The sequence below is a fragment of the Sabethes cyaneus genome, chromosome 1 (genome assembly GCF_943734655.1).
Source record: "Sabethes cyaneus chromosome 1, idSabCyanKW18_F2, whole genome shotgun sequence".
Lineage (NCBI taxonomy): Eukaryota > Metazoa > Arthropoda > Insecta > Diptera > Culicidae > Sabethes > Sabethes cyaneus.
The window spans coordinates 162104071-162159480 of NC_071353.1; the positions used below are offsets into that span (position 1 = coordinate 162104071).

The window sequence follows — 55410 nt, forward strand, 5'->3', positions numbered from 1 at the left end:
GCGTTCGTAATATTTGAACAGCATATTTTATATTTCCTAAATACATCGCACATTTTCTTTCCGCATCACATTCCTTTAGTTTTACCTTGAACGTGCGGAAGGAAAACGTGCGATGTATTCAGGAAATGTTAAAAATACTTGTCAAATATCCAGGTTTTTACGAGCCATAATGGCGGATGTGTTCGTAATATTTGAACAGCATTTTTGACATTTCCCTAATACATCGCACGTTTTTTTCCGCATATTCCTTTAGTTTTACCGTGAACGCGCGGAAAGAAAACGTGCGATGTATTAGGGAAATGTCAAAAATGCTGTTCAAATATCACGAACACGTCCGCAATTATGGCTAGTAAGGCTGTGAACCATTTCGCGAAATTTTTAACTTTTTGGTTAAAATTTGACAGTACGATGGTTGTTCGAAAATAACCCTGCTCGGGAGCATGGTTAGTTTTAACCAAGTTCTGAGAGCCAATGATATATGCTATGCACAGGTGAGGAAGAGAGCATCGATGTGTTTCACTGATTTTTCGTTGCATTTTTTTTTACATTTGTATGGATGCTTATCGCATAATAAATTTGTTCAAACAACCCGGGTTGAAATGAGATGAATTTTATCTATCAAATAAAAGCAAATGAACATCAAAAATTCATCCGATTTTAACTCGGACAGAATAAATAATATTTTCATCCTCACCTTATATGCTCTCATTGAGCAAAAAAACTATCAATCCGTCAAATATGAAATGGTTCACATTCTGAACTGATTTTAACCACTCAAGGAGAAATAACCATAGAACTGTCAAATTTTAACCAAAAAGTTAAAAATTTCGCGAAATGGTTCACAGCCTAAAAAGCTGGATTAGGGAAATGTCAAAAATGTTGTTCAAATATTACGAACATGGTCGCCATTATGGCTCGTAAAAAGCTGGATTACGAACTACCCGAGTAACAATGGTAGCTGAATTGCAAGAGCAATGGCTGTTTACGAGTTGGTGGCTGTAGTATCGTAACCATCGCAATACTAGTAGCGTCGTAACCATCGCAATATTAGCAGCATGGTATCTATCGCAACATTGTTATATTAGAAACTAACTGTTATATTACAAACTGAAAATATATCTCATTAATATATCAGAGGCCAACCGACACAGAAGCAAGAGTATTTCGTTCCTGTGTTCCTTTGCTCCCTGTGTCCTATACTACAGTGGCCATTACGGGTTTAAGGCGATCAAAGCTGCATAAAGTAAGTACTCAAATGGTGTTTAAATAAGCGATGTTCAAGCTACTTTAAGTTTTTCAAACCAGTTCTCTCCCAAAAGTCGATAAACAAGTTTAATAGCGGATTTTTCTGCTAAACAATCTGCTTCTAAACAGCCATAACCATCAAACCGTTTTACGGCTGCTTAAAGGTGTTGAAGTGTAGAGTGGAAGCTTTCATTAGACTCACAGCTTTCAAACTACTTTAAGGCTGTGGCTTTACAAACTTCTACCAAGTGAGTGCCCAGATAACACAAAATCGTAATAGAAAGTTTACATTAAATCGTTTTCATGTCAATTTCACATTGGAATTGTATAATGATTAGAGTATGTCAAATCGAAGTGAACAATAAGTTGTTTTGCAGTCGTGCGTGTCTTCATATCCAGCTTTTCACGAGGCATGATGGCGGACGTGTTCGTAATATTTGGACAGCATTTTTGACATTTCCCTAATACATCGCACATTTTCTTTCCACGCGTTCACGGTAAAACTAAAGGAATGTACGGAAAGAAAACGTGCGATGTATTAGGGAAATGTCAAAAATGCTGTTCAAATACTACGAACACGTCAGCCATTATGGCTCGTAAAAAGCTGGATACAATTCATGACTGTGAATTATAAAGCAGTATAGACGATTGCAATATTTGATTATATCTTAATCATATATTCAGGAGTATTTAGTTGCGTGTTATAAAAACTACGCAAAATAGAATTACAAATAATTGTAAAAATTTTCGCACGTATATCGCCTCCACTTTGGTACATATATGTTCTTATATGGCGTGAAATATAACTTTTTCGTTCAGATATGGTTTCGTATATCTCAGTTGCAATCGAGATATACAAACCAAATGGCACCCAGTAAGCTTATGGATCAAAAGATGGCGGGTTCAATTCCCGGAAAAAAGACATGTATTTTTAATTAGCTAGCTTACTTATACGAATTAAAGTTATTCGAAATTAAAAATATCGCGTTCGACAGTGTTCACGGCAAAATAAAAATGACGCGTTCCATTTTTTAATTTGAAAATAGATATTTTTAGCTGCATAAAGGTTGATGAGACGTTGATTACGCGGCTGGAAGAACATATTGCAAAACTATTTCTCGTTCTAAAAATAGAATTGACATCATTGCGCAAATTGGCTATTTAAAAGCGCGCAAAAAACTCTAGCTTTTTACGAGCTATAATGGTGGACGTGTTCGTAATATTTGAACAGCATTTTTGTCATTTCCCTAATACATCGCACGTTTTCTTTCCGTACATTCCTTTAGTTTCGCCGTGAACGCACGGAAAGAAAACGTTCAATGTGGAAATGTCAAAAATGCTGTTCAAATATTACGAACACGTCCGCCATTATAGCTCGTAAAAAGCTGGATACGTTCGTCATTATGGCTCACAAGATGCTGGATTTAATTTATTGCATTCATTTCAGATCTCTATCCTGCTTTTTACGAGCCATAAAGCGGATGGCGATCGCAATATTTGGACAGCATTTTTTACATTTCATAAATACGTCGCACGTTTTCTTTCCGTACATTCCTTCAGTTTTACCGTGAACGTGAGGAAGGAAAAAGGTTCTATGTATTTAGGAAATGTCAAAAATGCTGTTAAAAATTTAAACACCACAGAGAATATGTGGTCTATCATTATGGCTCGTAAAAAGCATGATTAATTGAAACGAAGGACGTGTTGTCTAAAGCGCCTGTCAATGTCAAGAAAAGCACAAAGTGCCGTCTCTTGTTATTGGAGCGTCTTTTCAATCAGCGTCAGGTAGGTAAGCATGTTGATTGCCATGCAGAGCTCCCAGTAAACCATTTGGTTTGTATATCTCGGTTGCAACTGAGATATACGAAATCATATCTGAACGAAAAAGTTATATTTCACGCCATATAAGAACATATATGTACCAAAGTGGAGGCAATATACGTGCGAAAATTTTGACAATTATTTGTAATTCTATTTTGCGTAGTTTTCATAACACGCAACTAAACACTCCTGAATATATGATTAAGATATAATCAAATATTGCAACCGTCTATACTGCTTTATAATTCACAGACATGAATTGTATATGAAGACACGCACGACTGCAAAACAACTTATTGTTCACTTCGATTTGACATACTCTAATCATTATACAATTACAATGTAAAATTCTGTTTCTGTTTCTGTTTGCAGCACAAGGTGGGGCAGTTAGAGCCAAGTCTGTCCAGGGCTGAGATAAGGTGGTTGTGATAATGTTAAAAGAATCCGTGCGGATTACGCTAGCTCCATAATGTATTGGTGATTATGGATTAATGGGCGGAAGAAGAGTGACAGAACTTGGCTTGATATAATTGTGTGCTTGGTCAATATAGCATAAGATGGCTTGTACTTATCTTGTTTTCTCCTTCCTTTGTTTGTTTCCTCATCTTGTTCGTAGTCAATCTTGATTAAACCTGAAGCAGGCTCCACGCCGGCCGTCCTCTCCATCGTTGTCACCAGTGTGGTCATCTGTGGCTGGTCTCTTGCCTCCCCTCACAGCAACATTATTGTTGCCGTGAGAAGAAGCGATAGAGATCAGGCAGAAAAGAAAAGAAAAGAAAAGAAAAGAGGAATTTTTTAGTCAACATGTTGATTGCAATTTTCAAGTTAGTAATATCACGAGAATTCTATGTCTGTCCATCACCTATGCTACTACCGACTAACTACTCGCTAGGCTGGACGCTACTCATCTCCCAAATACCCATGTCATCACGATTGACCCAGCGCTGTTCCACAACCTATGCTCATTAAAAGCCACAGCCGCCTCTTTATCTCCCATCTTTGCAGTATTGTAGCTGATGGCGTAAATTTTCGAATATTTTGTGCGGAATATTATTCAAGAGCAATATTATCGCTCAGAACTATCGAAAAACTACTTGAACTTCCGAAAAATAGAGCAGATGCGATATAATGGGGACTGGTACTCGCTCGTATTATTCCCGGTGGCATTAATTGCATATTTGTAGCGGTAGTCAACCGATTTGTCGGTATGCTCTTCAGACCGTGGTCAATTGAAATGATTCTGTAACTAAGAAGGGATGAGGTGGATCAAAAGGAACTTCACTTGGAGATATGTATATATATGCCGTGTTAGGTCTTAAGTGCAAGCTGTCACTTAAGCAAGACTTAATAAGATGTTAACGACGTTGATAATTCTGTGAGGATGGTATTGAATCGAAAAAAAAAAATCCTCATACCACGGCCATATATTATGTACTATGACCCCATTTTAGGAAGTGGAAATGATTGAGGACAGCCCTTCGCTATCGCTTGAATCAGCCAGAGAATCGAATACCTGTTTTTACTTGAAGAAGTTTTAACTCTAAAAAGATTTAGTTAGAAATGGAATTTCAGTTGAAGTCTGCCAGCATTGGGCAATGGACAGAACAAGATATATATCGAGGCTATAAATCTTTTCGAGTGATCCACTAAGTCCGACCGCGACGACAGCCGCAAGAATGGAGAGGAGCAGGCCGCCGGTGAGTTGCCACCGTTCGACTTGATGGACTCTCCGACAGAGGCTCATCAGCATTAGGAAGGCCCTTGGGAGACAAACAGCGTCATACATGATCATTTTATGTTGTTAGTTGAATACCGTTAACGCGGTTAGTCACAAGACATGCAAATCATTCTAAGAAAGAAAAAAAAAAAAAAAATAATTACATCCAAAACAATACAATAGAGGTGACAGTAACAGCAACGATAGCAATATTAGTAATAATAGTAATAGCATAGGAAACTGATACAGGAAACACAGCTACTGACTATAACTTCCTGCCCATTAATAATTGTAATTTGGCAGCATAGGTATAAGAATAATTGCCGACTCATCATAGAACACTCAAACATATATTCATTCGTACCTATACACCCATGCACACTCATACATGCATACACATGTATACATGTACGTGTGTGTATATTTTTCAGTGCTGTGCTGTCCATAATCGCATAACAGCCACAAATTCTATGGCAATCTCATAGAAAATGTCTCGATTACGCAAATAAAGATCACATCATTTTTGAACACTCATTCGTTCTAACTAGCGATACATTTTAATTTTCATGAGTAAGTCAAATCTCATGAATGGTGGGTAGGATTTGATTTCAGTTTTCTATAGAAATTTCTGTGCATACCAGCAATTCATCTAGGGAACCGAGTAAGCCCTCCCGGTGCTTCGGCCCAAACGGATTGAATTTAAAATCAAATCCGTTCGATTTCGCTCCATTCCGCTTTACGAGACACATGCTACACATAAAGCTAAATTATGCAATACTACATACTACACATATATCCAACTTAAACTATAAACATTCTACATGCGGAACTAAGAATTTTTAGGTCGTTTGGCCGAAGTACGCGTCAAACCACCTACCCATGGGAGGGCATTATACAATTACAATGTAAAATTGACATGAAAACGATTTAATGTGAACTTTCTATTATGATTTTGTGTTATCTGGGCTCCCTTCAATAACTCATTACGGACGTGATTATCCGCTATTTTTCCATCAACTTGAGAAGCTTTGATGTCAGACTCATTGGGCTGGAAGCTTTTGGCATGATTTTATCTTTTTTACCTGCTTTAGATGTGAACACCATTCTGACTTTCCGCCAGCTAGCCGGTACACGTCCGAACGTAAAGCTGGCATGAAACAGGTTTATCAGCTCGGGCATTATAATCTCGTCCGCTTTTTGTACAAAGATGCCAAAGAATGGCAACAGTCATAGGCTTCACATTGTGCAGCGCTTCCAGATCTGAGAAGGTGAAAAACTGGCATGTCTCTGACAAGCTTAGTTTATTAGACCATAGGCATATCATTTTTGATATTGAGACAAACTCTCTCAGGAGACAACAATACAGAAACCCGAAGAAAACCAATTAGTGTTCGTTCAGATAACATATGGGGAACTCTAGGAACTTTTGTCATATTAATATACGCACAACAGCTGAGCTGGACGTTGCAACTAATGGCCTACCGAGAGGGATCATTAATACTTTTACCGCTAACTGTCCGTCAATCACGCGGACAGTCTGCCGTGGCGTGTCCTGGTGGAGACGCTGGTCTAATAAGCCAGTCGTCGTATGTTCGAATCTCGGCTGGGAGAGGCTGGTAGAGTCAATAGGATCGTAGCACTGACCCCGCACTGTCCTGTATTCTAACAGCTGGTTGCGAAGTCTGTCGTATAAAAACAGGTCAAATTTGGATAACGGAATTATCACCCAGGCTTTGTTTTTTTAAGACGTCCCATTGGGAGGGCATCTTTCACCAAATACAACGCCGAGCTTTGTAAGGCCAAAAGAAAGTCCATAGTTAAGTTTTCCGAGAGCATCCAGACTACTGAGGTGGCGCGACTCCAAAAAGCGTTAGCCACGTGTCGTGAACCGAAGCGACTGGCTTACGTTCATCCACTCTTGCTATTGCTGCTGCTAAGCAGAAAGCGGAAGGGACCGCGCCGCTGGTGGGTATCAGCCACCTTTTACTGCGGCGCTTTCGAACCCTTCGGTATTGCTACCGATTGTCCTTTCTGCTGCTCCTGCTAGTGGATCTCCACTCCTGTTGCTGCGGCTGTACCTTTCAGTACGAAAGACATCCGGCTGCCCAGCTATCAGCTTAGCCACCGATTCTCCTTTCTGCCACTGCTGCTCCATGGTCCAAGGTGTGATGATCCTCCAGTTGTTGCCTCTTCGAAGTTCGTCACAAGAATGAGGATTCGTATGGATGACGTCCAAATATTTTTTTGTTCATCATGTTTATTAATTATTATTATTATTCTTATCTCCCACACCAAGGACCATAACAGTGGCCTAGGGTAGTAATGACCAAACAGCGGCCCGCAAATATGATTCTAGCAGCCCGCTGACTAGTTTGATGGATGGTGGACGGGAACTATAGGTTGCATTTATTAATATCAGAAGACATTTCGGGCCGCGGATTTATTGAGGAGATTTGATTTAGTCCGCATTATGCTTATACCGTGACCTCCACTGGCCTATAGGGCAATTGAGAAAAAAGATGGCAGGCTCACGGCAACTACTAAGGAAACGTTGGAGATTCTTATGGACACGCAATTCCAATTCCGCTATTAGGCTTGTTTATCAGCTTTTGGGAGAGAACTGGTTTGAAAAACTTAAAGTAGCTTAAACATCGCTTATTTAAACACCATTTAAGTGCTTACTTTATGCAGCTTTGATCGCCTTAAACCAACCCGTAAACAGCCATTGCTTTTGCAATTCAGCTACCGTTGTTACTTGGGTACGCATCTTTGTACAAATTGTCATTTTCAGTTTGACAGGGACGCCAACGCGTTGACCGCATTCTGTAATGAGAGAAAATTGTATTTCTTTCGTTAGCAGAATTGCAGTCCTCGGTTTGGACTGCGTGTGAGAGTAGTTTAACTTAACCTAATTTCCTGCACAGAGAACTCTCGTGTCGTGAACCCAAGGTTCTTGAATGAAGGCAGCTGTTAGCTGCTGGCTTATGAATTCCGACCAAGGACACTGGAAGCGCCCTTGACATGATGAAGGTTCGCTTGCACGCAGCAAAGGCTGCCCGCTGTTTCTGGTTTGTCGTCCTTGGTAGAGTCGTTAGACTCGGAAACTGACGGACGGCTGCCAGTGGCATGAACGCCTTGTTGTTTTGATCAGTCCGAGGGCTTCGTACTGGAAAAGTCGGGCTCTGCCGCCACGGATCCTCCACACCTTCTCGCCCTTGCGACAGATCTCCTGCAGCGCCACGATGCCAAACATTCGGGGTTCTAGCTGATCGAGCAGCACCCGGTCGCCACCAACGAAATTTAGCGATCTGCAGTTCCAGGTACCAAGTCTCCATTCCATGTCCTTATTTCGTCGCCTTGGTCCATGCCGAACATTCCGAGAAGATATTTCTTGACTCTTGTTTTAGGTTTTTTTTTGTTTAGATAGATAACCGTACTAGGGCTTACGCTACCGAGTCTCGTGATGGGGCTGCCATCTTGAAGTGTCGAGACACACTGTGCCTCCTCCCCTGTTGGTATACAACCTTAGTTTCCACCGGGGTTGGTTACCCGATCTCCGCTAAGGTTGCTCGTATTCCAGCTGGTACCACGTGGAGGTAGGGGTAGGAGTTGCTAGATAAGAGGCTAGGGACCACAATGGGATCTGTTTTACGTGTTATCCATTTACCAACCAAAAACCGTGTAAATTCCAAAATTCGCGTAAAAAAAACTTTGTGAATTTCAACACTACGCGAAAAAATAGACGTTTTGAGCACATCCGCGTGAATTCCGAAAATCGCGTAAAAAAACCGCGTAAATTCCGAAAATCGTGTAAAAAAACCGCGTAAATTCCGAAAATCGCGTAGAAAAAAACCGCGTAAATTCCGAAAACTGGGTAAATTTCGAAATTCGCGTAAAAATAGTCGCATAAAAAACCGCGTAAAAAGCGACTTCAGTGTACCACAATTGCGAAATTTTTAAGGTAAAAATTTTATCGCGAGTAGCAAAATATTATGTAACAGACGTTTTTGCAGACCAGTGTAATCATCGCACTTGTTTGCCTCTACATCAGATTTCTGTTTTCGCATCTCTGATTTTCAGAATCACACAAAACATCGCGTGAACTGTCATCTTAGTGCCGCTCTGTTTACATTTTTTTTTGTGAAACATTCCATTTACCTTGCGATTCACGCAAAGTAATACGTTAAATTTGTGAAACAAGTTACGGTTTTCTAACATTTTTGTATAAAGTTCTGTAACTGAGTGCTATGTAGCACCATTTAAAAAGTTACTAATCATGTTTACGTCAAGAAGTCTCAGTCTGGTAAAATATAAGCACTTCACAGCATCATGGACAAGATTCGTTCACCACAAGTTCAATCTTCAGCAACCAACCTACGACACGGATTATCTTCTAAACCCGGCGAACATAGCAGAGATCCAGTCCAACATCGAGCATCGGAAAGGAGTTGGTAACATCAATCTAGTCCACGAAATAAATAATCAACTGAAAACGATTTCGGCCGGCGATGAAGCTGAAAGGAGTCGGTTAAACGCTCAATTACAGTCAGAATTGCGAAGCATTCCCAATAAAACCCATCCGGACATACTGCACTACGGTACTGAACCCAAGTTGGTTAAGTACTACAATCAGAAACCCGTGTTCGATGGAACCAAAGTGTTTGAATTTTCCGAAATAGCCAGGAAAATGAACATTTTACGAACGGAAAAGTTGAGTAATTTTACCGGTCATAAATCGTACTATTTAACGGGAGAACTAGCCGAACTAGAGCAGGCATTAATTCAGTATGCTGTCACAAACCTTTTGAGGAATGGCTTCAAACTCATAACCGTACCGGATGTTTTACCAGCACGGATTATCGAGAGCTGCGGAATGAACACCCACGGCGAGCGAAATCAAGTGTACAAGCTAAACTACCCGCACGAAAGGCTGTGCCTGTCGGGAACATCCGAAATGGCACTGGCAGGATATTTCGCGGGTACGGAAACCGCCGAAGCGGATTTACCCCTGCGGCTAATGGCCGTTAGTCGGTGCTTCCGGGCCGAGACTTCGGGTCTGCAGGAGGAAAAAGGCATTTATCGGGTGCATCAATTTACCAAGGTGGAAATGTTCGCCGTTTGTGGGCAGCAGCAGTCGGCAGCGGTGCTCGAGCAGTTTCGCGATCTAGAGGTGCAGCTGTTCGAGGCACTGGGGTTGCATTTTCAACTGCTCGATATGCCGGCGTGCGAGTTGGGTGCACCGGCGTACCGAAAGTACGACATAGAAGCATGGATGCCCGGCCGGGGGATGTACGGGGAAATCTCCAGCTGTAGCGATTGTACCGACTATCAATCGAGGCGGTTAGGTAAGGTGGAATGAGATGAGTAAGTATTTTAAAGTTTAATTTAAACTGTTTTCCGAAGGTATTCGGTATCGAACAAATGACGGTGGCGATTTACGTTACGCACATACGGTAAACGGAACGGCTTGTGCCATCCCTCGCATGTTGATTGCATTGCTGGAGAATTTTCAAAATCAGGACTATACCGTCACTGTACCGGAACCGCTGCGGAAGTTTATGCGGGGGAAAACTGCGATCAGTCGAAAGAAGCTGTTGCCTGAGTTGAAACTGACGAAGCGACTGAAACAGGAGGAAATCTGCTAAAAGGGTGCTTCTAGTAGTATTATTACGCAGATTCTAGCAATAAAATTGTCTATTACAGTAGTAAATTGACGTGTTCCGAAACAGAATGCATGCAACTTTGACCGCATATGGTAAAACGATCAAGCGGTGCAAATTTTGCTTTTTCTGCGGTGGCTGGATCAGAAAATTGAATTCTTTTCTGGCTGTCTAATAGATATGTAATATGCCGGATCGGAAAGATCAGTTCCGGTTCACTGAAGCTTTGTTCTGGTTTGGTTTTTTTGTTTTGCCTTCAACCGGTTGTCAACTACTCAACAGAATGTCGCTGTGCGATCAAGCGAAACAGACTCGTACGGAACGGCACGACATCAGACAAACGCGGGAAGAATGTTATTGATATATGTAGGTACCTACCTTCGGTTGTATACGATTTCACGTTGTTTTGGGCTCTTACGTTCAATTCATGCATCTCGCGAAGGTTTCGAGTCGATAGATGTTCTTCTAAGTGGTACAAAATCCAACTCACGTGGAATGGAAACTGTTAAATGAATATGTATAACGAAATTTTAGTTTTTGATTTTCTCTTAAGATATAGGTCTTTACCGTTCGGATAACCGATAGACCATCGCTTACCTGGTTCAGATTATGCGGCTAACTTTTTCTCTAATTGGTTTTGGCGTTTGCAGAGGGCAAGCTAATGGCGAATGCAAAAGCCTACTTCGATTTTTAAATAAACCTGCATGTAATGAGAAGAATGTCAAATTTTCAATAATTAGGGTAAGGAAGTGCCGCTTAAGATGAATATTTTGAAGCTATGATTCAACATCTTTATGAAAATAGAAACATTGTTAAGTAATCGGTAAAGTAATGGTAGATCTTTTATACGCAATTAATTTTCTTAGCTGCCTAAACTTCAGAGTTCTACTACAAAGATTTGTTTTACTACAAATTTTATGGAGAAGGTGGGAAATATATCACAGTCTGGGTCAACCCGTGCACTTTGAAATTAAATGAATGAAATAGGGAGAATTACCTTTAATGTAGAAGCGTCAATTATAGCTCTGGTCCTTCCAAGCCCCCACCTAGCGCTTCATCGCAAATCTATGCAAAAATTGACGATCAATGGCCATACCTGAAAGCTGAAAAGGCCTCATGTGCATACTGGCAGGGATGACTTAATCACTTTGACTCAATTTTGATTCAGAGGCGGCTTAAACAGCATCTATCTCGGAGCGAGCGGCTGAATATGAAGTGATGTGAAGTTAGTTTTCGGCAGGTTGCGGGTTAGGCTAGCTAAGGTTCGGCCAAAAAGGACGGCTTCGACATGCCTGGTATACGATTGATAGTTTAAAGCTGCGAAGTTTATACAACGTTTGCCGTTATAGTTCGTGTCGGTGTGCAGGCTACGGAATCCTATCACCGGTCTGTACATTTCTTCCTTACCCGATGACGATTTTGATGTTCCGTTGCCAGTCGCTTTCGTACGTTGTTTCCAGCCTTGCTTAGAACGCTTCCTTTTCATCGACAGTTCTACCTTCGTGCGGGCAGCGCGCGTTCATGATGCTGTAATTGAAGAAGCGACCTTTTATCCTCAATAGACACATTCTCTCGTTGATCGTCTTCCAACATATGACGCGATCCTGTACCCTGCCCAACACTGCAAAGCCCGTTCTAAGTTCATTCGCAGTGTCTTCTTCTTCTTCTTCAGCAGCATAGAGCCGGGGTGGCTAGTGCTGTTTCAAGCACTCGTCTCCATTCAACTCGGTCTTGGGCCACTCGTCGCCAATTTCCTAGTCGTCTCAGAAGTCGCAAATCGCTTTCGACCTGGTAGAGCCATCGTGCACGTTGGGCCCCCCTGTTCCTGGTGCCGGTGGGGTTGTTGAAGAGGACTATTTTCGTCGCACTGTCGTCCGGCATCCTTACGACGTGTCCGGCCCACCGTAGCCTGCTAACTTTCGCTAGATGTACAATGGGAGTCTCCCCAAGCAGTGCCTGCAGCTCGTGATTCATACGCCTCCGCCACTCTCCGCTTTCAGTTTGTACTCCGCCAAATATCGTCCGCAGCACTTTCCGCTCAAACACGACAAGAGCGCGTATGTCCTCCGTAAGCAGCGTCACGGCTTCAAGTCCATAAAGAACTGCCGGTCTAATAATGGTTTTGTACATTGTTAGCTTCGTGCGGCGGCGTATGCTTCCTGATCGTAGCGTTTTACGAAGGGCAAAGTAGCCCCGATTCCCGCTTGGATGCGCCGCTGGATCTCCTTACTAGTGTTGTTGTCCGCGGTCACCAGCGATCCCAAATACACGAACTCCTCTACCACTTCTATTCGTCGCCGTCAACGGTTACCGTCCGTGGGAGGCGCGCATTTGTTTCCTATGAGCCTCTTTCTTTCATGTATTTGGTCTTCGACGCATTTATTTTTAGCCCAATTCTCCTAGATTCCGCTTTCAGTCTGGCGTAGATTGCCTCCGCCGTCGCAAAGTTCCTGGCAATGATATCGAAGTCATCTGCAAAGCTTAGAAGTTGGCTACTCTTGGTAAAAATCGTGCCTCTCGTTTCGATGCCCGCTCGTCGGATCACCCCCTCAAGAACGATGTTGAACAGCATGCAGGATAAACCGTCACCTTGTCTCAACCCTCGCCGTGTCTCGAAAGGACTCGAGAGTATCCCAGAGATGCGTACGAAACACATCACTCGATCCAATGTAGCTCTGATCAGTCGCATCAGTTTGTCCGGAAAACCGTATTCGTGCATTATCTGCCATAGCTTATCTCGATCTACTGTATCCTATGCTGCTTTGAAATCGATAAAGATGTGATGCGTGGGCACGTTGTACTCCCGACATTTCTGCAAGATCTGTCAAATAGTAAAAATTTGGTCCGTAGTTGCGCGAGCCCCCATGAAACCCGCCTGATAATTCCCTACGAAACCTTGTGCTATCAGTGACAGCCGGCGTAACAGGATCTGGGAGAGTACCTTGTAGGCGGCGTTTACCAGCGTAACACCACGATAGTTGCAGCAGTCTAGCCGATCACCCTTTTTGTCGATGGGACAAACCACTCCTTCCTTCCACTCCTCCGGTAGCTTTTTCTCCTCCCAAATCCTCGAAATAACCCAGTGTAGAGCCTTTGCTAGCGTTTCTCTGCCATGTTTATAAAGCTCTGCTGGTAGGCGGTCCTTCCCAGCGGCTTTATTGGTCTTCAGCAGCCTGATTTCTCGTTTGACTTCTTGGAGATCAGGTGCTAGGACATCATTATCTTCCATGGGCGCTCCTAGGCTAATTTCCGTTTCGCCTCCTTCTGCAACTTCGCCATTGAGGTGTTCATCGAAGAACTGCTTCCACCTGTCGACCACCTCGCGCTCGTTTGTAATTAGATTCCCTCCCTCGTCCCTACACATGTCAGGTTTCGGTGTGTAGCCCTTCAGAGTTTGGTTCACCTTCTCATAAAACTTGCGCGTGTCATTAGCTCGGAATAGTTGCTCTAATTCTTCACGATCTCTGTCCTCCTTTTGGCGCTTTTTTCTCCTCAGGATCGTGGTCAACTGGTTCCTAGCTCGTCGGTACTTGGCCAGGTTTTCTCTAGTGGCAATACTTAGATAATTTTCCAAGCATTTTTTTTCTCCTCCACCGCTTGTTGGCATTCCCCATCAAACCAATCATTTTGTGTACTCCGAGGCTTAATAACTAGTGCCGCGGTAGCGGCCTCTCCGATGGCCGAGCGTATTCTGCCCCAACCGTCTTCGAGGTTTGAAGCACCTAACTCCTCGGAAGAAGGCAGTGCCTCATTCAGTACTCGCGCGTGGTTCTGGGCAGCTTGTGGGTTATCTAGCTGCCTGATGTTCAGCCGAGGAGGGCGGCTTTGACGTGTCCGGTATACGGTGGACAGCTTTGAGCGCACATGTACTGCTACTAGGTAATGGTCAGAATCAATATCCGCACCCCGACGGGAGTGTACGTTCGTGATGTTAGAGAAAAATCGGCCCTCTATGAGAACGTGGTCAATTTGGTTCATTGTACGTTGGTCAGGTGATCTCCAGGTGGCTTTGTGGATATCCTTGCGCGGGAAAAAGGTGCTTCGGATCACCAGGCCCACATGGAAAAAGCAAAAAGCGCAAATCGACGTAATCTAATCTGACATTGATCTAAAAGCAGCGTTCGATCGTACTTACTTTACTTTAGAAGCAACGGTCCGTTACCGATCCTGCGCCGAACGAATTATGGTCCTCCAGTACCGTCGGTCCTGGGCTGCCGTTCTCCAATCCCCACGAACACCAGCTGAACGTCTTCGAAAGCACACACCCACCGGGTGCGGGGTTTGCCTCGGAGTCTACGGCCTCTTCCTGGTTCTCTGCTGAAAATAGTTTTGGCTACTCTTTCATCGGGCATTCTGGCCACGTGTCCAGCCCACCGCAGCCTGCCACATTGCACTACCTTCACTATATCAGCATATTTGTATACTTGGTACAGCTCGTGATTCATGCGTCTGCGCCACACTCCATTTTCCATTTTGCCACCAAGTATAGATCACAGAATTTTACGCTTAAAACCCCCAGCACTCGCCGATCAGCTTCCTTTAGCGTCCATGATTCGTGTCCGTAAAGGGCCACCGGGAGGATTAGTGTTCTGTAGAGCGCGCCAGTTTTGTGCGAATTTGCAAACTTCAGCTGGCTACGTAATCCGTAGAAAGCACGATTCGCGGCTGCAACTCGTCGTTTCACTTCGCGGCTTACATCGTCGTCACATGTCACGAGTGTACCAAGGTATATAAATTCCTCCACTACTTCATATCGTTCCCCATCTAACTCCACCTCGGCACCAACACCACTTGAGCTCCCACGTTCCCTACCAGCAACCATGTACTTCGTTTTGGCGGTATTAATGGTAAGTCCCAATCTCGCAGCTTCCCTTTTAAAGGGCCTAAAGGCCTCTTCTACTGCTCTACGGTTGATTCCGATGATATCGACGTCATCCGCAAAACCAAGAAGCATGTGAGATTTCGTGATGATAGTTCCATTCCTTTCCACGTTTGCCTTTCGTAATGCACCTACTAAGGCAATGTTAAATAGCAGGTTAGAGAGTGCATCCCCTTGCTTCAGTCCATCCAACGTCACGAAAGCAGCTGAGGTCTCACCCGCTATTTTAACGCATGATTTGGATCCGTCCAGCGTCGCACGAATCAACGTAACTAGTTTCGTCGGAAAACCATGTTCTAGCATTACCTGCCACAGCTCATTTCGTTTAACTGAATCGTACGCCGCTTTAAAGTCCACAAACAGATGGTGTGTCTGCAAATTGTACTCCCGGAACTTGTCTAGCAACTGGCGCAGGGTAAATATCTGATCCGTCGTGGAGCGACCCTCACGAAAACCATTGAGGCAGAATTGAGCAATGTAATTCCTCGATAGTTTTTACACTCCATTCGTTGTCCCTTTTTGAAAATTGGGCAAATGAGGCTATCCAACCACTCCTCCGGCATTTGTTCTTCCTCCCAGATCCTGACAATGATCCGGTGGATTGCTTCGTACAGCCGCTCGCTCCCCGCTTTAAGAAGTTCAGCCGGGATACCATCCTTCGTAGCAGCCTTACCGTTTTTCGGCTCACTGATTGCCTTCCTAACCTCCTCCTGTGTTGGTGGCTCCACAGCTTGACCATTGCTTACAATTTCTATCCTGTCCCTGCTGATCTCCGCATTTACCTCTCCATTCAATAGTGTCTGGAAGTGCTCCTTCCATCTGGCTGCTACCGCCGTTTTGTCGGTAAGCAGGTTGCCAGCACTATCATTGCACATCACAGGCATGGCAAAATTCCTACTTCTCACCGTTTTATAGAAACTCCGTGTGTCGTTGCTGGCGTATCGCTCCTCTGCGCCGGCGAGCACGTGCTCCTCGTACTCGCGTTTCTTTAGACGATGGATTCTTTTTTCCGCAGCTCTAGTCTCTCTGTATCTCTCTCTGTTTTGACGCGTTGCCGCAGTGAGCATGCGACTCCTGGCCTGGTTCTTTTCGTCTGTCACTCTCTGGCATTCGGCATCAAACCAGCTGTTACGCTGTCTTCCACGCGTCGTGCCTACCACCTCTCTCGCTGCTGTTTGGATGGCACCATGGATGTTCCTCCACAGCCCATTTATATCTTCTTCTACCTGCTGTTCTGCGATTCGCTGGTCAAGCTTCCTGGCGTATTCCACTGCTACGCCGTTAACCGCTGGATGTTGAAACGCAGCATCCTTTCAGTGCGAGTTTTCGCCGTGTTCGACAGCCTTGCGCGAATCTTACTCACTACGAGATAGTGGTCAGAGTCGATATTTGGTCCCCGAAAAGACCGTACATCGATAACATCCGAAAAGTGTCGACTGTCAATCAAGACATGATCGTTCTGAGAGCTAGAGTCTCCATTTGGATGCCTCCAGGTGTGTTTCCGAATATTCAAACGTGGAAAGTAGGTGCTACAGATGGCCATCCCTCTGGCCGCGGCAAAATTTATGAGCCTCAGACCGTTTGTTGCCAATGCAACAAGAAAACAATTTTTCCGAAATTTTAAATCGTGTATTTCGCGTACCGCGATTAAAATTTTCCTAGAATAACGATTGGCTTATAATTTATATTACAGAATAATTTTGAGAACTTACGTTTGTGCGTTTCTAGCGTTTACTATATTGATCGTCGTGGATCATCGTAGAGTAAGACTGTAGCTCTAGTATATCTAGTTTATAAGCATCAATATTATTATTTGTTAATTTAGCATGTAGTTTAATTGGCTTACGTATAAATAGGCTCAGTTAGTTTAAATCCTTTGTACCAATTTTCTATTCAATAACCTAACTCTATAAGCTGTAATTTTAGATTGTTTTAATACACACAGTATCTAGTAGTTTAACCTTTAAGAACTCACTTTAAGTTAAGCACTCCGTAGCACGTAAGTTTAATTTAGTTTTAGGTTTAAGTACTTAGCTTTTAAGTGCGAATTTAGTAAATTTAGTTTAATTAATAATTCACAATTTTGCCACTTTTGTTGATGACACGTTTTTCCTCGAACCGTGATTTGTTTTTGTTTTCTCGGTGACAAACTGACACTGACAAATCGGCTATCTCTGCCAACACGGTGAAGCGCCGCGTTGTCAAAGTACTGTGTGCGTAGGTACGGCGTAGCACGGAGAGCGTGCGCAACACCGTTATCATTGGTCGAAAGATGCAGGCTATGTCTTCCAATAACTGGACGGAAGAATTCCTCCCTCCCGATCTGCGCGTTTGCATCTCCGATGATGATCTTCACGTCGTGTTTTGGGCACTCTCCATAGGTCCTCTCAAGCTTGTCGTAAAACTCGTCTTTAGCATCATCGGATTTATCATTTGTCGGTGCGTATAAGTTGATTAGGCTATAGTTGAAGAATTTGCCCTTAATCCTCAACACGCATATACGGTCATCTACGGGCCTCCACCGGATAACTCGTTGCTTTTGTTTTCCCATCACTACGAAACCGACTCCATGTTCTGCTTTTTTACCGCCACTGTAGTAGATGTGGTACTTGAAAGAAGTGCCTGCAATAGGGTCTACTGCACGGAACTCGCTTTCTCCGGAATTTGGCCACCGAACTTTCTGAATAGCAGCGATCTCCACTCCGAGTTGATGCAGCTCTCGAGCAAGCAAGCCAGCCCCTGTCGGTTCATGGAGAGTTCGGACATTCCAGGTACCAAGTTTCCAATCGTTTTCCCTTAATCGTTTCCTTGTCCCTTTCCGTGTCCTATACCGATTGTTTCGCCCTGAATTTCTTTGTTCGTTGTTCGTGGTAATTGAAGTTTCGGTATACTACCTCACCGTGGTCGCGATACCTACATCCCGCTGATGGGTCTGCCATCTTAGGTATAGCTTGCGGGATACAGCATTTCATATTCAGCCGCCCGTTACGAGACAGACGCTTTGTGAGGCGCCCCTCACCTGGAGAACAGGCGCTCTAGTTCGCACCTCCTAGCTTAGCTGCTTCAGTAAGTACATGAAGCATTTCCGGGTAAGGCCATCGACCGTCATCATTTGACTTAGATCTGCGTGGAGGCGCTAGGTGGGAGCTTGAGAAAGCCAGAGCTATGTTTGACGCTCCTTCCAGGTAACTCTCTCCATTTCATTACCCATCGTTCGATCGTATTGACCATCAAATACTACTGCAGAAATTCTAGCGACTTGGCGCATCTCGGAATTTTACAGAATGGCTCCGTTCCTATTTATGCGGCAGAGAGCTCTGCGTGTACAGCTTAACTCTTGTTTCTCTTCCCGGTTTACTATTTGTCGGGTGTGCCTCGAGGCAGCAACATAGGTCCGCTACTGTTTGTGCTGTTTTTCAACGACATCGCCTCGCTACTTGGAGTTGGATGCAAGTTAATGTACGCTGACGATTTGAAATTGTATTCGCCAGTTCGTTCGATAGATGATTGCATGCGACTTCAGAGGCTTTTGGGTATGTTCGCTGACTGGTGCAGGAAAAACTGGCTGGTCATCAGCATCCCGAAGTGCCAAGTAATGACTTTCCATCGCATCGCTAGCCCAATCTTCTTCAACTACCAAATAATTTATTTATTTGCTCAATTAAGGTTTAGGCTTCAAGCCCGTTTTCCAATAAAAAAGTACTTAGTAACTATGAACATTAACTATTAAAAACACTCAAATGGGATGCAACTGTCCCCTAAAATACAAGCTAAGCCTATTTTTAATATTCGCTGGTGCCATGGTAACATTAACTATATGCTGTAGATCGTTGAAAGCTTTCATGAAACGGCACGTTGGCTCATGCTGGGAGTAATTCCTGTTTCGATGAGGTGGATTAAACACCCGGGTGTTCCGAAGTGCAACTTGGCTGTGATTGAAATGCAACCTTGAAGCAAGCATTTGACTGTCGGCTCGTCCAGATAGGATGTTCGTGAAGAACACTATGTCGGCAATCTTATGTCTGCAGTGGATTGTGTCAATGTTGACTAAAGAGCATAGGTCGTGATACGGCGGTAGTTCATCTCCATTGCACCTCAAGTACCGCAATGCAAAACGAACAAACTTTTTTTGGACTGTCTCTATCCGTTGTATATAGGTTACATATTGCGGACGCCAAACTACACTTGCGAAGTCTAATTTACTTCGCACAAGGCCTACATATATTGCTAGTATTGCATATGGATCCTTAAGGTCACGACCGTATCGTCTCACAAGAGCAAATAGCTTTAAGCAGTCTTTAATAACGTTGTCTATGTGACTTGTAAACGAAAGTGAACGATCAAATATGATTCCTAGGTCACGAATGGTTTCCTTGCGTGGCAAAACGATTCCGTTGTAGGAGTATTGAAATTCGATTGGACGTAGTTTTCGGGAAAAAGTCATAACAGAGCATTTATCTGGGTTGATGTTCAAGCCGCTATTCGAACAGAATATTCCAATGTTATCCACGTCAAGTTGTAGCTTAAGACAATCACTGCCAGTCTTGATAGGTAAAAAGATTTTTACATCATCTGCGTATATTAAGATTGTAGCATTGGACAACATATCCGGAAGCCTGTTCATCACTAGTACAAAAAGCAATGGTCCTAGATGACTACCCTGCGGTACTCCCGAATTAACAACAAATGAAGCAGAGACGTTTTCCTTAATTTTCACATACTGAACTCTGCGCGAAAGGTAAGTTCTTAGCCAGTTGTAAATCGGTCCATCGATGCCGAAGTCTGTAACCGATTGCATAATACTATCCGTCTTAACAGAATCAAAGGCTTTACTCATATCAGTGTATACACAGTCTACTTGAAACCCCCTTGAGATATAATCGTTTACCAGAGACGTAAATTCACAAAGGTTCGTGGTTACAGATTTTTTCTTCAAAAACCCGTGTTGAGCAGAAGAGATACGATCAGCAACCGTTTCGTATAGATGATCGTAAACTGTTTGTTCAAAGAGCTTCGGTATAGCCGACTGGATAGTTATTGCTCGATAGTTCTCCACATCTGAGCGAGATCCTTTTTTATGAATTGGACTAATACGAGATACCTTCCAAATCGAGGGGAAGTAACCGGAGGCTAGAGACGCATTAAATAGACTCGCGAGAGGTTCTATTAGTTCATTCTGAAACTCTTTCAAAAGCTTATTCGATAGTGTATCGGGACCAGGTGACAGATTTTTGTCGAGTCTGCGAATAGCATTTCCGATGCTGTTTTGAGATACTTGGTATGCTTCTGCATCGCTGTATTGAAATGGTATATTGTTGGCGGAGGTATGTTCGTCAAATACGGTTTTAAAATGTTCCGCAAATAGGTGCGTTGATGACTGAGCACCGGTAGCAGTAACGTTCTTATACTTAACGTGATCTGGAATACTGCAGTTCTTCCTTCTGCTATTTACGAACTTCCAGAAACATTTCGGGTTACCTTTTATAGATCTTTGTATTTCACTTAGGTAAACTTCATATTCTTCTCGGTGGGCAGCTTTGAACATACGTAGAACCTGCTTATAGTGCGTCACGTTTTCATCTGACCTATTTCGATGCATTCGTTTTAAAGCCGATCGTTTGGCTTTCATTAGATTGATAAGCGACCGAGAAAACCATTCGGGGTAATTGTGCTGTGATTTTTGCTGTTTGATGACCATTGGAGCATGACGGGAAAAAATATCGAAAATCACATGATAAAACGACAAAATATTATAATCCACGGAATTATTAACATTCGCAGCATCCCCGATATCGACATTGAGAACACCAACGGCGCGAATAAAATCCAGCAGCACAGATGCTTGCATAACATATCCCGCTACATCGCTTTGGAACATTTCCTCTGTAACAAAGATATTGTTCCATTCAATATTACCTAAGTCAGTACGCACGCCTACACTGTCCATTGCATTTAAATTCAAATACTTTTTGAACACCCCAATGTCACACTCGTTCGATGCGGCCGCTTCGATGGTCAATAACATCGCACAGTGATGAATTTCGTTCTTGATCAATGGATCCGTTAATGCCACCTGGCAGATGTCTGTGTCAGTAGTGAACACCAGATCAAGAAAGCAATTGTTGTTGTTTACAATATTGCATACTTGCATCAGCCCAGCAGCGAGAAAACTATCAACAATAGCTATCTCGGTTTGTGAAGTAATTTGTTCGGGTAAGTAAAATGGATTATTTGAGTCGAAATTAATTTGATTCCAATTCAAATTTGGCAGGTTAAAATCACCGACAACGATAACTTCGTCTTCCGGACTAATGCTTACAACTATGGACTCAATAAAAAGACAAAACGAGCGATAACGATCGATACCAGAGGTAGGTGCAATATATCCGCAGCACATATAGAGTGATCCGGTCTTTGCTGCTAGTTTAACACAGAGTGCTTCATTGCTTTTAGCCACTGCGTATTCTGTGCTGGCGATGCTATTTCGGACGGCAATCAGAACACCACCGCCAGAGGTTTTTTCACTATTGAAGGCATTTCTATCACAACGGTATACACGAAAGGCGGAAGAAAACAATGAACCATCCAGTACAGTTGCATCCAGGTTAGTTTCAGTGAAACAATATACATCTATGTCTAATTCAATAGACGACATATAGACAATTTTTTGTCGTTCGCATCCTCTTATACTATTCATATTTTGATAATATACATCCAATATCTTTTTCTTTTCGGTAGGTTTTCGTGTCATTGATACTATAGGACTAGTGACGGTCAAATTTGGTTCCAACTCAGGTACGTCAGTAGCATTTATGTTAATTTCAATACGATTATGATCATTCAATATTGCAGGATTGTTATTACTACTGTGTATTGGCAAGGGGTGTAAGAAAGTTTTCTGGATTGGACTCATTATCTCTGATATTTTGAAATGTGTTTGTTCGAGGTTCACTTATGAATTCGCGGAAATAAATACCAGTTTGCCAGCTCGAGGGCTGCATCGCCTTTTCTTTGAAAGCGATATCGATTCCCACCTTAAATGACACGTATGTCATTTGGCTCAAATCAGCACCATTGCGGACTAATTTAATGACTTGGACGGGGCCCTCCAGCTCCAGATTCTGCTGTACTAGTGTAGAAATCTCCTCCACAGTGGCTTGTGGGGAGAATCTAGACAGAAACAGCCAGAATTTATTTACTCGAGGGGGCAGCGGTACGATCGGAATAGATGAACCCTGCGGTGGCTCTTTATTCCCACAAAGCATTCGAACGGCATTTGTTTCTTCGTGTGGGAGATCTACAAGAATGCGAGGACGCTTAGGCGCTCTACCCTCTGACCCGGGAATCACTTTGGGAGTTGAAGGCGTAACGGGAATTTTTCGCGTAATTCGATTAATCATGTTTGCATTTTTCTTGATTTCATCTCTTAATTCTTCGAACATTTTGCTTTGCTGATCCAATACGGAGTGAAGTACGTTATTAGCATTGGTAAGAGAATCTCGAAAAGTTACATTATGCATAATTTTCCGGCAAGCGTGACACATCCAAAATAAACCAGCGCTAGATTTTACCTCTTCCCATACTGCTGGATTAAGCTTGGAGCATCCAAAATGGAATGTTGATCTACAGAAACCTTGACAAACAACTGTATCTGCATCCGTATGAATGACATTAGCACAGGCGTTGCAGAGATGATCCATTTCTACTGCTGTTTTATTTTGCACTTTAATCACGTTATCAAAAGAAACTTTAATACTTCCGAGCACAGTATCTTCCAATGATCACGATTATCACAGTGAAATTACAAGATAAACAGTATTTCAATGACAAAATTATCACAAAACTGCAGCTCACTTTTCAACAACTTTCTGTTTGTAAACAAACCGTTAATCCGTAAATAAATGGACAGGTAATTTCGAGAGTCGACCAAGTCAATGACCTCGGAGTACTGCTCCGTTCAATTTACACCGCACCACTGCAATATCGAAAGCTTCCCGACAGTTTGACTTCATCGCTAATATTGCTCGTGATTTCAGTGATCCTCACTGTCTGAAGGCGCTATACTGTTCCCTAATCGAAAATGCGTACGTAGTTTGGTGTCCTTATCAGCTGGCATGGAATCTGCGTATGGCCCATTCATGCCTATTCCGGTTGTTCCATGACTTTCGGTTACTTTTAGATGTGTAAGTAGGAATCAGTCGAGTAACCTCGAAAAAATATTCAAAATATTTGTGTCCATGAAGATCTATCTCTTCCGACTATGATATTTTTTTTTCAAATTATAAAACCTTTGAGGTAATTTTCTCAATTATTGTACAAGTTTGGGCAAAAACTCTCAGAATTACACATGAAATTTTGTACACGTGCAACATGAATTTATGCACTCAAAGCTAATCCCGAAACCAGCATGATTTTGCCACGTTTCATTCTCATGAAAATGTTGCTAAGAGTTTGAAACCGTGTTCGAAGTTTGAGTCAAAGCCTAACTGTAAATTTTCGGTACTTTTCAAGTATCAAACATAAATAAAATCAATATAGTTTCAACATTTTTTCTTAAAAGCAAACAATTCCTCAAGCAAAACTTTGAACATTTTATTTTTAACAAAGTGGCAACATAATCTAATACCTAAGTACTCGACATTTGAATCAAACGGAATATTCTTACAAGTCACTAATCCTTTGCACCAATCGATCGAGTGAAATTTCGTCACACTTTGTACGGCTGCCTATCACAATCGATCATAATGCAGATGATGATGATGACGACGGCGACGACGACGACGACGGTGGCGAGTGCCATCGATTAAGATGGGTTTGGCGAATCACTGAATCGCGACAAACTGTCTCGGAACGGCTGTGGGTTAGGCTATAAAAGTGCCATCGATACCACCGTGCCGTTCATTGTCGTGTACAACGGGGATCCGATCGGTGCGATTCCCTTACCGGACGCGAACCGCGTGTGAATGTGTGTGGTTTAGTTAGTGATCGATTGTCAGACTAAGGACTGTTGTGAAGCCCCAAACCGGTGCCAAGAAATGCAGTGACGTGTGCAGTGTTGTGGAATAAAAAATACCGGTAGCACAGTGTGACCGCGCGCGTACTTTGTACTTTGGATCACGTGTTTTCGTGGATGCAAGAGGATTAAATCACGCACCATGTCGTACATCGGAAATGCCTCGGATGTGGAGCAGGAGAAAAACCTAACCGAATATCGGCGTCAGCGCAGTTCCAGCAGCTTGATGCCGGAAAGCTCCAAATCCGGACGCAGCCCCAAACTTTCCGACGTGCTGTGGAACGACAAACGGGCCAACCAAACCGACGATGACGATTCGGAAGTATCGGACAGTGAAAACTTCCTAGCCAAAGGAGCTTTCCTGCTAACACCATCGCATGAACTGTCGATGGATCGAGCAGCTCTGATCTGCGAAAAGATGAACTTCAAAGGTTGCTTTAGTCTAACGAAAACGGCCACTGGAATACTGTTCAAATTTTCTAATCCAGAAGACTACCAGGCCGTCTTCAAGAAGGGATTCCACAAGGTAACTGGTGCACGATTTTACAAGAAGGTAGCCATTCCTTGTAGGCCACAAAAGACCTTCATGCTCTACGTTTTTGACGTACCGGAGGATGTGCCCGTGGATGACATCCGTCACTCGTTGTACCGATTCAATTCGGTTGTGGAAGTCGTCCGGCTAGTGGTGCACTACCAGAAACAATCCAACTCCCAAGAATCGGAACAAATGCCATCGGGTAAGTGAAACACTTCTTCTCCGGTAGTAACTGAAACTTTTTCCAAGTAAATAATCTTCCCGTAGGCACTGCAACGCCCAAGCCCCAGCTGCCCAAGTTACCCACGGCAAAACCAGTCGACGAGCAAGACGTTGGCCTGCAGCGTGAATCCCCACCGCCGCCCATCCGGATCACGCTTGCCTCAATCGATGAGTATCATCATCTGCTGCAAAATGGGCTTGACTTCTACGGTGCAACATTCTTCCCGACCGAGCCGACGCTTCCGGCCCAGGCCGCCAAAATCGCCACCAAGAAAGGAAGGTACTAGTCTGGCTTTCCTCGCTAACCGCGTGCTGCGCGGTTAATTAGGTGTGCCGAACGCTCTAAAATGTCGTCTTTTCTTCTTCTCCGTTTGGTTTTGTTTTTCTCATTCCACAGCCGCATGATCGACGGCAGCATACCAGGGCGTGTCCGCGAGCTGCTCCCGGTGTTCGACGCCGCTGGATTTAGCAAGATTCCACCGCCGGCTTCCAAGACAATCAAACCGCGCCCATAAGACTTCCCATTCTGGTGTCTCTATAATTACTGTCAATCCTCATATCGTGTCTCTCTTGCGCGTGCACACTTCTTCATGCGCGTTGTTTCTAGCATGAATCCCTGGGATTTGAAAACGCCGATTCGCGAAACTAGTGTTATTGTTAACGGATGAATTTTATATGTTCTATCATTTGTACGAAAGCATGTTACGCTCTAATAGTTCCCATCAATTGTAAGGATTGAGCTGTCTGACAGTTTGATTGAATCCTGCAACAACTTCCCATATGTTTCACAGTTGACTTAACTTTATTTATCACCGATCATAAAATATAATCATACCGTGCGTATATTTATAATAAGCAATCAACAGTTCCTCTGTGTTTAAGCGTTTAGCCTTGATTTTTGTTATTAAATATATTACTGCTGTAGCGAGTTATGCATACATTTAAGAAGCAAACAAACACATATTATAGCTACTTTTTGAAACAGAACCATATCGGTAGGAGCAGTAAGTTTTAATTTTAAGCTTAAAATATTTTTTGCCATAACAATGATGAATGCTGGAAATAAATGCTGATGCTGATGACGATTCTTATACACCGCTTGATTCAGTTGTCATCGTCACCATCAATCCTCGCGTTCCTTTGCTACTTTTCGTCAACTCTTTGTGAGCGTTTCGATCGACACTGGTATACGATCTGGTCGTCATTTAGGTCTTGAACCGCAGCCTTCCGACGTTCGCCAGCTGTTAAATAGTTATTTCTCCATAGTCCAGAGTCCGAAACAGACCTTTCGTTTGCATACGGCAAGTGCACGTACGTATTCTGTAGCAAAGTTCCAGCTCTAAGTCCGTAAAGGATTATCGTTTTTTAGAACGTTAGCTTCGCGCTCTTCATCGAGTTGTTCTGCGGAGGGCTTGAATGCGTTTTTAAATCTGCTTACTCCTGTTTCTGTCTGTTGTGACTAGACATAATGCGTCACATCGGTATCTCGTGTACCTGCAGTTATAAAATAGACCCCACAGTGGTTATTAGCCTCGTATCCAGGAACTCCTATCTCTACCTCGTCGTGGTATCAGCCGAAATACGAGCAATTTTAGTGGAGATTGGGTAAACAACCCCGGTGGAAACTAAGGTCGTATACCAACAGGGAAGGAAGCACCGATGCTTCCGCTGATTGTTGGCAAAAGGAACAGCCTTGCCAGCCGTGAGCGCCTGTCTCGAAGTTAAGGGCGGTGACGACGATGATTTCACTGCACGGTTCCGTACCAGGTATGCGGCTATATCCAAGGTTAGGGGCGGCGTACAATAGCAACGGATCCGGAGCGGGCGGCTGACTTATGAAACTTATGACCAGCGTCTTACCTCGATGCCATCTGGGAAAAACTTTCATCAGGACTCTACATAAACCGGTACGCGCCGGTATCCTGGCAAGAGAGCTGCAGAGTTAAAGATCGAGAAGAGAGAACGCGAATTCCAGCAGTAGATCCTATGGAGAGTGTCCGATGCTAATGACTTGCGGCTAAAATTCGCTGCAGCCAGAAAAATGGCTATCTGTAGTACCGATTTTGCATGGCGGAACATTCGGAAGCACACCTGGAAATTACCTAATGGAGAGGCCTGCTCTCATATCGATGGCCGAAAAGGTGCGATCTTTCCGCGAACCAAACCTCGATTCGAAGCACTATTTCGTAATAAGTAAGATCCGCACCCAGCTGTCCAACGTATTTAAATCGAAATCAATGATTTAAATCGGCGGTTATCTGCGGAAGAAGTTGCTGCAACTTGGAGAGAGCTTGAACGAGTAGTGGAGGTACATCCACGACACGATCGGTACTACAGCGCGAGAAGTGTCGGGTACTACTGTTGCTGCCACTTCCAGTGAGTGGTTTGACGCCAACGAGTGACTGATAAAAAGAATTGAGCCAGAAGCAGGCTTGTCTTTCCACACTCATTGTGCAAAAAGTGCAACTTTTTTTTATTCAACACAATGAGCAGAACTGCTACGACAAATGAAAAATACATCCACACAAAGAGAAACACACCAAAAATAAAGAGAAATATAAACAAAATTTAGTTTCTGATTGTGCGAAAAATGACAGACCTTTTAAATCACTCATACTGAAGTACCTACGTGTGAAGGTGAAACAAAAAGATCCATGTCAGAAGCAACTACACGGGAACATTTTTTGCAACACTTCTTGCACTATTGCCGCTGCGAGAAGCCCGAACAGTGTTTTTTGTGTCCATATCATGAGCAGCCAAAAAGTGTATTAACATTTTGTTGCTCAGTTTACTCCTCAATGAGTAGAACAATGCGCAGGTTGCTGAGCAATTGCGGTCAGTAAAAAAGAGAAAAGTTAAACTAGAACGGAGCAGAATAGATCGCGACTGAGTAAAGTTTGAGTTTTTCTCTTCTTTTTTTATTCTGAGGAGGAATCATCCCTGGCCAGACGTCACATATTGGCTGCAACTGCGACACGCCAAAATTCTCTCCCGTATCCTCTTTCTCAGGTTGTTAGAGGCTGTTGTTGGCGAATACCAGTGCAGTTCTCGAGAGGGACGAGATTCCGGGAATTCAACTTGCAGACCATTTGTTTATAGACTTCAAGGCGGCGTGCGATTCGGTTAAACGAAATGAGCTGAGACGGATTATGCTTGAACATGGTTTTCTATCAAACTGATTAGGCTGATACGTGCTTTCCTGGGCTTCTTTGAGAAGGTAATGGACTATCGAATTTACTGTTCAACATTGCATTGAAAGCTGCTACTCGAAAGGCAGGCGTGCAGAGAAGCGGTACCATCGTCACGAAATCTCATAGGCTCCTAGGGTTCGCGGACGACATCGATATCAGCGGTGTTAACCGTAGAGCTGTGGCGCATCCTAGGGAATATCATAAATTCTTCCAAAACAAAATATATGATAGCTGGTAGAGAGCGTGGTAACTTCGCGTGTTGGAGTTGCGGTGGTGACAGATAGAGATACTTTTAAAGTAGTCGACGAATTTGTTTACCTTAGCTTACTTACTTACTTATGTCTCCAAGTCCGTCGGTCCGGCAGAACAAAGGAATGAAATCAGAGATCTCTACTGCTGACGGTGACCCGCCATAGCTTTTACCTGTCGCCAGGACAGGTCCTCGTTTACAGCCCGGATGTCGTTGGCTAAGCTGCGTCGCCTTGAGCTTCCGGGTCTGCCTCTTCTACGCTGCCCTTGTGGATTCCAGTCGAGTGCTTCCCTCCAGATCTCGTTCGCTCCTTTCCTCAAGGTGTGTCCGATCCACTTTCACCTACGTTCACGAATTTCTGTTGCTATCGGCCGTTGATGACAACGACGATGGAGTTCCTCGTTGGTTATCCACTTGGCAGGTAATCAGGCCCGAATGGTATGTTGCAGGCAATAATTAATAAATACCTGTAGTTTTTGCGTTGTCTCCGCTGCGCCGCTCTACGTTTCGCAGACATACAACAGTACGGATTTCATGTTTGAGAAGAGTTCTAGAGTTTTCGTATGTAGAGTGATCTGGGTTGAGCCCCAAATGTTTCGCAGACCTGCGAAGGCACCCCTGGCTTCTTGATCCGTGTGCCTATATCTGTCTTGGTACTACCATCGGGCGTTGTCTGGCTATCAATATATTGAAAGGCATCCACCTGTTCACTACCATAGGACCTGCTGTCTGGGAGATCTCGAAGAGGTCATTTAACTTGCTCTGCATACCGTTTCGGCGTTATGCGAGCAAGACAATGTCGTCGGTTAGATCGCGGTCATTAGGTTACTCCATCGTTCCAAGGCAATCCTCAATTTGGTCTACTGTCAATCGCTCCGACTAATACTGTAGTGTCTGTCTCGGTTGCCTCCGACCGAGCCCTCCGGAACACGGAACAACGTCCGTAAACGTCTACGTTCGTCCAAAAACTGACTCTTTGTTTTTAGAGCAAGCTTTATCATGCCATGTGTCAGTATACGTGAGTCTCATATTGAGCGATTCAAGATTGCTCTGCTTGTCTCTTACCGTTCGTATGACACATTCTCGCAACACATGCAAAGCAATTTCAGTTACACTGAAACAAATGATTTAGTTTCATTAGATTTATTTTTACGTTAATTCTTCTAACTTCGTACGTTCCCTACAAATACCTCATCCATAACGATGAGAAACAGAAGCGATGAGATAAAATGCCGCTCTGTCTCACACCAGCAGTAACCCTTATAGGCAGTGACGTAGCCAGGATTCTGGTAATTAGTTTGCTGTTGAGAAGAATGTTTTACAGGATTTTTAAAGACTGCATAGCTTTTGGCACTCTCGCATCGAGCCTACTTTTTCCTCCGCAAGACGCTTCGATCAAGGAGAATACGCCGCTCAAAGCTGACGATGTATCAAGCGCTAATCAGACCGGCAGTCCTATTCTTCAGCTGACGAATTTCTCGCCGGATCTCTTCGGCCGGATCGGGAGCAGGCACGCAGTTGTCGTTTGTAGGCACTCCGAGGTTAACTTCCGTTGCGTCTCCTACTGCTATATCGCCGTTGAGGTGCTCATCGAAATACTGCTTCCACCTGTCGACCACCTCGCGCTCTTTTGTGATTAGATTCCCTCTCTCGTCTCTACACATGTCAGGTTTAGGTCTGTAGCCCTTATGAGTTTGGTTCACTTTCTCGTAAATCTAGCGAGTGTCATTAGCCCGGAATAGTTGTTTCAGATCCTCACGATCTTTGTACTCCCTCTGGCGCTTTTTCCTCCTCAGTATCGTGGTCAACTGATTCCGCGCTCGGCAATACTTTGCCTAATTCTCTCTCGTGGATATGCTTAGACAGTTTTTCCAAGCTCTTTTTTCCACTCTATCGCTTGTTGGCATTCCCTATCAAACTAATCATTTCGTGCACCCGAAGTTTCCACTCCTAGCAGCCTCGTTGACGGTCGAGCGTATCATACTCCATCCGTTTTCGAGGGTCAAAGCATCTAGCTCCACAAAAGAAGACAGAGTTCCGTCCAGTACGCGCGCGTAGTTTTCGGCAACTGGCGGGTTGTTAAACCGTCGAGGTATAAACCGTCGATAGTTTTGAGCGCACGTGTACTGCTACCTGCTACTAGGTAATGTCCGAGTCGATATCCGCACCCAGTAGGGAGGGTACGTTGGTGATGTTCGAGAAAACCCGGCTCTCGATGAGAATATGGTCAATTTGGTTCGAAGGTCGTTGGTCAGGTGATCTCCAGGTGGCTTTGTGGGAAAACAAAGTGGTTCTGATCACCAAATCTCGGGAAGCTGCAAAGTTGATGCATCGTTGGCCGTTGTCGTTCGTGTCGTTGTGCAGGCTATGGGGCCCGATCACCGGTCTATGCATTGCTTCCCTGCCGACCTGGGCGTTCATATCCCCGATAACGATCTTGATGTCCTGTCGTGATCAGTTGTCGTACGTTGTCTCCAGCTGGGCATAAAATGCTTCCTTCTCATCGTCGGTTCTACCTTCCTGTGGCCAATATACGTTTATGACGATGTAGTTGAAGAAACGGCCTTTTATCCTCAACACGCACATCCTCTCATTGATCGCTTTCCAGTCCATTACGCGATTCTGCATTTTGCCCAAGACTTGGTCGGTCGCTCCACCACTCTGGAAAAATTGGGCATTGCCGCCACGGATCCTCCACACTTTCTCGCCTTTGCGACAGATCTCCTGCTGTGACACGATGTCAAACTTTCGGTGTTCTAGCTGGTCGAGCAGCACCCTGTCGCCCTGTTGAAAATTTTCAAAGACTATGAGAGATACAAAACGATGTGTTATTCAAAGGCGCACTCATCAAAAATATACTTGTGCTTCAGTTTTAGCTTAGTGTATTGTTGTTCTGCATTGAAATTTTCTTTAAAAATGCAAGCCAAAATATTTCGGGAGGGGCCAAGGCCCCCAGGCCTTTTTTTAGAAAATATGGCATCTCTGCGTCGAACAGGCAACCTGAAGAAGGCACTATCGCGAAGAACTCGAGGGCGGACGTTGATATTTAATTCGCCGAGAAGCGTGGATGTGGATGTGATTGGTTAGCAGATCAGGAAAGCTCTCGCCTCACTTGCAGTGAGTCAAGTCCTATAAGCTGTGCACGACTTTCATTCAACTTGGCAGCTGGTGTGGATTATTGCAGGGTAACCGCCAAAGAGCATATCGCACAAATCTTCGTTGGACAGCTTCGATCCTGTGTACTCCGTTGAGGTAATGAGGGTTCCAAACTACCGAGCAATATTCAAGAACTAAACGAACGAGTGAACAGTAGAGAGATTTCAGGCAGTAAATGTTCGTAAAATTCCTAGACACTCTCATTATGAATCCCAAGCAACGAGATGATTTGGCTACTACATAGAAAGTATGCTGTTTAAAAGATTTTGGTCGTCGCGGTGTATGCCGAGATCTTTAACACATGTTTCCCTATTGATTGCGTTACCTGCTAGGTGATAGTCGAATCGAATTGGCATTTTTCTTCGTGTGAAAGTGATGACTGAGCACTTATTGGAGTTTAAGCTCATACGGTTAGTTTGGCACCACTCAGCAAAATCGGTTAGTTGACGTTGAAGAAATAGAGCGGTGGTCTGAATTACAAAGAATATTTTAAGGTTATCGGCAAAAGATAACCGCGGGTATTCAAAAGAGAAGTTCACATCGTTGAAATAAAGTAAGAATATTAGAGGTTTGAGATGGCTACCCTGCGGAATTCCGGAAGTGGCAAAGAACTCTTTGGAGTTACAGTTGCCTATCTTGACTGACAAACACCGATCTCTTAGGTACGACTGGAACCAACGTAAAACGTCAGGTCCAAACCTTACACAAGAACGCCTCGTACTGAGCCTCGATGAGCTGGACTATATAGCTTATCTGGAACTCCTCTACGCCTAAAAGCGCCTCGGATGTTTTCGTGGTTGAGACGGTCGAACGCCTTTTCGAAGTCAACGAACACCAGCAGAAGAGAGTCCTGGAATTCGTTGATCTGCTCCAATATAATGCGGAGCGTTGTGATATGGTCTACACATGATCGGTTAGCACGGAATCCAGCTTGCTGCCGCCGGAGAGTAGCGTCGACCTTTTTCTGGATCCGGTTGAGAATTACCTTACAGAGAACTTTGAGAGTAATACAGAGGAACGTAATGCCACTAAAGTTACCGCACTCAGTTAGGTCTCCTTTTTTTTAGGGACTAATATGCTCTGCATCCAGTCCATCGGAAAAGTAGCGGTTTCCCACATATTGCTGAAAAGCTGATGCATCATCTAGGCAGACAAAGATGGGTCAGCCTCGAGCATCGCGGCTAAAATACGGTCTATCCCTGGCGCAATTATGGATTTTACACTTTTGATGGCAGCTACAATTTCTTCCAGTGACCTTCCAGAGTCCAGACTTTCTACAGTTCTACTGTCCAGACCCTCTGCAGTTCGTTGAATCGTTGACTGGCAGCTTAGTCTTAGCCGATCTGGTCCGCGCTCGCTCAGTGCCGGCTTTCGCCTCTCTCCGCTCGTCGATCTTTCCTGCAAGTTTCATCCGAAATCCACTTTCTCCGCCAGCTGTGCGTATTGCCGTGGGTTTCGTCACTGATCGTGATGAAGGCGTTCTTGACGCCAATCCATTGCTCCTCGACAGTTCCATCGGGTGGCAACTCCGAGGCTCGGGATTCAAGCTGTTCGACAAGGGCCCTTTTCACCTCAGAATCGGCGGACGTCGTGACGACACCCTACAAGTATAAATAGCACCACCTTTTTCAAGTCCAGAAAACCGATAACGTTAGAGAAAAGTTAAACAGAATTGGGCTGAAAGTGCGCTCATGTACCCTACAGCGAAGGAATCAGGCGAAAAATGCGCTGCCAGCAGCGGGCGAAAGCGGAAACAGCTGACAAATTGCATTGCATGTTGCATTTTGCAATCCGAAATCGCCGCCTACCTGTCATTCGCCAGCAGCAGCAGACCAAAACCCAACAGATGATTGTTGATTTTTATCCTGCAGAAAAGTGTAAAAAACACCGGTTTATTTTGTGATTGTATTGCGAAACTGGCTAAACACGGACTGGGTTGAGCAAGCTAAATTCCACCACAGTGCGAAACATATGCGTTCACCGATGGCTGCTGATTAGTTAGTTTTTTTTGTGTGTTCCGGTTGTGTAGCTGCTGTATAGGTACACAGTTTTAGTCAGTGCGAAGATCAAGTTCATTGAGTACATGCAAGTACACCATTTGCACGCAAACGTCTGCGTTGATTCCAAGTTAGAATGGAGAAGGAAAGGTAAGTCTATTTTAGTTGATTAAGTTTTCTAATGTGATTATGTTATGACGAAGACGCATTCGCAGGTTCTCACTACTGCTGCTAGAGCCGGGTGAAATCTATTTCGAAGATTTCTCCGTCGATCTACTACCGACGCACGATGGACATAGTTCCAGCAGAAGCAAGCCTTCTTCCTCAATGCCAACCGCGACGACGATTGGTCGTCTGAAAATGTGCTCGAAATCGGTGGTCTTCGAAGCGAAAGACAACCTAAGGCTGCCACTCATCAAAGTAGCCTACAAAGACTGCCTGCAGATCCGTCGCTGGGAACCGTCCAGTCTCAGCTCGTCGGACTGCAACGTACTGGCCATCGAATGCAGTCAGTACACGGAAATGCTCAACGAGAATGTAGTTCAGCCCTATCAGTTCCGCCAGGAACGTCGCACATTTCTGTTTAGCTTTCACTACGCCAAACTGGAGGACTACCTCCAGCAGCTGTGCCAGCTTCATCGCGCTTCGACCTTGCATGCCTACGAGCAGAACAGTATGGTAAGTGTGCGCGACCTCGGTTCAATTTGATAATTTTTCGGCGCTGCGTACAGAGTTTGATAACGCATTTTATTCTGCTGCCGCTCAAGTGAATCGTGATTTGTTCTCATTTCCCTAAGTAGGTATGTGTTTATAATATAATGTGACTTGTTGTTCCAGATCGCAACCATCGTGTTCTCGCGCCACAACCGGGTGAAATTTAATCCCCTGTGGTTGGAGAACCTGTACGAGAAAATCATCGTCGACTACCAGGTGGACGAAATTAATCCTCTCGTGGTGAATCCCGGCCGGTTGCTCTTGACGAATGTCTTTGTCTACTTTCAACCGTACAACAACATTCAAACGGTGAGTCACTATACGCTATACTATGCCTGCCTACTGCGACGTGATGACGACCAGTCAGTACAGAATGGGATTTTTAAGTTTTGTTTTTACATTTTTGTTTGTATTTTAGTAATTCTTTTGTGCATTGAAATTTATTGCACGTGACAATGAAAATGCAAAAAAAGTACGAAATAGATTAACCTTTCCGATGAAAAAAATAGTTACGTGACAGAATTTGTTCTTTAACATAAAATAGAACTTCGTCAATTTAAACACAAGTTAAACACAAGCAATTTCAATCAAAGCAACCAATTTTTCACCTCTCATTGCAGTACCCCGTGCTGAAAATTCGTCTGAAATCGATTAAAAGTTTCCTCAAGCGTCGGTTTTTGCTGCGCCACGTCGGCCTAGAGCTCAAGTGGTCCCAACCGGGGGAACGTGAACGTCTGCTGTACGTATCGTTCCGCGGGCAGCCGGAGCGAGACGATTTTTACGCCAACGTGCTGGAACAGGAGGACTTTTCCGTTGTCGAACAAATTCCGGAAAGCATAACCTTAAAGTGGCAAAATGGACTCATCTCGAACTACGACTATCTGCTGTATCTGAACAGTTTGGCCGATCGGACGTACCAGGATCTGACGCAGTATCCGGTGTTTCCGTGGGTGATCAGCGATTACAGTTCGGATCGGTTGGATCTGAACGATCCGGTCGTCTATCGGGACCTCACCAAACCGATCGGAGCGTTGAACGAGGAGAGATTACAAAGACTGAGGGAGCGCTACGAAGAGATGGGTGAACCGAAGTTTCTGTACGGTTCGCACTATTCGGCTCCCGGACTGGTTCTGTTCTACCTGGTGAGGAAGTATCCCAAGTTGATGCTTTGTCTGCAGAACGGCCGATTCGATCATCCCGACAGGATGTTCAACAAGGTCGAGGATGTGTACAGTAACTGTCTGAACAATATGGCTGATTTTAAGGAACTGGTTCCGGAGTTTTATGACACGGAAAACAGGGGAGATTTTCTGGTGAATAAGATGAAGATCAGTTTCGGTCAGCGCTTTGATGGGACCCCCGTAAATAACGTACAACTGCCAAAGTGGTCCGACGGTTCGCCGGAGAAATTTGTACGCTTACTAAGGGATGCCCTGGAGTCGGACTTTGTATCCGCCAATTTGCACCATTGGATTGATCTGATTTTCGGTTACAAACAGAGGGGCGAAGAAGCCGTTAAAGCAAACAATTGTAAGTATAAATGCTTGAAATGTTCAAAATCACCACACTAACAGCTTTAAATTTGCAGTATTCTACTACCTGTGCTACGAAGGCTCGGTGGATTTGGACCAAATCAAAGACCTGGCGAAACGGCACGCACTCGAGGTACAGATATCGGAATTTGGACAAATTCCAAAGCAACTCTTCCGGACGCCACACGTTTCGAAGTTGCTCAAAATTGAGACTCCTCTAAATAGCGGTAGTATTCTATCGCCAACCGACGGTGAAGTGCGAATCGAACTGGATGCCCAGTATCACTCCCACAAGGACGAAATCACTTCGCTGCTGCTGGAGGAAACGATGGGTAGCATCTTCACGACCAGCAAGGACGGCACCTTTAAGTGTTACAGTTTGACCGAGCGGCGACAGACACGCAGCGTCCAGATCAGCGATATGCCACTGAGCGCGGCCCGGATGACCAGCGAGAAGTCCATGATTTTAGGATGTTGGGATAATAGCATGTAAGGCTGGACCATTAGTTCAAAATTTTAAATGAAACTCACCGCTTTTTTCTGCAGAATAATTTACAATTTAGACTACGGAAGAATTTCCCAGGTGATACCAGCCCATGACGACGCGGTTTCCTGTTTGTCCAGTGTGAACGGAAGTGATTTGCTGGTGTCCGGAAGCTGGGACTGCAGCGTGAAGTCAGTACTCCTATCAATGCTCACGAATTACTCTGGTCATTAAAACCTTTTCACTTGTTTCAAGGATATGGAACAACTTCCACATCGATGCGGTGATCGGCTACCTATCGCTGGAGGATAAGATCGTTTGTTTGGACACCTTCCAGGCGGGTAACAGTCTGAAAGTAGTGGTTGGCGCTGCCAGTGGAGAGGTCTACCTCTGGAAAGTAACGCTGAAATGTAACAGCCGGCGGCAGCCGATCGATGTCGACGGGCAGGAACACAGCGTGGTCGTTCTGCACCGAGATGGGGGCGTTTGTGCGGCCCGATTCAATCGAACCTGTTCGCTGATCGTGAGCTGCGGGGAGGATCGTATGTTCAACATAGTGGACATCGAAACCGGAATGGTGATATTCAAGCGGGAAATGGCGAACGTGATAGGGACCGTTTGCTGGACGAAGGACGACAAGTATCTGCTGCTGGGCGACCGGGACGGTGTGCTCTACGTGTGGAATATGCTCGATGGGGTGATACAGAGGGAACTTGCGGTGCATTCCGGTAAGTGGCGTGTGCGTCACCACATTCCTCTGTGTGACTAAATGAGTAATGTTTGCCGATTCACAGGTGGCGTTTACTGCATCGGAAGCACTCGACAGGGTCAGATTATAACCAGTGGAAAAGACGATCGGGACTATTGTGTCAAAATATGGAGGTGCAATTTGTGAGTATGAGTTTGAGGCCGAGTGCCTATTTCTCTTTGTTTAGCTTGTGTTTACGAACAAAGTCAGCATTTCGTCCGTTGACAAGAGTTTTTACAGTGTTGTTTTATGTTCCTTTTGTATGTCTGTAGCAAATAGTAAAGAATCTCGTCTACTAGTTTATTGTGACAATCTATAAAGTAATATCTGTAATTGTTTTTGGTTGAAGTTGTTTTGAAGAAAGTCCACACTCAAAGTACTAGATATACAACTAGAAAAGAAATATTCTTGTTTAGTTTAAAACTTGTCGGTTAAGAGGTATATTTCTCTCTCTCACTATTTCCCTCTCATAAACACCTTCTTTCTCACTTTTTCTCTTTCTCAGACAAGTAAAGCAAAGCCTTGGGTTGCTTAAACCGTCATTAGACACTACCCTTCTTTATCAACAGACTTGCCGGGCGGCTGTTAGAGTACAGGAAAATTACGGGGCCAGTGTAACGATCCTACTGACTCTATCTAGCAAGCACCGCCTAGCCGAGATTCGAACATACGACGACTGGCTTGTTAGACGCGCATCGTACCTCGAAGCTAACTGGGCGGTTGGGCTCTTTCGCTCACACTCTTTTTTTTCTCTCTCACCATCTTTTATATTTATCGTTAATCACTAATTCATCATGTAACTTGTGTAAGGTAGATTGCTTCCTCGTGATGCTTCATGATTAAATGAATTACAAGCTTGAATGTCTGTCCCCTAGGTTAATGTGGTCGTCAAGTTGAGAGCAGTTACAAGCTGTAATGTCCATCATCAGCAAGTATGGATCGTGAAGCCCTATCAATAGCTTAGAGTGCTTGCTCTGTGATGAGTAAATGCGCCGAGCTGCTCGCCGTTCTCCGTACCAAGACTGATTTAGCCACACGGATCAGGAAGGCCACGGGCGCCTTTGCTGGTCTGCGAAACATTTGGTGCACAAACCAGATTACTCTACGCACGAAAACCCGAATCCTTAATTCAAACTGTTGTATGCCTGCGAACCATGGTGCACATCAGCGAAGACAACGCAAAGGTATTCATTAACCGGTGTCTGCGATTCATCATTCGTGCCTGGTGGTCTGACAACTGGATATCCAATAAGGAACTGCATCGTCGGTGTCACCAACGGCCGATAGTCACAGAAATTCGTGAACGAAGGTGAAAGTGGAGCGGACACACCTTGAGGAAAGGAGCAAACGAGGTCTGCAGCGAAGCACTCGACTAGAATCCACAAGGACAGCGTAGAAGAGGCAGACCCAGAAGACAACGACATCCGGGTTGTAGACGAGAACCTGTCCTGGCTACAGGTAAAAGCCATGGCGGCTAACCGTCAGCAGTGGAGATCTCTGATTTCATCCCTTTGTTCTGCCGACCCGGCGGACATGGACACAAAAGTAAGTAATTAAGTTTAAGCACAAATACGACTACTGCCCAAGACTTTTGTCAAAATCACCGTCGGGGACTATAAAGCTCAGGTTAGTCAGGAGCAAGAATTTCAAGTTTTAACCGGTAATTGGACGGGTCAGCGCACACCCGCAGACGAACGAGAACGGCGTAAGACTTGTCGACTCACCGCCTCCAAGAACATGACCGTACATAATACCTTTTTCCAGCACAACCTTTACCATTGGTACACCCAACCAGGCGGCGAACACGTTCTGATAGATAATCGGCACTTTTCAGAGGCTGTTGGAGTGCTGTTAAAACAGCTATGCTGTTAGCGGAGAACTTGCTAGGACTTTTGGCGCCAGTTTGGTTTAACGAGAAGTGCCAGTAGATATGGGTATGAAATGGAGAGAGTTACCTGGAAGGAGCGTCAAACATAGCTCTGGCTCTCTCAAGCTCCCACCTGGCGCCTCCACGCAGATCTAAGTCAAATGATGACGATCAATGGCCTTACACGGAAATGCTTCATGTACTTACTGAAGCAGCCAAGCTAGGAGGTGCGAACTAGAGCGCCTGTTCTCCAGGTGAGGGGCGGCTTACACAGTGTCTGTCTCGTAACGGGCGGCTGAATATGAAATGCTGTATCCCGCAAGCTATACCTAAGATGGCAGACCCATCAGCGGGATATAGGTATCGCGACCTCGGTGAGGTAGTATACCGAAAACTCAATTACCACGAACAACGAACAAAGAAATTCAGGACGAAACAATCGGTATAGGACACGGCAAGGGACAAGGAAACGATTAAGGGATAATGATTGGAAACTTGGTACCTGGAATGTCCGAACTCTCCCTGAACCGGCACGGGCTGGCTTGCTTGCTCGAGAGCTGCATCAGCTCGGAGTGGAGATCGCTGCTATTCAGGAAGTTCGGTGGTCAAATTCCGGAGAAAGGGAGGTCCGTGCAGTATACCCTTTTGTAGGCACTTCTTTCAAGTACCACATGTACTACAGTGGTGGTAAAAAAGCAGAACATGGAGCCGATTTCGTAGTGTTGGGAAAACAAAAGCAACCAGTGATCGGGTGGAGGCCCGTAGATGACCGTATATGCGTGTTGAGGATTGCAAATTCTTCAACTACAGCCTAATCCACTTACACGCACCGAAAAATGATAAATCCGATGATGCTAAGGACGAGTTTTACGACAGGCTTGAGAGGACCCAAAACACGACGTGAAAATCATCATCGGAGATGCAAATGCGCAGATCGGGAGGGAGGAATTTATCCGTCCAGTCATTGGAAGACATAGCCTTCATCTGTCGACCAAGGATAACGATCTGCGGCTCATTAATTTCGCCGCGGCCAGAGGAATGGCCATCTGTAGCACCTACTTTCCACGTTTGAAAATTCGGAAACACACCTGGAGGCATCCAAATGGAGACTCTAGCTCTCAGATCGATCATGTCTTGATTGACGGTCGACACTTTTAGAATGCTAACGATCAGACGTCTGTTCAGGAACCAAATACCGACTCTGACCACTAACTCGTAGTGAGTGAGATTCGCGCTAGTCTGTCGAACACGGCGAAAGCTTGCACTGAGGACACCGCGACGCGTGGAAGACAGCATAACAGCTGGTTTGATGCCGAATGCCAGAGAGTGACAGACGAAAAGAACCAGGCCAGGAGTCGCATGCTCACTGTGGCAACGCGTCAAAACAGAAAGAGGTACAGAGAGACTAGAGCTGCGGAAAAAAGAATCCATCGTCTAAAGAAACGCAAGTACGAGGAGCACGTGCTCGCCGGCGCAGAGGAGCGATACGCCAGCAACGACACACGAAGTTTCTATAAAACGGTGAGATTCAAGAGTTTTGCCATGCCTGTGATGTGCAATGATAGTGCTGCCAATCTGCTTACCGACAAAACGGCGGTAGCAGCCAGGTGGAAGGAGCACTTCCAGCCACTGTTGAATGGAGAGGTAAATGCGGAGATCAGCAAGGACAGGATAGGAATTGTAAGCGATGGTCTTCTAAAAGCGGGAAGCGAGCGGCTGTACGAAGCAATCCACCGGATCATTGTCAGAATCTGGGAGGAAGAACAAATGCCGGAGGAGTGGTTGGATGGCCTCATTTGCCCAATTTTCAAAAAGGGCCATCGACTGGAGTGTAAAAACTATCGAGGAATTACATTGCTCAATTCTGCCTACAAGGTGTTTTCCCGTATCCTGTTCTGCAAACTGAGACCGTTAGCGGAGTCCTTCGTCGGCGAGTACCAAGCTGGTTTTCGTGAGGCTCACTCCACAACGAATCAGATGTTTACCCTGCGTCAGTTGCTAGACAAGTTCCGGGAGTACAACTTGCAGACACACCATCTGTTTGTGGACTTTAAAGCGGCGTACGATTCAGTTAAACGAAATGAGCTGTGGCAGATAATGCTAGAACATGATGGTTTTCGAAACGAAAACCGAACGAACGAAACTAGTTACGCTAATTCGTGCGACGCTGGACGGATCCAAATCATGCGTTAAAATAGCGGGTGAGACCTCCGCTGTTTTCGTAGCGTTGGATGGACTGAAGGAAGGGGATGCACTCTCTAACCTGCTTTTCAACATTGCCTTGGAAGGTGCATTACGAAGGGCAAACGTGGAAAGGAATGTAACTATCATCACGAAATCTCACATGCTTCTTGGTTTTGCGGATGACGTCGATATCATCGGAATCAACCGTAGAGCATCAGTGGAAGAGGCCTTCAGGCCTTTTAAAAGGAAAGCGGCGAGATTGGGACTTACCATTAACACCGCCAAAACGAAGTACATGGTTGCTGGTAGGGAACGTGAGAGCCCAAGTGGTCTTGGTGCCGAGGTGGAGTTAGATGGGGAACGATATGAAGTAGTGGAGGAATTTATATACCTTGGTACACTCGTGACATGTGACAACGATGTAAGCCGCGAAGTGAAACGACGAGTTGCAGCCGCGAATCGGACTTTCTACGGATTACGTAGCCACCTAAAGTCCCGTAGTTTGCAAATTCGCACAAAACTGGCGCTCTACAGAACACTAATCCTCCCGGTGGCCCTTTACGGACACGAATCATGGACGCTAAAGGAAGCTGATCGGCAAGTGCTTGGGGTTTTTGAGCGTAAAATTCTGCGATCTATACTTGGTGGCAAAATGGAAAATGGAGTGTGGAGCAGACTCATGAATCACGAGCTGTACCAAGTATACAAATATGCTGATATACCCAAGTAACAAAGTTCATTTTAAGGTGCACTTGAAGAGGTTTCCAGCATTTTCTTCTTAAAACCGATCATAAAACTTATAATTCTACAAAATTGCGATAAAACAGCCATAAAACCCTTACAAAACTAGGGAGGCCCACACTAAAGAAGGTTCTCAAGAATAATTCCAAAGGTCCTTTTAAAACTTGTAATTTTTATCGATATCTATTTATAGTGACTTTTAAGAGTCGCTTGAAACTAAAAGAAGACCACCACAAGTGTTGCTGATTTTATGGTTGTCTTCTCAAAGAACGCTTGCAAGACATCATACACTTTTCGCAGACTTAAAGTTTTTAATTGACTGAGAGCTATAAGAGAAAAAAGCATTCACAGATATTACTTTTCCAAAATGGATATAGATGAAAATTGAAAATAAAAATGGTAACAAAAGCAGCTGCTTTGTTGTCCATAAATAAAAAAAATTTCATGCCACGCTCAGTTTGTCGATGTTTTGTGACATTAAAGTTAGAAAATTTTAACGCGCCGGTTATTTTTGCTAGATTATCAATAGTCAATAGTATCAATAAAAAGTTGATTGCTACCAAATTTTTAACAAATTGCGGCAAAAAGCCTATTATATGTTCAAACATTTATTTAAAAAGATAAGATCACTTATGGTATTGCAAAACACCATGTTTATAAACGCCTACATGCAATTGGCTACAATTTCAAAAGTAGTCCAAAATAGCCCTGTTCGCCATTTTTTCAATGGTTTTATCTAAATCAACCAGAAAGCAATTCGTAGACTAATATTTCTTACACAAGACAAAGAAAACTTTTCCAAGAGGGCAATAAGTTTATCTATACTTATTGCATTCTTGAAGAAGACAAGCTGCGCTTGAATAAGAATTGTTAGATTCACTTAAGGGAACCAAGCTTGTTCGCAACCATTCTAGTATAAACAAAGAAAACGTCAACGACGTGTCGATGTTTGTGCTGGAAATTCATATACTTCCCCTTAGCGCGATAATTTTTAAGTACAGCAGACATGTTGATTGTCAATATAAATTGATTTTCAAAAGAGGACTGCACGACAGTTCCATGCGGAAAATTTATTCTACAGAATTTTCTATACACTTTATATTTACCATCGCTTTTACAAAATACGCTTCAATTACTTCGATCCCTTCAATCATTTTCCAAACAAAGATACTAGTTACATAGATGTCATTCAGTTTAAAAAATACAAACAACTCTAAAGGAAACCCGCACCGTCTCCGGCAAAACACAATCGAACCAAATTTATCTAATTATGTACAAATCTACTACTGATAAATCATCACCGGCACCGTTATTCCCCAGCTCTGTTGCTCTCGTCATTCATTTTGTGACTCCGCTGATTGTTTATATGAAAGAGTTTTCAAAATATTGGGCCGATTTTAGCTTAATTTCCGTTTGAAAGATCCATATTTTTTCAATTTTCTCCAGGTTCAGACATCCGTTTTGACAGATCAGTTGTTTACGCTAGAATGTTCTTTCTTAAGAGTATGATTTCTCTTTCAAGAATACACGGTTTTAAGAGAGTTTAATGGCAGTATTGTTGAGATAAAACAATCTTGCAGAAGAATGTCATAAATTTTTCTCAAATCTATTGCTAAGCTTTAAGGAGCGTCGTTTTTAAGCGTCAATCAAGTATCCCTTAAAACTGCTTATAAGGTGAATTACACTTATTGATAAGTCAGTTTTATGAGTGTTTCTTCAAGTCTCCTTCAGTCATACTTCAGAAATATTAATCAAATAAGATAAAATTCACTTGGGGAAAATCATTATAAAATCTGATACACTTAGCAATGCTCTGATAAAACTACTATAAGAAATGAATAAGACCAATTGGCTTTTGGATTGTATAAGCTCTTGCCTCGGAAAGGCGCAGCAACCCAGAAGGGGGAGCTGCCAAAGCTCCGACTCCTGGTCTGGGAGTCGTGGAGTGGGCACGGAAGGCCTCTTTTGCTTCCGAGTCCCAGGGCGTTGTGGTTACGGAGGAGATTTCGGATGTGTGGACTGACCTATCACAAAACGTACCTTTTCTGGTTAGTTTATTCGACGTAAACGGAGGGGATGGTTGCCGTTGGCTACACGTTGATTGGTCGTAGTTGGCGTGGCCAGATTTTACGATGGTCTGGTTACGTCTAGTGTGCCGCAAAGCAGGTCACTCGACGCTTCGCTGAGGTTCGGTGAGGTTATGTTTAAAGCTGCTGACTGGATAACGATCACCGTGATTCCGTTTCCACGAGATCGGTGTTTACGGTGTTGAATAAAGGGAGTGCCTGCGGCCCAGGAGTCCCCCAAACTGCTCCCGTTATGGACCGGATAGTCCACGATGCTGGTCAATCTCCGAGTAGCTGGTGCGTGCGTGACGAGGATGAGATTAGCGGCTTTGGTAACGTCTGCCGCGATCCAGTTTTTAACGGACTGGTTGTCCGCTGTGCTGATTGGGCCCTCCAGGTAAATTAGTCCAGTGCCGGAGGTTCTGTGATGACGTTCCGGCTCGTCGAAGAAACTTGAAGAAGCCGGGCTCGTTCTAACGTGGCCAAGCCACTCACTTAATAACGCTCGCCCATGCGAAAGAGGTGCGTTCGCTTCGATGTCTCGATCAGCACTCACCAGCTGAGCCTCGGTTCGTCAGCTCGGGATCGGCTTTTCGGTAAAACTCTCCACACAGCCGACTTCCTGGCTCAATCAGACAGTTCAGTGGAATAGCTCACCGTCGCGCCCTCTGCATGTAGAAATGCCGAACGTGCCGTATTCACCACCCCGTACAATCCGATTTTAAGCTATCTGTACATAATTAGGGCCCTACATTGCCACAAAAAATAAAGTTACCGACGAACGGTAACAATTGTTACTTCTTACTTGGGATAGTGAAGGTAGCGCAATGTGGCAGGCTGGACACGTGGCCAGAATGCCTGACGAAAGAGTAGCCAAAACTATTTTTAGCAGAGAACCAGGAAGAGGCCGTAGACTCCGAGGCAGACCTCGCACCCGGTGGGTGTGTGCTGTCGAACACGACGCACGTTCAGCTGGTGTTCGTGGGGATTGGAGAACGGTACTGGAGCTCCATAATTCGTTCGGCGCCGGATCGGTAACGGACCGTTGCTACTAAAGTAAAGTAAGTAATTAACGTGCAGAGCCCTCACTCTGGGGGTACCGATGATGACAGACAACTTTTACGAGCAGTTTAAGCGGAAATACGACTGTCAGAAGGAAGAATTTAAACGGATAATTGGACGGTTCAGTGCACACCCGCAGACGAACGAAAACGGCGTAAGACTTGTCGACTTCACTGCCTCCACGAACATGACTGTAAATAGAACCTTTTTCCAGCATAACCTCCACTACACCCGGCAAGAATCACAAATTGACCACCTGCTGATAGATAATCGGCACTTTTCAAAGGCTGTTGGAGTGTCGTTAAAACAGCTACGCTGTTAGCGGAGAACGTCTTAGGTCGTGTGGCACCAAATCGATGCGGGCATTCAAGCAGGAAGTTGACATCGTTGAAGTAGACGAGGAAGAACAAAGGTACGGGATGGCTACCTTGTGGAATTCCAGAGTTAGCAGTGAAAGGTCATTCCAAAGAATGAAAGTTGTCGCTCGTAGTAGCGTTTTCTGGCCAAAAATGGACTACGCATTCATTTTGCCGCATTCCGGACAGTGTGAAATTCAGCATCTGCGAATAGCGCCATATCACCCACAGACCAATGGTCAAGCAGAAACATTCGTTGATACAGCCAAGACACTACAATTATTCCTTTAAACAGAAACTTTAAGCACTGATGCCTTGTCGAGAGACGCGGACAATCTTCAGCCTACTTCAACCACCGAAACGTCAGTCGGCTACATGAATTAGCAGCAAAGCAAAGTAAAAGCCTTGGGTTTATACCGTCTTTAGACATTACCCTTCTTTATCGACAGACTTCACAGCCGCCCATTAGAGTACAGGAAAATTACGGGGCCAGTGCAACGATCCTATGGACTATCGAGCAAGCACCGCCTAGCCGAGATTCGAACATACGACTGGATTGTTAGACCAGCATCGTGCCTTGAATCTAACGGGGCGGTGAATCATGCAGCATGAATCAGCAGTAGAGTGAGCAATTCAACACGAAACATGGAACAGTTCTCCGTTCGTTTCAAGCCGGAGACAAGGTTTACGCCAAGATATATTGCCAAGAAGTGGATCTGGTCCGTAGTAGAAGCTTCAATAACTTTTGACAACGTACACTACAACGTATTGCTAGAAGTTCAGCACTGAAGGCACAAGCTGATACGGTCCCATGTAAACCAGCTGCAAGCACCGTGAAGTAGAGGCTAATCCGCCGGAGTCGACAAGTTAGCTGAGCATTCTAATGGACATGTACGTACTTTATCTTGTACCAGCAGCAACCATGCCTGACACAATATTTCGAGCACCTGTTCTTCCGGACGGTCCAGAAGATCCAGTTGAGCGAACTGTTTAAAACCCAATAATTGCAGAAACTTTGGAGTTACCAACTGAATCACTTACTTACTTACTTTACTTTAGTGGCAACGGTCCGTTGCCGATCCTGCGTCAAACGAATTATGGTCCTCCAGTACCGTCGGTCCTGGGCTGCCGTTCTCCAATCCCCACGAACACCAGCTGAACGTGCATCGTCTTCGATAGCACACATCCACCGGGTGCGGGGTCTACCTAGGAGTCTACGAGCTCTTCCTGGTTCTCTGCTGAAAATAGTTTTGGTTACTCTTTCATCGGGCATTCTGGTCACGTGTCCAGCCCACCGCAGCCTGCCACATTGCACTACCTTTACTATATCAGCATATTTGTATACTTGGTACAGCTCGTGATTCATGCGTCTGCGCCACACTCCATTTTCCATTTTGCCACCAAGTATAGATCGCAGAATTTTACGCTCCAAACCCCCAAGCACTCGCCGATCAGTTTCCTTTAGCGTCTATGATTAGTGTCCGTAAAGGGCCACCGGGAGGATTAGTGTTCTGTAGAGCGCCAGTTTTGTGCGAATTTGCAAACTACGGGACTTCATATCGTTCCCCATCTAACTCCACCTCGGCACCAACACCACTTGGGCTCCCACGTTCCCTACCAACAACCGTTTGGCGGTGTTAATGGTAAGTCCCAATCTCGCCGCTTCCCTTTTAAAGGACCTGAAGGCCTCTTCCACTGCTCTACGGTTGATTCCGATGATATCGACGTCATCCGCAAAACCAAGAAACATGTGAGATTTCGTGATGATAGTTCCATTCCTTTCCACGTTTGCCCTTCGTAATGCACCTTCCAAGGCAATGTTGAATAGCAGGTTAGAGAGTGCATCCCCTTGCTTCAGTCCATCCAACGTCACGAAAGCAGCTGAGGTCTCACCCGCTATCCTAACGCATGATTCCGTCCGTCCGTCCAGCGTCGCACGAATCAGCGTAACGAGTTTCGTCGAAAAACCATGTTCTAGCGTTATCTGCCACAGCTCATTTCGTTTAACTGAATCGTACGCCGCATGAAAGTCCATAAACAGATGGTGTGTCTGCAAGTTGTACTCCCGGAACTAGTCTAGCAACTGACGCAGGGCAAACATCTGATCCGTCGTGGAGCAACCCTCACGAAAACCAGCTTGGTACTCGCCGACGAAGGACTTCGCTTACGGTCTCAGTTTACAGAACAGGATACGGGAAAGCACCTTGTAGGCAGAATTGAGCAATGTAATTCCTCGATAGTTTTTACACTCCGTTCGATGTCACTTTTTGAAAATTGGACAAATGAAGCCATCCAACCACTCCTCCGGAATTTGTTCTTCCTCTCAGATGCTGACAGTGATCCGGTGGATTGCTTTGTACAGCCGCTCGCTCCCCGCTTTTAGAAGTTCAGCCGGGATACCGTCCTTCCTAGCAGCCTTACCGTTTTTCAGCTCACTGATTGCCTTTTTAACCTCCTCCTGTGTTGGTGGGTCCACAGCTTGACCATCACTTACAATTCCAATCCTGTCCCTGCTGATCTCCGCCTTTACCTCTCCATTCAACAGTGTCTGAAAGTGCTCCGCCGTTTTGTCGGTAAGCAGGTTGCCAGCACTATCATTGCACCTCACAGGCATGGCAAAATTCCTACATCTCACCGTTTTATAGAAACTCCTTGTGTCGTTGCTGGCGTATCGCTCCTCTGCGTCGGCGAGCACGTGCTCGTCGTACTCGCGTTTCTTTAGACGAGGGATTCTTTTTTCCGCAGCTCTAGTCTCTCTATATCTCTCTGCTTTGACGCGTTGCCGCAGTGAGCATGCGTCTCCTGGCCTGGTTCTTTTCATCCATTACTCTCTGGCATTCGGCATCAAACCAGCTGTTACACTGTCTTCCACGCGTCGTGCCTACCACCTCTCTCGCAGCTGTATCGATGACACCATGGATGCCCATCCTCCACAGCCCATTTATATCTTCTTCTTCTACCTGCTGTTCTGCGATTCGTTGGTCAAGCTTCCTGGCGTACTCCGCTGCTACGCCGTCTGCCGTTAACCGCTGGATGTTGAAAAGCAGCGTCCTCTCAGTGCGAGTCCTCTCACTACGAGATAGTGGTCAGAGTCGATATTTGGTCTACGAAAAGACCCGTACATCGATAACATCCGAAAAGTGTCGACCTTCAATCAAGACATGATCGATCTGAGAGCTAGAGTCTCCATTTGGATGCCTCCAGGTGTGTTTCCGAATATTCAAACGTGGAAAGTAGGCGCTACAGATGGCCATTGCTCTGGCCGCGGCGAAATTAATGAGCCGCAGATCGTTATCCTTGGTCGACAGATGAAGGCTATGTCTTCCAATGACTGGACGGAAGAATTCCTCCCTCCCGATCTGCGCGTTTGCATCTCCGATGATGATTTTCACGTCGTGTTTTGGGCACTCTCCATAGCACCGTCCTTAGCATCATCGGATTTATCATTTGTCGGTGCGTATAAGTGGATTAGGCTATAGTTGAAGAATTTGGCCTTAATCTTCAACACGCGGTCATCAACGGGCCTCCACCGGATAACTCGTTGCTTTTGTTTTCCCAACACTACGAAACCGACTCCATGTTCTGCTTTCTTACCGCCACTGTAGTAGATGTGGTACTTGAAAGAAGTGCCTGCAATAGGGTCTACTGCACGGAACTCCCTTTCTCCGGAATTTGGCCACCGAACTTCCTGAATAGCAGCGATCTCGACTCCGAGTTGATGCAGCTCTCGAGCAAGCAAGCCAGCCCCTGCCGGTTCGTGGAGAGTTCGGACATTCCAGGTACCAAGTTTCCAATCGTTATCCCTTAATCGTTCCCTTGTCCCTTGCCGTGTCCTATACCGATTGTTCCGTCCTGAATTTCTTTCTTCGTTGTTCGTGGTAATTAAGTTTTCGGTATACTACCTCACCGGGGTCGCGATACCTACATCCCGCGCCCGTTACGAGACAGACGCTGTGTGAGCCGCCCCTCACCTGGAAAACAGGCGCTCTAGTTCGCATCTGCTAGCTTAGCTGCTTCAGTAAGTACATGAAGCATTTCCGGGTAAGGCCATCGACCGCCATCATTTGACTTAGATCTGCGTGGAGGCGCCAGGTGGGAGCTTGAGAGAGCCAGAGCTATGTTTGACGCTCCTTCCAGGTAACTCTCTCCATTTCATACCCAACTGAACCACCAGATGAACCTCATGAACCAGAAATAGAAGAAGCAGAAGATCCAGAACAACCAGTCACTCTAGCTTTCCCTACGTCGGAACCCAGTTCAGAGGTCCAAAGCCACCAGCAACGCTTCATCAGGATGCCCTCAAGGTTCGAGCCGTTTCTGGTGTTCTGGAAATAGGGAGACTAGATTTTGAACGAAAATAATATTTAAAAAATTAAAAAAAGTATTTAAAAGGTTGTCATGCAATAATGCAATACATTTGCCTATGTAAAACCGGCAACACTGGTGAAAGCGACGAGTGATGATAATTAGCATAATTAGCGATAATCAAAACACTAATTTTTCGTTCGGTACGTGCTATTCCGTCAGCTAAGAATTCGTCTCCCTGTTTGCCGTGTTTCACTGTGATAAATAAAAAATGTCCGAGCGGTCGGAGCGTTCCAAGAAAATGTCCTACAGCGAAATAGTGCACATTTTGGCACTATACCGGAGAAACGGATGCCTCTGGGACCTCCACCATGAGCACTACAAAAACAAACAAATGCGAAACAAAGCTTTCGAGAGCATACGGATTGCCACGAATGCCGAATCGACCGACGAGGTCAAACGGAGGCTCAAAATCATCCGCGATACGTACAACATCGAAAAGAACAAAATGAAAAGGCCACGAGCAGGAACCAGCGAAACGTACAGTACAAAACTTTCCTGGTTCCTAATAGCGGATGAATTCCTATCGAGGTGCGAAACTAGATGGTCATCTTACGAGCCTGTAAGTAAAGTCTTTTTTTCAGTGAACATTTAGAATTTTTGTTCAGTTTTCACTACTTTTAAAGGTGAATTCATCGCTCTTCGAATACGAACCAACTTCGTCGGTTCAACCTGATCGCTCAAACTCGTCTCCTGAGGACGAATCTCCGGAAGAGCAGGACCAAACGGAAGTAACCGAAGTGCAGCAACAACACTGCAAACCTGAGTATGCAATAGATTTCGAAAATACCGAAATAGTACCAGCCTGGCCAACCGGCATTGAAAACTGTCATACGTCGAATCCATCTCCTCAGACACCGGCACCGAAAGCGCGAACCCGTCCGGCACAACATACCACGAAGCGTACTAGGAAAGATGCAAACCAACAACCACCGGTGCCACACACCGGTTCATTTCCGGATCGGCTCGAAAGTATCAACTCAGCGGCCCTTACGCCGTCCGTCCCGGACGAGTACCACTATTTCGGACTGCACCTGGCAGCACAGTTCCGGCAGCTTCCGGTGCTGAAGGCACTTGCCCTGCAGGAACGAATTCAATCCATGGTCTACAAAGAACGGATCGAGTACGAAAAGAGTCAATTTTGGAGCTCGCAAACACCACCCTTGCCAGGCGGGCATCAACTGCATCCGTACGAGAACAACATCCATCCAACATGCAACGGGGAAGTCGAAGAATACGGTCCCGACCAGAGGCTAAGTGACCTCGCTATAGAAATGTGTGTGGGTAATGCTATAAAAGAGGAGACCACGCCAAATTATTGACTGACGACATTCCGATGTTTTATGTTCTGCTTCATTGTTTTCAATAGTGCAACGTTTATTTCAGACAACGCGTAGATTTTCACACAATCGCTTAGCTTTATGAACTTTTAAAACCTGACCACTTATCATGACAGATTTTTTGGAATGATCCCCTATATCAGTTACTTTCCAGTAAGACGTAGTCAAAATTATAAAACCCTTCGGCTCTTTTTGGACAATAATATTGAAAAATTCCCAAGCGATCAAAGCAACCTATGCAATCAATTTTTCATGTCGAAGTTTCTTTCATTTTTTTTTTTTCTTTTATATTGGGGGGAAGACATTTTTCTACATCAATAGTAATTCTGATCCAGCCTAAAACTGGATTTTAATAAAATTCAAGCGTAATACGCTTTAGAAAAATTTGGTCATTTTTTTTCTCTACTAGGTCTGGAAAGCCGAACTAAAAGCAGTGCTGCAGCTGCTTCAAAACTTAATCTAGTCTAGCCAAAATCAAATTGTTGTACGACGAATATTCAACGTTTAACCAGAATATTCACGTTCAGTCCAAAACTTCCCACTTTAAACCGGCAATTCGGATACGTACTCACTCGATTTTTGTTTGTTTGCCATTAAATATAAAAATGTCTCCAAATTCTCGTTCATCTATCACTGAAGTAGGCAATTATTTATTCCAAAAAGACAACTTACCAGAAAATTAACGTTAGCTTTAGCGCAAACAAAAGTGAAGTAAAATACTCTGCACCCGGCAGACCCGGCAGGAAAGTCCTACTTCTTCTGCTTCTTTTTGTCGGCTTCCTCTTCCTTTTCCTTCTCGATGATCGCCACGTACTTCTCGATCGTATCGGCGTCGAGCATCTGCATCGGTTGGTTGCGCTTCATGACGGCCACCTCGAGGTTCTTCTGACCGGACTGTACCACCTCGAGCAGTGCCTTGATGGCCAGCTTGATGGCGCCCTCCTCCGTTTCGACCAGCTCGGCAGTGTAGTATTTTTCCAAAAACTCCCGCACCGTCTTGGCCGATCGGCCCGTTGCATTAGCCTTCCACTCATAGTAGATGCCGGACGGTTCCGTCTGGTACAGGTGTGGCAGTCCATCGTAATCGAACCCACCGATCAGACAGGAGATGCCGAACGGTCTTCGCCCGTTACTTTGCGTATACTTCTGCTTCAGGCCGGCGATGAAGCGGGTTATATACTCCAACGTGACGGGATCCTCTACGTTCAGCTTGTGGCTCTGGCACTCCACCTGGGCCCGGTTAATCAGAATGCGCGCATCGGCCGTCAGTCCGGCGAACGCCATAACGACATGGTGATCTAGCAGGCAAATTTTTCGCACCGTTCGTTCTTCCTGCAGTTTGGCGACGGATTTCTTCTCCACTCCCAGCACAACCACATCCTTTCCACGGACGCCGACCTACGACGGGATGAGGTAAAACAATTTTCACTCCGTTTGCACGATACGCAATGACAAGCAAAACAGTGGTCGTACACAAAACAATTTGTATGGAATTGAGGTTAGACGGGTACTTACAGCAGTGGAACCTTTGCGAACCGCTTCCTGAGCGTATTCAACCTGCAGCAGATGGCCATCCGGGGAGAAAACGGTGACTGCACGATCGTATCTGGCCGACATTGTGTTTGCTGTATCGAAAAACCGGACTGATGGACGCGATTGCTACGGAATTACACGGATTTTTACGGACTTTTACGGCACTGAACCTGTTCTGCTTCGGTTCTGGTTAAGAGGCGATGATTTTCTGATTTTTGACATTTTGTTTGGCGAGTGATTATTGTGAAGAGAGTGAGCGTGAGACGTGAGAGAATTATTGACCGGCTTTTGACAGTTCGATGTATTTTCGAATATTTTTCTCACTCATTGCAGAAATGTTGCCAGCCATCAGGGATACCAGATTTGCAGATTTGTCTGCAAATTGCAGATTTTTGGAACGGTCTTGCAGATTATTATAAATTTGCAGATATTTGCAGTTTTTATGACTTTTATTGTTTTGTTGCAGATTTTTGTTCGAAGCTCTTTAAACTTTCACAGACTTCCTAAAAAAGTGTGCAGATTTTCGCAGATTATTTTCAAACCAGAAAATTCGAGTAGCCGGAAAACTGCTCGATTTTTCCGGTTTTCGAGCAGTTGCAGACATTTTTTTAGAAAATATGGCATCTCTGCCAGCCATTTAGTGGTAATTTTGTTTTAATAAATAAATCACTAAAATGACTGCCCAGATTGAACTGTTTCTAAATTCTTATTTGAATAAACTTCAGTTAAATTGTATTTAAAACTTAATTTTTGAATGAGTCTAGAGGAGAGATTCTATTTGATTCTACTAGGGCGGCTAGCTCCCTTCGTCACAGCTTAAGCACGATCCAAACTTTATTTCACATTTTTTAAAGAATTCTGGTTTCAGTTTTTCAAACGTTGCACAACCAATCGTTTTACATAGCTTATGCAACCATTTAAAAACTAAATTCAGAATTATATCTGCTGCTACTTAATTTTTTTGCACGTGCTTAATTCGTTCTATACAAGGTTTCCTTTGGCTCTCATGTACATACAGCAACCCTTTACAAAAATCGTATAATAATCGTATGGCCTGGGTTGAATGAACCCCTTTTGCACGTGATCTTTCGATCTTTTCCTCCGTCGGTTTAGGCACTGCCATCTCTTCAGGGCTATTGCATTACTGTCCCGGAGTCGAACACTGTCATACTTCCAGAGAAGCCCTGATTCGAACCTACCATCTTTGACTTTCGTTAGCCTTTCAAGTCAGGGCTTGAAAAGGGATCGCAAGTTGAATGTGACTGCCGTGAATGCGAACTTTCCGCATTCAAACTCCGCTTTTTGAACGATCATTTGACTGTTTTTTTGAATTCAGTCAAGCTGCCGCTTGCGCTGCTGCCGTCTTACAATTCATGCGGCATCTCTGCAAAAGCAAACAGTCGATCTCCCGTTTTGCTTTGCGCTTTGAGAATATAAACTGCAAACTGACTGGAAGCATACGGTCACAAACTATACAGACACCACGCGTAGAACAAAAAGCTCAAAATCTAAGGTACCAGATTCATTTGAAGTGAGTGAATTTCGTCCCTTGCATAGCTCACGTATCGTGAGGCTCTCAAGACTACCTTTCTCTCTTACTCTGCTAGAAATTTACAAATTTACTCACGATAAAACTAAGCAACCTGATACCAATATTATTAATGTTTTTTTTCAGTTAATGTCTGTAAAGCTGATTCAATTATTTAGGAAATGATAAGGTAAATAATTAATAATAAGTTTTTGAAGATAAACGTTTTTCTCGCTACTTTTTAGCTAAAGAAAACAAGGTGTAGTGCTTCAAACAATATAAAATATCGCAGCAGTGAATCCTTAGCGATATATTTCTATTAGAGCAGCACAAACATTTGGATTGCCAATTTTTTTCGTTTTACAACGACATGGTTCGGCAATTGACAAAGCTTGATCGGATCACTGGATCAGGATATCCATCAGTGATAAAGATATCAGGACATGCAAAATGGCCTAACGAATAGTATGGATTATGACGGCACACAACCAAAAACTTGGATGGGACTATCATCATCGCAAATTTCTCCTTGTCCAACTACAGCAGTGGCTGAGCTTCGGTCCAATTTGATTGAGATCACAAAAAGGAGTAATAGATGTAACAAGAAGCTTTCTTTTTTATGATTTTCGTTCGATTTTATACAGAATTTTTATGGTGCACCGCCTTGTTCTTTATTTCGTGCTAGCTGTTGTATCGGAACGCGGGCTGGAATTCCCCGCCAGAGAAATGTTCCCATTGCTGAGGTTATTCTAGCCGTATGCCCACTTGTCGGGCTTTATTGGTCTTCAGCAACTAAATTTCTCGTTTGACTTCTTAGAAATCAGGTACTGGGTTATTGCTATCTTCCATGGGCACTCCCAGGTTGACTTCAGTTCCGCCTCCTTTTGCAACTTCGGAAAGGAAGTGTTCACCGAAGAACTGCTGCCACTCGCAAGACCAAGGGCATGGTGTGTTGCTATCTCTTTCTCATGTAGGAGTGAAGAGAGCAACTTTCAAATGGTCCTCTGTAAAGGGGAATTCCCAGTTAATTTTTTGGTTCCTGTCAAAATTAACATTTTGGTACCTATGCGTGGGACATCGAAAATGTATGAATTTGACAGCCACTTCACCCCGTAGCGCAAGACCATCTCGCGCTTGTTTGTGATTAGATTCCCTCCCTCATCCCTATCTGTCAGGTTTCATAAATACAAAGCTGTTAATATTC

General features: G+C 44.5%; 5 protein-coding genes across 6 annotated transcripts; 4 read left to right on the forward strand and 1 right to left on the reverse strand.

Annotated features, from left to right (window-relative positions):
• Nucleotides 1–8979: 8979 nt before the first annotated feature.
• On the forward strand, nucleotides 8980–10481 carry LOC128745233 (serine--tRNA ligase, mitochondrial). The gene is made up of 2 exons (XM_053842264.1): nucleotides 8980–10128; nucleotides 10187–10481. The coding sequence occupies exons 1-2, from the start codon at nucleotides 9060–9062 to the stop codon at nucleotides 10426–10428; spliced, it is 1311 nt and encodes a 436-aa protein (XP_053698239.1). The 5' UTR covers nucleotides 8980–9059; the 3' UTR covers nucleotides 10429–10481.
• A 13996-nt stretch (nucleotides 10482–24477) lies between these two features.
• LOC128732518 (uncharacterized) lies at nucleotides 24478–25607 on the forward strand. The gene is made up of 3 exons (XM_053825784.1): nucleotides 24478–25072; nucleotides 25138–25372; nucleotides 25490–25607. The coding sequence occupies exons 1-3, from the start codon at nucleotides 24478–24480 to the stop codon at nucleotides 25605–25607; spliced, it is 948 nt and encodes a 315-aa protein (XP_053681759.1).
• A 7946-nt stretch (nucleotides 25608–33553) lies between these two features.
• On the forward strand, nucleotides 33554–37466 carry LOC128742140 (protein FAN-like). 2 transcript variants are annotated; one of them, XM_053838378.1, is made up of 8 exons: nucleotides 33554–33836; nucleotides 33890–34364; nucleotides 34524–34709; nucleotides 35021–35930; nucleotides 35989–36421; nucleotides 36479–36607; nucleotides 36672–37144; nucleotides 37211–37466. In XM_053838378.1, the coding sequence occupies exons 1-8, from the start codon at nucleotides 33823–33825 to the stop codon at nucleotides 37309–37311; spliced, it is 2721 nt and encodes a 906-aa protein (XP_053694353.1). In that variant the 5' UTR covers nucleotides 33554–33822; the 3' UTR covers nucleotides 37312–37466. The 2 variants fall into 2 exon arrangements, with proteins under 2 accessions (XP_053694353.1, XP_053694361.1); XM_053838386.1 differs by having other exon boundaries at nucleotides 33902–34364.
• A 12485-nt stretch (nucleotides 37467–49951) lies between these two features.
• On the forward strand, nucleotides 49952–51474 carry LOC128745301 (uncharacterized). The gene is made up of 2 exons (XM_053842336.1): nucleotides 49952–50367; nucleotides 50432–51474. The coding sequence occupies exons 1-2, from the start codon at nucleotides 50017–50019 to the stop codon at nucleotides 51125–51127; spliced, it is 1047 nt and encodes a 348-aa protein (XP_053698311.1). The 5' UTR covers nucleotides 49952–50016; the 3' UTR covers nucleotides 51128–51474.
• Nucleotides 51475–51761: 287 nt separating this feature from the next.
• LOC128740710 (proteasome subunit alpha type-7-1) lies at nucleotides 51762–52869 on the reverse strand. Its single transcript, XM_053836278.1, has 2 exons — nucleotides 52661–52869; nucleotides 51762–52543 (listed from the first exon to the last, which is right to left on the reverse strand). Exons 1-2 carry the CDS (start codon nucleotides 52760–52762, stop codon nucleotides 51896–51898), a joined length of 750 nt encoding a protein of 249 aa, XP_053692253.1. The 5' UTR covers nucleotides 52763–52869; the 3' UTR covers nucleotides 51762–51895.
• Nucleotides 52870–55410: the final 2541 nt, after the last annotated feature.

What these genes read in the sequence shown, in the direction of transcription:
- LOC128745233 (XM_053842264.1), top strand. Translation starts at nt 9,060, where the DNA reads ATGTTTACGTCAAGAAGTCTCAGTCTGGTAAAATATAAGCACTTCACA. An exon ending in CTATCAATCGAGGCGGTTAG is followed by an intron (nt 10,129 to 10,186) that starts GTAAGGTGGAAT and finishes TGTTTTCCGAAG; the next exon opens with GTATTCGGTATCGAACAAAT.
- LOC128732518 (XM_053825784.1), top strand. Translation starts at nt 24,478, where the DNA reads ATGTCGTACATCGGAAATGCCTCGGATGTGGAGCAGGAGAAAAACCTA. An exon ending in ATCGGAACAAATGCCATCGG is followed by an intron (nt 25,073 to 25,137) that starts GTAAGTGAAACA and finishes ATCTTCCCGTAG; the next exon opens with GCACTGCAACGCCCAAGCCC. An exon ending in ATCGCCACCAAGAAAGGAAG is followed by an intron (nt 25,373 to 25,489) that starts GTACTAGTCTGG and finishes CTCATTCCACAG; the next exon opens with CCGCATGATCGACGGCAGCA.
- LOC128742140 (XM_053838378.1), top strand. An exon ending in CCTACGAGCAGAACAGTATG is followed by an intron (nt 34,365 to 34,523) that starts GTAAGTGTGCGC and finishes TTGTTGTTCCAG; the next exon opens with ATCGCAACCATCGTGTTCTC. An exon ending in AGCCGTTAAAGCAAACAATT is followed by an intron (nt 35,931 to 35,988) that starts GTAAGTATAAAT and finishes TTAAATTTGCAG; the next exon opens with TATTCTACTACCTGTGCTAC.
- LOC128745301 (XM_053842336.1), top strand. Translation starts at nt 50,017, where the DNA reads ATGTCCGAGCGGTCGGAGCGTTCCAAGAAAATGTCCTACAGCGAAATA. An exon ending in GATGGTCATCTTACGAGCCT is followed by an intron (nt 50,368 to 50,431) that starts GTAAGTAAAGTC and finishes CTACTTTTAAAG; the next exon opens with GTGAATTCATCGCTCTTCGA.
- LOC128740710 (XM_053836278.1), bottom strand. Translation starts at nt 52,762, where the DNA reads ATGTCGGCCAGATACGATCGTGCAGTCACCGTTTTCTCCCCGGATGGC. An exon ending in TTCGCAAAGGTTCCACTGCT is followed by an intron (nt 52,544 to 52,660) that starts GTAAGTACCCGT and finishes ATCCCGTCGTAG; the next exon opens with GTCGGCGTCCGTGGAAAGGA.